The 69,704-nt window shown below is 55.4% G+C and overlaps 3 long non-coding RNA genes and 2 pseudogenes across 5 annotated transcripts; 3 read left to right on the top strand and 2 right to left on the bottom strand.

The window, feature by feature from the left end:
- Window positions 1-5,813: 5,813 nt before the first annotated feature.
- LOC118600391 lies at window positions 5,814-23,371 on the top strand. Of its 3 annotated transcripts, none has more exons than XR_004950023.1 (4): window positions 5,814-6,099; window positions 7,273-7,429; window positions 9,521-9,647; window positions 21,087-23,371. It is a non-coding gene; the product is annotated as an uncharacterized LOC118600391 (long non-coding RNA). The 3 variants fall into 3 exon arrangements; XR_004950022.1 differs by lacking the exon at window positions 21,087-23,371 and adding an exon at window positions 14,131-15,033; XR_004950021.1 differs by lacking the exon at window positions 21,087-23,371 and having other exon boundaries at window positions 9,521-10,505.
- Window positions 14,122-14,240, bottom strand: LOC118600797 (annotated as a pseudogene).
- A 3,292-nt stretch (window positions 23,372-26,663) lies between the features above and the next one.
- LOC118601425 lies at window positions 26,664-26,782 on the top strand (annotated as a pseudogene).
- A 3,583-nt stretch (window positions 26,783-30,365) lies between these two features.
- LOC118600354 lies at window positions 30,366-37,257 on the bottom strand. The gene is made up of 3 exons (XR_004949944.1): window positions 35,383-37,257; window positions 34,243-34,444; window positions 30,366-32,829 (listed from the first exon to the last, which is right to left on the bottom strand). It is a non-coding gene; the product is annotated as an uncharacterized LOC118600354 (long non-coding RNA).
- Window positions 37,258-38,211: 954 nt separating this feature from the next.
- LOC118600355 lies at window positions 38,212-44,816 on the top strand. The gene is made up of 3 exons (XR_004949945.1): window positions 38,212-38,720; window positions 39,335-40,454; window positions 41,912-44,816. It is a non-coding gene; the product is annotated as an uncharacterized LOC118600355 (long non-coding RNA).
- Window positions 44,817-69,704: the final 24,888 nt, after the last annotated feature.

Below are 69,704 nucleotides of genomic sequence, written 5' to 3' on the forward strand. Positions count from 1 at the left end.
AGTGCCCGCCACCTGCATCACCAACTGGGCTTCTTTCTCCAGCTTGTCGCCTTCCGAATGCCAGATCCATCACGTTCGCCGCCCTTGGACACCTCCACTGGGTCCCCACAGCCCACACAGGCCCCTCCCGCCCCAATCCCACCCCATTTGCCTCTCCTGCAGGCCTCTCCCTGAGAGAGTGGTCCCAAGCCATGGTCTCCTGGGCCAGATGCTGGGACATTACCCATGCCTGCAGCTTCTCTCTCCCCCTCCACGTCCAGTCAGTCACCAAACATCCATGCTTGGGCTTCACTGAGCTTCTTGGATACAGGTTTTATTAAGTTTGGAAAAATTCAGCCATTATTTCTTACAATATTTTTTTCTGTTTCCTTCCTCCTTTCTTCTGGGACTCTAATTATCCGTATATTAGGCTGCTTAGGATTATCCTACAGCTCATTGGTGTTCTTTCTTTTTTGTTTTTGTTTTATGTTTTTAAATTCCTTTTTTTTTTTCTGTGTTTCATTTTGGGTAGTTTTTATTGCTATGCCTTCAAGTTCACTAATTTTTTCTTCAGCCTCGTCTAATCTGCTGTGATTGCCACCCGGTGTATTTTTCAGTTTTCAACTCTTAAAAGGTCAACTTGGATCTTTTTTATATCTTCGTGTCTGTAACATTTTCAAAATTTAGAGCACAGTTATAAAAACTATTTTAGCAGCTTTATTTTTTTTTAGGATTCTGACGTCTGCGTCAGTTCTGGGTCAGATCCATTGATGGATCATTCTTTTCTTTGCTCTGCTTCTTTACGTGCCTGGTAATTTTCAGTGAATGCCAGACATTGTGATTTGGGGATACTTTTGTGTTCTTATAAATCTGCTTGAGTTTTATTCAGGGAAGCAGTTAAGTTTCTTGGGCACCAACTGGTCCTTTTGGGTCTTGTCCTGTGATTTGTTAGGTGGGATTTTAGGAATGGTCAGTCCAGGGTTCATTATGCCCCACCTCTGAGGCAAGAGCCTTGTACCATACCCACTGCCCTGTGACTTACGAGTTGTCTAGTCTGGCTAGTAAGAATAGGCACTATTCCCAGGCCTGTGTGAGCATCAGACACTGTTCCTTCTAATCCTATCAGGTGGTTTGTTGTTTGTTTGTGTGTGTGTGTGTTTTGTTTTTGTTTGTTTGTTTGTTTGTTTTTGTTGGCGAACAACTGTTTCATGTATTTTTTCCCAACGTTTTTGGTTGTTTCAAGCGGGATGGTAGATCTGGCCTCTGTTACTCCATCTTGGACAGAAGCGGAAGTCAGTCACCATGTTTTGATGATTCTAGTTCCTAAAAACTCTTGAATCTATCACCTTCTCTCCCACCCCTGCCACCGGTTCGGACCCGTGTTGCCTGGGTGACACCCGTAGCTTCCCCAGGGCCACGCCCCTGCTCCATTCAGGTCATTTCCCGGGCAGCGGCAGCCAGAGCTGACTTGCCACATCGCATGTGCTCCTCCCCCCGCGCTCCTCCCCGGCTTCAAACCTTTTTGCTCCCCCTTGTCCAAGTGAACTTTAAAACACCCATCTGTGGCTCATCAGGTCTTGATACAGCCAACCAAACAGAACTGTTTGGAATTTTCCCACGGGGTCATTCTCTCTGTGGGGCCTTGACTCATGCTGTTACTCCTGCTGGGGTCCCCCCCCCCCCGCCACCATTTCACTTCTACTCCTCTAGGCCTCAACACAGGTGGTACCTGCTCCAGGGTGAAGGTGCCCCTCCCCTCTGCACACCTGTTCCTTAGCACAGATTGCTCTGGAATGTGGCTACCTGGGATGGTTGTGTCCTGAGGTTGGGTCTCCCTGAGGGCGAGACCCTGGCCCCTCCCGCTGAGCCCTGCCTGTCATATTCGCTGAGTGAATGAAGGGATGGTGAGAGGAGAAGAATGGAGAGCAGGGAGGGCGGCCATGAAGGGGAGGGAGGCTGGCACGGAGCCGCCCCCCAGCCCTCCCCGACTCGCCGTGTGATGTTGGGCCGTCACAGCACATGATGAAGCGGTCTCTGAGGCCTCGTCGGGATCTGACTGTCACGCTGCCCACCCATGTCCACAGCATCATGGGACGAGTCTCTGTCATGCTGAACCACTGTCCTCGTCTGACTGACGCAGAAACCGAGGCCCAGTGGGTAAGACAAGCTGGACCCCGGCTTGCCCAGCACATCAGTGGCAGAGCCCAGCTCGAGACCAACGTGCTGGCTCTTAGCTCTGCAGTTCTGGGGTTGGGTAAGGAGTGTGAAAAAAAAGGAGTCCCCAGTCACCATGTCCTGCGGGGGTGGCCTCATGGGCAGGCTGGGGCACTCTGGGTTGGAGCCGGGACTTCTGTGTGTCTGAATTCCCAGGACTCAGAACTCACCAACGAGGAGGAGGAGGAGAAGGGTCACTTGGAGCAGTCACACATCCCGCTGGGGAAGGACTTGGGGAGGCTCGAGGTCAGCCCGAGGTCAGCCCCTGTCCAGCTTCATTATTCATTAACCAGGCAAGTCCAGGCACTGAGTTCATAACCAGCTCCAAGCTGGGGAGGGGGCGGATTCCTCCCATGAACGAATGACCTGCAAGGGCAGGGAAACCTGTAAATGAGCGCTGGGTGAAAAAGCTCTTCATTCATTCATTCAGTCAGTCAGTCACTCACAAACCAATGTATTTACTTCTCTCTGTGCCTGACGATGAGCATGCTGCAGTTCCAGCTGGTGGGGGGACAGTGCAGGGGAGACAAGGACAGTCCAGAGTGATCGACGCTGTGGCGGGGGCAGCCTGAGGGCCTGGGGGAGCGCAGAGCAGACCCCCAGGCCACCTGGGTGACGTTGATGAAGCTGCTAGAGAGACCGAGGCCCCCGAGGAGAGCTGCAGGCCTCCTGTGGCTGGACCACACGCCTCAGGTTCTGTGGTACAGTGTTGGGGGGCCCTGCCAGGCTCTCAGCCCCACGCCACCCCACCTCAACCTCTGGAACATTCCCCGTCATCAGAGACAGCGCCACCAAGCTGGCTTCTAGTCTGCTTTTCTTTCACAAAGGGTCTAAGTCGGGGGTTCCTCCACTGGTCTGGCCACCCTGCCACCCCCATCCCCAGCACCTGGCCCCTCGGCAATATTCGTGGACTGAAGGATAAGAAAGGGGGCCTCTCCCATCTTGGGGTCCAGTGGGTGCCCACCTGAAGTGGGAGTCTTGTCCAAGGAGAGGCCCTATGGACAGAGATGCTCCAGGGACCAGGAGATCTTGTCCCTGACACCAGAAGGCGACAGCCTGGGCCTAGGGGAGTCTCGTGTGCCAGGCCCAGTGTGCAGATGGAAGCTGGGGGTAAGGGTGAGGTTTAGCCACGGAACAGGAAGGGCGCACTGGCAGGTCCAGTAGGAGTTGGAAGGTGATGGGCTCTCAGGGCGAGCTGAGCGGGCGAGGGCAGGAAGGAGAGACGGGAAGAAAGGGAAATACTCCGCTCGCGCTCGCACGGGAAGAGCCCAGTGGGGGTGGCGGGCGGGAGCTCCCCAGTCGTTGGGCTGGCCTGGGAGCGCTCCAGGATGGCAGGTGCTTGTGTGTGTTCCCGTGTGAGTACGCACTGGGGCGTGTGTCACTTCGTGCATGTCACTGCACACCTGCATGCCTGCCGGCGAGCGGGCTCCCTCCTGAAGGCCCAGTCCTCTGTCCTCTCCTAGTGAGCTCTCCTTCCCGGGGGCCCTCCCTCCCTCCCAGCTCCCCATCACCTTGGGAGAAGTCTGAAGACGTCTCCCGCATTTTCTTGCCCTTGCCGGGAGATTGAGTAGCCTGCGCAGCCAGCTGAGCTGGGGTGGGGCAGGGACTCCATCCTGTCCTCATTCCACTGTAGGGAGCTGTTGCAAGGCTCTGGACAAAGGTGGCACTTAGTGAAACTATACAAAATGCTACTGGGGACAGTTCCCAGCCGCTGTCTCAGCCCGTCTGGGTGAGAACCAAGAATCCGGGTGCTGGACCCATGCAAGCAGCCTCGGTGGGGTGGGCAGGGGAGGAGTGAGCAGGGGGTGGGTTCGCCCCAAGCTAGCGATGGCACCCCACGACGCAGGCTTGGCCTCCCTGGGCGGCCTCAACCACGGCAGGAGGCTCCAGACGCCTCCTAGTCCCTGGGTCCCCAAGCTGTGGGGCCCAGTTTGCATCCTGACGCCCACGCCCAACATCAGGGCCCCCATCAGGTTGCAGGGGGGTGGGCTCCTGGCAGCTGGAGGATGCGGGGTTAGGGTGGAAGCGTCACCCCAGCCCGCTGGGGCTGCCGGGGGCCGCGGCGGAAGCTGCCTCCTGTGTCCCCCACTCCACTCCCAACAAAGGCCCAGCCGCCGAGGAGAGGGCGTTTGTTCAGCTCCAGGGCTGGTGGGGCAGGAAGCAGAATTTCAAAGCCGGTTCACCCTTTGTTACCCCGTGCCGGCCCCACCCCCACGTTCCAGGTTGCATTCCAGAACTGGAGGGGTCCTGCCCCGGGGGAAAGCCGCTGAACCGAGGCTCGGGTTACAGCCGCGCTGCTCGTGGGGAAGCCAGGCGCTTCTCAGCCTGACCCAGAACATTCCGGAAGGCTGGGCTTTGTGTCCACCCCTTCCCCGCCCTGGGATCCTCTCCAGAGGATGGGGAGACGGGGTTCTGGGTGGTTTATTCTCAGGAGGGGAGCGGCACTCTGGTTTTCTGCCCGGGGCGGGGCTGAAAGGGTGACTCCTGCTTAGATGAGGTGGGCTGGGGGAGGCGGGCTTCGTCCTTCACAATCAGGGCAAAACTGTATTCATTTTATATCCAGTACTTTCTCGAGGTGTATTTTACATAAGATAAAGTGATTTGTTACGTCGTCGTGTTACTTTGTAACCGCCTCCTTGAGCAAGGTGCGGGGCGTTGCCATCACTCCAGAAGGTTCCGCGGGCTCCTCCGGAGTCACGCCCCGGCCCGAGGGGACGCGCGCCTGACCGCTCCTCACGCAAATGCGCAAATGCAAGCCGGAGGGAGCGTGTCCTCTTCGGGGCCGGCGTCGATCGCTCAGCGTCGTAACTGCGGGTTCATCCGTGTCACTGTGTGTCACCAGCTGTCTTTTTCCACTGTAGAGTTGTGTTTCTTTGTTTATCTCTTCTCCTGTCAGCTGCCATTCCAGTCTTTTCTGGCCCGGGAGTCTGAGGGGTGAAGCTGCTGTGACCATCCTCTACCTGCCTTTTTGGGGAGGGAGGCGGGGCGGCGCGAGATGCGACACTTCTGTCCGTCCCCGTCCCCGGGTTCTCCAGGAGGAGCACGCTGAGAGACACAAGGCCTTTGCTGTTCCCTCCGCCCCATGCTGTCTCTGCTCCCAGTCCTGTGTGACTTCTCATCTCCCGGGTCACAGCTTAAACGCCACCTTCCCTGAGAGCCCCACCCCCACCTGAGCTAACAATGTCCCCCAGCCCTTCATGCCAGATTTCATTCCAGATTTGTTGCCTTTGTGGCACTTACTGCCATCTGCAGCCATCGTATCCCTATCCTTGTTTCTGGGGCGCCAGGCCCCCCTGGAAGTTTCTTGCTCTGAGGGCTGCCACTTTGCCTCGTGTATCCCAGTGATCAATCAAACATTCGTGGGTGCGGCTGTAGGCCCTGGGGGGTGAGGACCCTGCCTGGCTCAGAGATGCAGCATCCCCCAGGGAGGCTTCCTGTAGCCCTGACCCTCGGCCCAGGGGGCCAGCCAGGGAGGGTGGGAGACGTGGGGGAGGGGTCACACTCACACCCTTCTTATCTGTGGCTAGATGTTTGCCAACAGTGTCATGCTTCAAGAGGTGGTAAGCGTGGGGCAGAGTCCAGGCTTCCCCCTCTTTCCGCCTCCCCCTGAGCCGCTCAGCATCCATCTGTTTTATGCATAAAGAAGCAGAAAGTCTCCCTGCGGAAGAGGGGGGTCGGGAAGCCAGGGCTGTAGGCGGTAGGGAGCCGTGGAGGGTTTGAGGAGGGGAGCGCTATGGAGGTGGCCAGCAGTGGCCATGCAGCCTGAGCTGTAGAAAGAAGGACGGGCCTCGGTCGCTTTGCCATCAGCCTCTCACAGGCTGGGGAATTAACAACTGCAGCGCGGATTTACGAGGTTGCTTTCCGCCCAGCAGCTGAGTCGGGAAGACCACAAGTCTGCAGAGCAGGGTGAGTACAGCCACTGAAACCGGCAGGAAGCACCAGACTTCTTTGGAATGGGGAGTGTGCGTCCCCACAAAGGTATCAGTGCTGAAAGCAAACACTTGGGCATTGCTCCTTCCAGCGGGATGAGGGGCCTGGCTCCTGAGCTCTATGAGGCCCCTTGGCTGAAGGACAGAGGACCAGGGAGGGAAAGGGATGTGTTCACAACCACCCGGCTGGTTAGAGGCAGGGACAGGTGAGGAGCAGGTGTCAGAATCCAAGGCGGAAGTGGCTCCCCTTCTCCTAACCCATCCCTTTCAACCCCAAAGAGCCAGGCCGGAGTGGGGTTCTCTTTCTGTTGGTTTTTCTTGTTTTTACCTGCCGGCAGGCCGCTCAGGGAGATGCCCAGGCATTGGCACGACGGTGTGGAGGGGTTCTTCCTGCACTCCTGTGTGGCATTTGGTGGGGGCCGGCCTGCTTCTGCAGGAGGGGGCAGGGAGGAGGGATGGGACAGCCCCGCCCCTACCCCACCGCCAGAAGCTCTGGACTACAGAGGGGTCAGCGATATCTCTTAGCACATTCAAGTGTTTGCTGAGCCCTTAGTGTGTGCCAGGTGTAATGACCAGGTAGGGATGCCTGGGGGTCAGGATAGGCCCGGCCCGCCCTGGGTGGCTCACAGCCTCTGGGATGAAGGACGCTGATGTGTGGGAGCACTGAAGACAAGTAGAAGAAGGCAACAAGAAACGAGAGAAGGCGGGGAGGGGGCACCGGCTCTCCTGGGCCGGGAACAGCGAATGCGAGGCCTTGGGGCAGGGCTCCCGTGGGAGCAGTGGGTCAGGCCGGCCAGGCAACCAGTGAGTTCCACAGGACTGGGTCTGCCGTGAGCCGAAGTTCACTCTCGTCACTGCTCTCCCATGTGGATCAAGCCTGGGTCACCTTTCCGTTCAAGTGCAGAGCTGCTCACACTTCGGCGTGCAGCAGAGTGGAGCTGGGCAGGGAGGGGAAGGAAGCGCTTGCTTAAGATGCGGTCTCTGGGCCCTTGGCGGCCAGTCTTCCAGTTGGACAGGCTAGGGGTGGGGCCCAGTGATCTGCATTTTAATAACCATCTTGTCTTTGTTTCCTGGGCAGCTGAGACAAATGACTCGCATGCCAGCCAGCCACCGTGGTGGCTCAAAACAATGGCAATCTCTTCTCTCGCAGTTCCAGACACTGAACTCCATCCACACTGAGTCTTCCAGGGCCGAAATCAAGAATCTGTTCCTGGCCACTTCCAGCTTCTGGTGACGGCCACGTTCCTTGGCTCGTGGCGCCATCACTCCAATCTCTGCCTCTGTCTTCACGCCGCCTTTCCTCCTCGGTATCAAATCTCTCTCTGCCTTTCTTTGATGAGGACACTTGTGATTACATTGGGGCCTGTCCAAATTGTCCGGGGTACTCTCCCCATCTCAAGATCCTTAATTTCATCACATCTGGATGTTGTTAGGGGCGATCATTCAGCCTACCCACCCTCCCATGCCCTGACTGATTCCAGTGTAGAGGGTCCCTCCAGATGGTCTCCAGAGAAGCCCTAGTCCGAAGATTTGTTTATCTAACTGACGGCTGCTCTCTGACGCTCCTTTGAGCTTAGATTAATGGGACTCTTTTCAGCAATCATTTAGCGGCTTATCATGGAGTGCCCACCCCATGCCAGGCCCTTTGCTAGATGCTGTGGACACCAGGGTAAGGTAGACCCGGCTCCTCATGCTCTGAGCCACAGAGGGAGCAAGGGCTGCTGGCCCCTGACCCTAAGGCCAATGGTCTTTGTAAAACAGAGACAAAAGGCCCTCTTTTCTGATGCGCATGGTGCACCCCAGCCACCCACCCGGCCCTTCTCAGTACACAGCAGCTCCGGGCCGGCCTTATCGACCGGATCCAGAGCCCTGCACACGCAGCTCCTGGAGACCTAGGGTGGCCCATTTGGAAAGAAAGGACTTTGGCCCTACATCTGTGGGAGGCCCTCTCTCCCTCCTGCTGGACTCAAGGAAGGAAGCAGGTGGCCTCCTGGTCCCTGAGGATTAAGCTCTTGTTGAAGAAGAGATAGCACTGACCCCCCCCCCCGCCCCCCAAGCCTGGCCCCACCTCTGGGCTGCCTGTTATGTTTTGTTCTGGTGTCCTTAAAATTACTGAGGCACGATGCCTGTGGCTCCCAGCCGGAAGCACCCTTACTAACGCAGCGCGAGGCCCAGGCAGCCAGCCGCCCCGCAGGCCTGCCCTGTGCGGCCCTGAGCGAGCCCAGGTTCTGGCTCGCCATCCCCTCTCCGTCAGCCACCGCTGCCCACTCGCTGTTCCCCAGACGTACATTCCAGCTGCCCCTGCCCATTCCCAGAGCCCACCAGCTCTTGTCCTACAATGTTCAGCTCTAGCGGTGCCGCCTCCATCCTGATTTCCCAACCTCCTGGGCAGAAAAACCACAATAATAGAGGCTCGCCCATGGAGCGGAGCCCTCGCCGGCCAGAACCGACTATGGCCTTTTTCCTCATCGCCTCTCGATGGGCAAACCCGCAGACAGCAGCTGTCGGAGCTGCGTGTGGAGAGAGACACAAATTCCAGCTGCTCAGGGAGGCGAGTGAGGCGGGGGGTGCCAGACAGGGTCTCCCTAGGCCCATTAGCAAGAGGTAACCCCTGCTGCCCTTCCTGTTTGGGCCCGGAGGAACACCAACGACAAAAGCCCGTCTAACTTTCACAGAGCTAAAACCCACTTCCGCAGCAACATTTCACGTAACCTGGTGACAGCTCCAGTCACTCTGAGTCCTCTGCTAAGACTCCATCACCTCGACCCCACTGGCCTGCGACCTTGTGAGAGGCACGCCTTTATTATCCTCCTTACACAGAGAGGGAGACTGAGGCTCGGAGTAGATAAATTGCCCAGCATCACCTTTGGACACCAAGGCACGGGATGAGAACTCGGGCCTCCCAGTCCAGACCGGAGCACTTTTACACACTGCCAGACACTGCTACCCCCACGAAGGCTGGCTAACCGGTCCTCGGGAAGGGCTGGGGGAAGGACAGTGCCCTGTGCAGTCCTAGCAAGGTGACCCCAGGCCAGAGGAATCCCACTTTCCTGGGCCTCAGTTTCTTGATCTGTAAAATGGGCACAGTAGCAGTGTCACGAGGTAGTTGTGAGAATCTGTCACAGTAGTTGGCCGAAGCTCTTTATGGACTGTTCCCTCTGCCTAGGAAGTTCCTCCCTGGCTCTTCAGGGGACCTGCTCCTCCTGCTCCTTCTTACCCTTTAGTTCTCAGCTGGAATGCCCCCTCCTCAGGGATGCCTGCCATGACCACCCCTACCCAAAGCAGCTACTGCCCCACCTGCTCCACCCACTGGTCGCCTCACTTATCCCGTTCCCAACCCTTGTCGTAGGCGATGCGGCATCCATTAATTCACTTCTTTGTTGTCTCTTCTCCACCAGGCCGTGAGCGCCGTGAGGACAAAGAGCCTGCCCAGTGGTCTATCCCCAGCTCCTGGCACAGTGCCTGGCAACAGAAGGGGCTCAGTGGACACTTGTTAAAGTGGCGGATAAATGAGAGATGAGGCAGGTAAAATGCTTAGCCCGGGGCCAGCCACGTAGCAGTCGCTCAGCAAATGCCCGCAAATGTGCTCGCTACCGAACAGACACAGGCTCATGTTTTGAGCCTGTCTGCACAGAACACGGTGACCTTCGGGTCAGTCACTCTGTGAGCTCTATTGCCTTGGAGAGAGCACAGGGTGGGGGCATAGTCGGGGGCCCCCCTCCGCAAGTGGCTGTTGAGTTTACTGTGGTTGTGAGAACACAATGGGGAAAGGCAGACTGGCTGGGTGCTGGCTGGCAGGGGGCGGCTGGGGTGAAGGCTGATCATGCGCCAGGGGACCCCTGAAGTCTTCTGAGGCACCCCTACCCCAGCTCAGGTTGAACTCACCTGTCTGTCATTCCTGTTCCTGCCTCATGCAGGTAAATGACCTGTTTGTCTAATGTGACAGCCCCTATTTAGAGTTCATGGCTGTGTCCCCAGGACGTAGGGGCGCATCTGGCACATAGTAAGTCTCAATAAATATTTGTTGAATAGATCAATTAAGAAGATGCATGGGAAGCACCTTTAGGGCTGTGATTTTTAATCCTTCAGAATCGCTGACTTTGAAAACCTCATGAAACCTTCCCCAGGCAAATGCACCCAAACTGTGATGTATAATTTGAGGGATCTCCTAGACCACTGCGCCCCTACCCCAGGTCATCCATAAGGCTCAGAGATCTTTATTGGGAGGTGGTGGGGGCCTGTATCCAGTGATCCCTGGGAAACGGCCAAGAGGCACGCTGGGGAGCTCAACCTCCCCCACGACAGGCGGGCGTCGATGCGGGGAATGAGTCGTTTTCTTTCTCCGCTCTCCAGGGGAAGGGAAGGAAGCGCGCATGAGGCCATCTGGCTGGAGGGGGAGAGAGCGGGAAACACAGGGCCGGGCGGAGAGGGGAGAGAGATGAGGGAATCAGGGAGCGGGGGCGTGATGGAGAGGCTCGGCCCGCGGAGGGACGCGCAGGGCGGCGGGGAACAAAGAGCGGGCGCAGCGCGGAGGCGCCGGGAGGGAACGGCCGGGCCGGGCCGCCGGGCCCTGCGTCTGTGCGGCCGAGCAACGCGCCGCCTTCCAGCTCCGGGCGCCGCGCGCGCTTCGCGTTCCTGGCACCCGGGCGCGCGGCTTCCCGGCGGGGGCGGGGCCCGCGGAAAGGTTACATTTGCACAAAGTGCCTGCGCCGCGGCCCGCTGGGGCTGCGGGGAGGGGGGTGCGCTGCCCGGAGCCCGGGGGAGGTGAGGGGCGGGGGCGGGCGGCCTCGGTCCGCGCAGGGGGATATCAGGTTACCCGCCCGCCGCGCACACCGCGTCTCCGAGGGGACCTTCCTGCCGCCGTCTGGCAGGGGGCAGCCGATCGAGGGGGCGCCCCTGCTCTGCTCGCCCCGGGCCCTGCACGCAGCCCGTGCACCCCAGCCCGAGCCAGTGCTCTCTGGGGCGTCGCCTCGCCTTCGCGGCTCCCCTTCTCTGCCTCAGGACGCAGGTGAAAGGTCCCCGCTTTGCCGGACCCAGGTCCGGGCCTCCCCGCTGGCCGTCACCCTCTCCCAGTGAAGGCCACGTGTGGCTGGAGCCGGGCCCGCCAGGGAGAGCTCGCCGGATAGGTCTCCCACGCTCTGACTTGTGTAGGGGGCCTGCCGCTACTGTCTGTCCCCACCTTCCCCCCTGGCTCCTCGGGTCTGCCAGGGGCGGGGCTGCTTCCTCTGGCGGCCAGTCCGCGGGGAAGGCAGTGCGCCTCCGCCCTTCTGCCCTGTCACTCCCTCGCCCCCAGACCACCTGCGGCCCCCTATTACCGCCTCTGCGGCCAGGTTCCCACCCTAGAGTCCTGTCCAGCACTGTGGGCTGGAGTGATGTTGAAACTCGCCAGCACCTGTGGAGCCCCGGTCCGGTTGGGACTGGGGGTCGAAGGGCTTCTGCCCAGACCCGATGAGTCTCTCTCCCTCCCTCTGTAGACACCTTTCCAGCTAGAGATCAACCAGATGCCAGGCCTTCCACTGGGCCCTGGAGGAAGCCTGGACGGAACCGGAAGCAGCCCCCCGCCCTCGGGGAGCCCAGGCCCTGGCTGGTGGAGTGGAAGGCGCCCATCAGGCAGTTCTGAGCTGAACCTTGGGGTCCAGTAGATGAGGCTTTAAATTCCGTTCTTCTACTTCCTGACTGTGTGTGTCCTTGGGCAAGTTACTCTCTGACCCTCAGTTTGCCCAGCTGTCAGATGGGGGTAGAAGAGCAGAAGAAGCCACCTCACCCGGGGTGGCTGGGCGGATTTAAGGCGACAGTGGCAGTAGCTCTTGGCACAGCGCACGATGGCTCTCTCTCAATGGGACCCATTATTACTATAAGGTCTAGAAGTCCGCAGATCACTGGAGCCCACGCATGGCCAGAGTCTCAACTGAAGACGCCTGAGCACGAGGCTCAGAGGGCAGGGTGACCTGGGTTGTGGCCAGTGGATGTGATCATGGCGTTCCAGGCGCAAGCACATCTAAAGGTCCAAAGCAAGACTTCCTCAAGTCACACACGCACACTTGGACCAGCCAAGCTCAAGGCTGCCGTTCTCCTTTAACTGGGCCTGGGGGAGCCTAGCCTGTCGGCTTGAGGCTGTAATGCTGGCGGGCACCACGTTCCATCTCACTGGAGCAAGGTGTTCTCATGCAGGGTCTGTTGCTGCCGTCCTGGGAAGGCTGGCCCTGGGGGTTCAGCAGGGACAGCTCAAGGGGAGGGACAAACCGGGGAAGGAGGGAGGCCTGTCGTGCAGGTCCCCTCCAGAGATTAGTCAGGCCTTTTCAGAGGCTTCGGGCCTATGTGGTCCTGGGTTTTGCAGAATGTAGTCCAAGGGCAAGTGGGGAAGGGGTCAAGAACATCCTGTGCTCATTGTGGCCTTGGTGTCACTTTCCTGGGGACTTGAGAACTAGTGTTCCATCAGGGAGGGTTCCGGCTCTGTCTCTGAGCTGGTGACTCACTCACTCCAGGCGAGTGTGGTTGCCTCGGCCCCTGGAGCCCTCAGCCAACTGCAAAGTGACACTTTAGCATTGACCTAGCACTTAGCACATGCCGTGAGCAGGTATGGTCCCTCAGCAGTCCTAGGAAGTAGGTATCTGTTAAGTTTGTTCTTTACAGATGAGGAGACTGAGGGTCAGAGAGCTTAAGCGGAATGTTATGTGGTCAGTCACTGGTGAAGCTGGAACCCAAGCCAGCCCAGCCAGATCCCAAGGTCTGAACTCTTAACTAAGTGCCCTGTGCCACCTCTGTAGTGGACCCAAGAACCCAGCAGCGAGGGGTGCGTTGGGGTGAAAGTCCCCCTTTAACTGCCAGGCTGGCTCTGATAATATGCCCCTTCTATGGATGAGCTAGCAGGGGCTTTGCTTTGCGGACTTGTCCAAGGCCTCCTTACTACATAGTGGGGTCCATTAAAAAAAAAAAAAAAAAAAAAGGAAAGAAAATCTTAGTGTATTGAAGCTGGAAGGGATCTCACAACTCCTCTAGTCCAAAGCTCACGTTCCAGACAGGGAAAGTGTGGCCCAAAGACGGCTGTGCGGGCCACCCCCTGCAGCTCTGCCTCCTTCATCCTGGGCTGTGCACCCCTCCCCGCGGAAGACCCCTACTCTGTGAGCTCCGTGGAGCTTCGGAGAGGAAATGGCAGGTGGGTTGGGAAGAACAATGAAAGGGTCCGGCTGTCATGCAGAGGCTCAAGCGAGAACTCCCTGGGGCTCCTCCCCCCACTTTCCTGCTGGAATTCCCCAGTGGGGGGCGGAGTGGAGGATGGAGAGGTGCCTGTGGGGAGAATGCAGCCTAAGCCAGCCAAGGTCACAGGCTTTCATCTGCAGTCCTCCCAAGTCCCAGAGCTGACTTGCCCTCCTTGGCCCTGTGGAGGGAATGCTGGGGGCAGGGCAGGGAGGTGGTGGGGTGCTGGGGCCCTGGGGAGGGAGGGCTTCCATTGCTGTCCCCGCTCATTAGGTGGCTGTTGATAACTAGGAGAGAAGAAACTTCCTGCACCCTCCCCCCCACACGCCGCCCCCTCCAATGAGCAAGAGGGGTGCTTGGCAGAAGTCCCTAAAACAACAGCTTCTCAATTTTGCACCTGAAAAACGTGGGTGCTACTCACCTCTGTCGGCCCCTCAGTCGCAGAAGCTGGGATGTAATAGCCCATGGTCCTGACACAGAGAGAGCAGGAGCCTGACATTCTGGTTGAGACCAACGTCCTGCTGTCATTCATTCTACTGAGATGTGTCAGGCTCCCCACGCCTGGGACTGGGGTGCAGCTGGGAGGCCCAGGCCTGCCCTCATGGAGGTCCGGTTCGAGGTCCAGTTCTTGGTCTGGGTCCGATGCTGTGAGTCTGGACGTTATACACACAGGAGTGGTTCTTTTTCTTTTTTTTTTAAATTTTTATTTATTTAAATTTTTTAGACAAGGCAACCCTTGGTTAACCTCACAGATTCCAAGGACCTTGTCAGTTTACAATCCCTTATTTTTTTTAATTTTTTACACCTACAGCACCTGGTCTTCCTAGGTGGTCTCCCATCCAAGTACTGACAAGGCCTGAACCTGCTTAGGTTCCGAGACCAGACGGGATTGGGCGTGTTCAGGGTGGCGTGGCCGTAGACCCACACAAAAGAGGTCCTATCAGCCTCATGACTCTGGAAAGAGGAAGGAAAAGAGAAGGTCGTGTGGAGAGAGGCCGGGTCACACAAGGACACTCATTTTCATGTACAGTGTCAGCGAGTTTAATCTTCTGGGATCTATCACACCGACGAATACGAATGCCTTCAAATACCACTGCTAATAGAATAATAACACTTGTCTCTTCCAAGCATCTCAAATGCTCTGTGAACATTAATTAATTAAGCCCCAATTAAATAGTTATCATTGACTGAAAATATATTTACTGTACACATTCAACTGGTTACTGGTTTATGATTGTGGCTTCAGCCCTGCTATCACTGGGTTTGACACCAGGACATTAGAAAATCGGGTTCTTCTCTGGCGACGTGCACAGAGCCGCTGGGAAGGCTGTCTGCTGGGGACATCGATTCTAAAGACCCGAGTGGGTCCTCGTGGCTTGTCCATTCTCTGTCCTGTTGCTGCTTTTCATGCTGGGAGCTTTCTAAGATGGACCATGCACGACAGACTCTTCCAGAAGGGAAGTTCTAGATCAGCAGTAGCCTGGTCACTTCTGGCAGCGTAAGGCTTTCTCTTTCCGCTTCTCATTTGGCAAAAGGCGAGTGGGTCATTGAGGTCCCTTTACTCTCCGGACTGTGGGATCCTCTGGAGCCTCTTGTCCACTGGTGGGGGCTCCTCCTGTCCTCTGCCTTCTACTAGAGGAACTGTCCCCTTGCAGGAAGCCCCGCTGGATCAAGTTCTGCGCTGGCCTGGGGCGGGGGTTATAACGCCAACTGAGCAGACCCTAAGCAAGTGCCTGCTGCGGCTCAGGCAGGGACTGAGCCATCGGTGCACCGAAATACCTTATCAGCATGTCCCCTGGCCCTGGGGTGGGGCGGGGGGAGGGGTGGGGGACTGGGTGGCTGGCACTGAGGTTCAGATCCTCTGAAACAGGAACAACAGGCAGGAGCAGAAGCCCACGTCCCAGGACGGGGGGGCGGGATATGGCACAAAGAAGAGAAGACATAGTGGGGCCAACTGGTAGCGAGGCCCCCGTGGGGGTGTCTGAGAAGCAGGGAGAGAAGGAAAGTTTGTTTTCAAAGTGGCCACAGACACGGAATTTTGCAGTGCGTATTCGTAAGGGCTGTCCTAGGACCGAGGCACTAGGCGGCCCCTCTATTATTTCTTGAGGCTTCCATTTCTTGGCATTTACTGGGACATCTCGTACCTCTGCTTGCATTTGTGTTACGCAAATGACAGAAAGCCAGCAGAGTTCACTGAGGAAAGAAGGGAACTTGGGAGCTCACACGTGAAACCAGTGACAAGGGCAGGAAGGGAGCAGAGGACCTCCGTGAGGACCAGGGCGTGAGACTCAAGTTCTTCCAGACCGCAAGCTGTTTCTGCCACCCTAAGGAGCAGCTCCATCCCAGCCCTCTCTCTACTGCACATGGATGGGGGTTTTTTTGGGGGAAGGTGGAGAGAGGGGAGAGGTGAGCTTTAAAATACTGATTTCTCTAATGGTCATTGATTTGCTTAATTTTTCTTTTTCAGTAAACTTTAATCATCTCTATTTTTTCAGAAATTCTCTCTCGCTTATATTTTCATATATAGTAGCCAAAAGTTGCTCATAGTATTGTGATCTTTAAAACATCTACTGTGTCTGTAGTTTCACCCTCCTTTCATTGTTGATATTAGATATATTTGTGTCTTTATTCTTCTTTGCTTCCATTAACCTTGCTAGATGTTCGTCTGTTTTATTGTCTTTTCTAAGAATCCGCTTTCGGCTTTGCTGATCATTTTTGTGATCGTTGATTTCCTTTGCATTTATGCTCTTATCTTTATTGTTTACTTCTTTCCACTGTTTTTTTTTTTCCAGGCTTTTCTAGTTAGTTGAAAGCTTTACTCATGTATAAGTCTTCCTTGTTTTAGAGTAAATACACTTAAGACTATATATTTCTCTATAAATGTCTTTTTTAATTCCACTCTATAAATTTTATTTTGTATTTATCTCTTTTTCCTCAGTCCCAAATATCTCATAATTCACATTGCGATTTCTGTTGATGTCTTGGTGGGGGTAGGAGCTCAGTAAAGAACTTCTCTTTCTTTTCCTGGATTCTGAATTAAGAGATCAGACAGAGAGTTTGAGGGTGGTGGTGGGGAGGGATTTATTTTGACTTATTTTTTAACTGATAAAGATAAGGTTGGAGGATGAGGGCAGATACAACAGCTAAATGGGTTCCCCAATACTGAAAATGGGGATTTGACAGCCTTAACCCCTAATTGCTGTGATGCTGTGGGTGGCGGATGGAGGAGAGAAAATGACCACTGCCTGTAGGCAGCTCACACCGGAAAAGAGAAAGGAAGTTGGTAAGTCAAGCAAGCCCATTTTATTTTTCCCAAGCTGATCAATCAGCTAAGCCACGTCCTCCCTGGGGCAGAGACAGGCCAGGAGTGTTACACTAATTTGGCTCCTTCCACACAGAAGGAAACATCAGGAATAGGAAAGAAATGTTCCCACAACAATTTCCTATTGAACCTGTGAGATGGTTACAAGTGTGCTTTTTAGTTTTCAAAGATACAGTTGCTGTTATGGTTTTTAACCTGCCTTTGTCGTTGTTGTTGACTTCTAATTTTGCTCCACTGTGGGTAGAGAATGTGGTCTACTTTACATCCACTCTAAAATTTGTGTGGGCTTTCATTTATGACCCCAGCGCAGGGTCAGTTTTTCTCAATGTTTACACGTGCTTGACGACCATGAGTTGTATTAGTTTGCCAGGGCTGCCATCACAGACAGAGTGGCTTAAACGACAGAATTTAATTTTCTCACAGTTCCGGAGGCAGGTGGTTCAAGGTCAAGGTGTCAGCAGGTTTGGTTTCTTTTGAAACCTCTCTCCTTGACTTTTTTTTTTCCTCCTTGACCTCTTGCTGTGTTCTCACTGACCCGTCCTCACTAGAGACATCCCTAGTGTCTCTCTGTATGTCCAGAATTCCTCTCTTTATAAGGTCATCAGTTATATCTGATTAGGGCCCACTCCAAAGGCTTCATTTTAACTTATCCACCTCTTTAAATGATCTGTCTCCAAATACAGTCACATATTGAGGTCCTGGGGGTTAGGGCTTCAACGAATGACTTTTACGGGAACACAGGTTAGCCCAAAACATATATATTCTTTGTTGGCGTAGGTACATGGGTTCATGCAGGCTTTTGTATGGACTCACCACATCAGACTTGTTAATTTTGTCGTTCAAATCTTTCATCTGTTGTTTAAATTTTCTCTGCTTCCTGGGGAGCATTAAAATCTCCCATTTCTTGATGAACTTACTATTTTCTACTTTTTTTGGGTGTCCTTTTATTCGGATGTTAGATATCCAAGATGGAGTCTCTAATTTCCATATCTTTTCTCTCCTCTGCTTTGCCCTTTTGCTCTGCTTTCTGGGATATTTTCTCATCTGCCACTTTATCTTCCAACCCTTCCTCTAAGCTTTTCATTTGTGCTATCCAAGACATATTTTTTTCTGTTCTCAGAATGTGCTTTATTAATAACATCCTGTACTTGTTTAATGTGTGCAATATCTCTTACGTCCTTGAGGATACCGATGTGGAGGGAGGTGCATTTTCTTCTCCTTATCATGATCATGTGTGTTCCCTCCAAGATGCTCTTTATCTGCTTGTTATTTTTCGTCTCTGAATGAGGAGCTTCACTTGTGTGGCTAGTGATCCTTGACTTGGGCACACAGAGGCTTCTCCAAAGCTCAGGGTTCAGGCTTGGCTGCCTACCAAGGACTCCACTGGAGGCGACGGCTGCGACGGGGCTGGGCTCTTTCCTTGCGCTCTCGACTGCTGCTGTCACTGCTTTTAGATCTTTCCTCCTGGGCTTCTCAGATCCACAGAGAATTATCTTTCGATCTCCTGCCTAGAGGTTCATACCAAGCCTGGTTGCCAGTTGGGAGTATCAAAATTCACTGTGAAGACCTTCATTTAATTCCCCATTTTCATGAGAGGAGCCTGCCCCAGGCTGGATCTGCCCTTCCCTGGGGCAGACTCCCTTGCTTTTACCCTCTCCAGGGAATAAATCATCTGTCTTGTGTTGGGATATGGTAGAGGCAGCACCTTGGGGGATGGGATCTTGGTCACTAACTGCTCTTTCAAACTGTCTTTCAATAAATCCCCTGTGGTTCAATCTGCATTTTTACCTCTACTGCTAGAAGTGCTTGGTACTCAATTCCTGAACCTTTGGGGATGGATTCTGTTTGTTTTAGAAGTTACTCGCTGCCAACTTAAGACTCAATTTTTTTGCATCCACTAAGTCTCTTTCCAGTCATTGGTCTGCTTTCCAATTTCAAAATGATCCCATTTTCTTTGCCATTGTGGTATTCTAAAAGTTCCCTTTCTGACGTTTTAAAAGTTTCAGGAGGGAGCAGAGACAAATGCCAGCATCGAATCTGCTGTCTCTAACCGGAAACCATGGCTGTTCTTTTTTCATGGCATTTAATTCTTTTTGATAGTTTGCAAAACTTCTTAGTCATTTTGATCACACCGATTTTGTGGTCTCTGGGAATTTATCATTTGACGTTCTGGGTGGGGGTGGGGACTGGGGGGGTGGCTGGGGGAGGTGGGGAGGGGGAGGGCGGTGTCCAATCCTACTGTTGGTTCTGCTACTGACTCTTGTTCATGGCTGTGTTTGTTTTGCAATTGTCATCTTTCTGAGCCCATCTGCAGGAACCTTTGTCTGCCTGCGGGAACCCTGGGCAGCTGGGAGGAGGGTCCAGCCCTCCAGGATTTGCATTTGTTTCTGCTCAGTGCCCAGGCATTCCAGTCAGGGACCCCTTTTTGTCTTAAGTTCCTGCTTTCAGAGTCTCCAGGGCACACCAGGAATGCGTGTGTGCAGGGTAGTGTAAACTTAAATCCCAAGTCCCTTGAGGCTGACTCTATGGTGACAGATTCTCAGAGCAGCCCTGTGTCCCACCTTTTATCCGCCCCCCCATGAGCTTCTTGTTGATCTGCCTGAGAGTGGTTTTGTTGTTGTTGTTAATTTTTTATCCTCCTCCACCTTTTCACTGAGAATGGAACTCTGGTGGGTCTCATTTACAATTCTTGGCTTTGTGGAGCCCAAAGCCTTATTTCTTGTCCCCACAGAGGCTGTAAAATCCAATCCCCAGGCTGCTGAGACCCCTCAGCAGCCCTGCCCGTGGGCGCCAAGTGCCGCACCAACACCCGCTCGCCTGATTCCTGCTTGGTTTCCAGATATTTGTTTTTCTGTCTCGGGAGCTTTCCTACTTGGTTGTAAGTTCAGCCTTGCATTTAAAAAGATATTTGTTACATTTTAGTCACCATTTCCAAGCACTTTTTTTGTAGCAGGAAGGTTTGCTACTGTCTAGATGCTGCAGGAAACCAAAGTCCCTTGTATTTAGTTTGTTTCTAATGCCTTTTGCATGGCTGCAAAAGGCATTAGAAATGTTGCCCAAAGCACGGTATCAACAGAGGTGCCGAGAATATTGGGGAAATGGAATCGAATTGCCACGTTTCCACCTAAGTGGGGATTTTACTAAGGGCCACTGCACGGCCAGGCAGGGTTCCTCTGGCGGCGGTGCCGGGTGGAGCAGGAGTCTCAGAGAACATTCGAGACCCATCCTGGGTTGGGCCCAATCCACCTCGGTATGTCTGACTTCCAGCCAGCCACCCCCCTCCCCTGCCCGTCAGCCACACACCTGATCACAGGCTCAGTCTCACCTTTCTTTGAACTTGCAGTCACCTCGCCCCGCCCCCCAGGTGAGTGCCCACCCCAGCTCTCTGCATGGTGGAGGGCAGAGCTTCCCACAGCTCGAGGTCTGGCCTCTTCCACCTGACTCACTCCCGGGGCGAGGCCCATTGCTTTCCTTCCTATCTGTATCTCCAGCATCCTCACCCGTAAGGTAATGGCGTAAACACCCAAGGAACTCAAAAAATGTGTGTCTAATGCGTGAACAAACACCGCGCGGTCTCACAGAATCGGCTCCAAGCACTGGTTTTGGATTTGATAAAAGTAAAGCAACTGTTATCATCAGTAGTTAATCCCAACCTTGACCTCCTTACCCCTTGGCTGACACCAGCCCTGCCCTGGAGGAGCGGGACCATCCGCTGGCCGTTTTAATTGGGAGGCAGCAGGTCATTTGGGTTAAACCGGACCCTAAATAGCTCTCCCAAGAGCAGCACTGGGTGCGTGGGGGGGACGGACAATGGGATGGGGTGAGAGACTTGGTCACCTGGTCACCGACTCCTCCCCAGCCCCTCCTCACCCCTCCGCCTCTCCCTGGTGGGTGGGGTTCCAGAGCCCAAGTCTGGGGAGATCTTTTTCCGCAAGGAGAGCTTGGGTGTGTTTCTCCCCAAACCTTTGGCCCCCGCAACTTTGTCTGCAGGGCAGATGGGTGAAACGAAGGTCAGGCCGCAGAGCCCCGCTTACAGTGCGTTTACAAAGCACTTTCCCTCTGTGACCTCTCTCTGAAGACGCACTGGGAAAAGACTTGGCCAAGGTCACGCAAGGTGGGGGAGGGTGGATGGGGAGGGGGGAGAGGGAGGGGGGTGGGCTTAGGGCTGCGCTATCCAGTACCGCATCCACTGCCCCACATGTCACTACTGAGAAAGCACTTGAAATGTGGCTAGTCCGAATTCAGTTGTGTCCTAAGTGTAAAATACACATCAGATTGCAAAGACTTAGTAGGGAAAAAAAGTAAATAGCTCAATAATTTTCAATATTTACGACATGTCAAATGATAATATTTTGTGTAGATTAGGTTAAATACAAATAATATTAGAATGAATCCCACCAGTTTTATTTTTCTGTTTTTTTTTTTTTTACTTTGTTTTCATGCAGCTACCAGCAATTTTTAAATTACTTACGTGGCTCGCGTTTGCATTTGTGGGGACTGGATAGCGCTGGCCTAGAGTGTGGACCACGTGACTCCTAAGGGGACTCCCTCCGTTGACCAGCCATGGGACCGGCAGGCACCTCTCGCAAGCTCTAGATCAGATGCTGTGGGTTTGGGTCTCAGATGTACCACTTAAGAGGTGTCTGACCTCCCCTTGGACAAGTCCCTCCTCTGAGCCCCAGCTTCCTCTTCCATAAATGACGTAGTTGTGTCCATAGGGGAACAGGGTAGTTTTGAGGGTTTGAAAAGAACCTTTCCCATCGCCCACCCGTATCTTTGTCAGGGCGAGGCCTGGTCTGGTATATTCTGTACGGAGCAGGGACCCAAGGAGTCTGTGCTGGGTGAGTGAGGGCTTGTTCGACACCACTCAGCGCTGGCTCGTCTGAAATCATTCACGTTGGCTGTGAAGACGAGCCGTCCTCAAGCTATTTCCCACCTTCACACATATGTCATGTTCGTGAGCTGCACAGCCACGGGCTCAAGCAGATTTTGAAAACTGCCCCTGTCCTCATTTGGGGTCTCTGGAAAGCAGAACCTGAGTTAAGGTCTTGGGGTGACCCCCGGAGGCAGGAGAGTGAGGCAGGGGAGGAGGAGGAGGAGCAATGGGGGTGTCTTTCTATGCCCTGGGTGAGGGAGGGCTGGAATTCAGGAAACATAGGGAATTCTTCCCAGAACTGTCTTCCAAAAGGCCAGAGGAGGGAACATCTACCCACTGGCTCCTGTCGTCCGCTGCAGAAGGCTATGCTGGGGACCTGGCTCCAGGAGGCCTTGGGGAGAAGCCCCAAGGCAGACAGGCACCTGCTTGAGGTGGTACATTTGTCAATGTGAGTCAGGACTGTCCATCTCGTTGCAGCTGAAATCACAGGTGGGACCAGGTGACGCGATGTGGCATGAAAGTCTTTTACAGTCTCTAAAGTTTATAAAGACCAGGAAGAATTCACATCGTTACAACAAATAGATAAAGATCAGTAGCTGAAGTTAAGGGCCGTGGCGTAGCCAGAATGGGCTACGGCTTACGGGCGGTTCTGGAAAGCTGCCTGAAACTTCATTCATTTGTTCACTATCCACTCATTCGTCCATTCATTTGTCACCTGATACTTATTGTATACTGCCTCTGGGTCAGGCCCTGGCCCATCCTGGAAAGGACGGGGATGTCGTCATATCAACCAAGTGGGACCTTTCCTAATTAATAAATTGGGTAAGTCACTTGCAAACTTCAGTCCTTCGGTCTTCATCGGGAACAAGGTACTGATGCCGAATGTCACCCATCGTGGGTGATAGCACAACCGAAAGCCCCCCGAGGAAGGTTCGGCCTCCTCCGCAGGCCAAGGAGGCCCTGGAAATAAACTCACCACCCACCCTGCCTTTCTGTGTTCCCTCCGCCTGCAGGCCCCGAGCGCCTACCTGGAGCCAGGCTCTGAGCCAGTGCAGGGGTGTGGTGGTGAATGTGACAGAGCCCCTGCCCTCAGGAGCTCACAGTCTAGAGGAAGGGAAGGTACCACCCTTACGGAGAAGGAGAATCAGGAGGCGGGCTCCAAGCCCTAGGGAGGAGGGAGGGGGCTGCGGCCCGTTGGGTCTTGGAAAGCTTTCATGAGTGCAATCGAACGGCCACCCCGGGGACTCTGGGCCCCAGATGTGAGCTTCTGGCACAGACCGGACCTGGCTGAACCCCGGAACTGGCTTCTTGGAAGAGGACATTGGCAAAGCCAGGCTTACTCTGGGCCATTTGCATATCATTTGCATCTATCTGCATATGCAATGGCACAGCCTGGTCTCTTATGCATTTAAATTGCAAGTTATTTGTCTCTCTTTGAAAGCTCTTGTTTTTTTTTTCCCCCCAAGAGTGTGTTGGCTCCATCTTCCCTGCTTGCCCCTTATAATGCAAGACCGTTGAGTTTCCCCCCGCGTAGTACAAGGCTATAGATCTTAGGGTGCAATGTTTATCATTCTGGCCTTCAGAGTACTTCGTTATTTTCAGAGGGAGTATTGGGCACATGCACTCTGTGGTACAGATGGGGAAACTGAGGGAGAGAGCTATTTATTTATTTATTTTTAAGTAAGGTGCCCAACCTCACTTGCCACATTGGAGGCAGGACCATGGCTAGGGGTCAGGGCTCTTGATTTCTGACTCTATGTCGGCCCTTAGAGGTCATCTCTTTGTAAGATGTGTGGAAAGCAGTTTAGAGAGGGGCAGGGACTTGCCCAAGGCCATGCAGCTGGCCCGGAATGCAGCCTCGGCTCCCGCAGCCCCGGCTCCCGCAGCCCCGGCTCCCGCAGCCCCTGGGTGAAGGGGGTTATTATGCCTGCTGTGTTGTCGGCCTGCGTTGCTTCAGAAGGGACCCTTTCATAAATGCCAAGTGCATTGGTTTCTCCTTATTTGGGTCGCTATTTAAGCATGGCGAGTGAGTGTCACCCAACCCAGCCCATCCCATTTGATCGAGACCTGATTTAGCCCAGACCTGAGCTAATAGGAGTCCTCGATGGCCTTCTGAATGGGGGAATTTGTGCTACCCAAAGGGCACAGTTTGTGCAATGCTGCAGGGTGTAGATTCCTTCCTGCCCCCAGCAGATGCACCTTGACATGTCCATGGAAGCGAAGCTGTGGACATCAGCTTGCATCTTGAAACGTGTCAACAGAGCAGTATGGGCACTTACCGAAGGCCAACACTGGGTCTCAGCGACTGCCACGTCATTTGGGATCTTTACTCATAGGACCAGAGCCATGTATTTCATTGCTGAGAGCAGCCCCCACTTATTGAGCACTTTTGTGTAGGGATGGTCCTGGGCTCTTACTCAGCTTTCACTGGGCTTTGCATGACAGGGACCATTTCTCCTGTTATACAAGAGAGGCCACTGAGGCTCAGTGAGATGAAGAACTTTGTTCAAGGTCACATGACAAAGTATCAGGGTCAAGGCTCAACATCGAGGGTGGCTGGTTCCAGACTCCAACAAGAGGGCCTGTTCTTTCCACTAAGCCATGATCACTTCCGACATCAAGTCTAAAACTAGGCCTAACGCAAGGCCGTCTCGCTCCAGCTGCAAGGCTGAGCTCTGCCAGTACTACTGCCGGGAACACCCAGAATCAGCTCCGAGCTCGGGTTTGTGCACCTACAATCCCGCAGCACTGGCTCAGGCCATACAGGAGGCAGGGATTAGGCAACAGGGTCTCTGGTCAATGGTGGGAGGGCATGGTTCTGGGGGCAGCCTGCGGGCGGGGCTTGGGGAGGGGCAGCAGGGCATGGAGAGTGGGGAGGGGGGAAAACACTCCACCTAACACGAACACCAATTTATAAATCTTAAACAGCATAATGTTATAATTTACAAAGCATAGACTTGCTGGTAGTGGAGGAGTAGTTTATATCAGATTAACTTTCTGCTGGTAACAATTATAAAATCTGGACAGACTATATAAAGCAGATTTGTTTGTAACTACTGGAGAGTGACTAAAAGTAGGCAGAGACTGGAGAAGATGTGACCCTTGAAACAAAGAAACCATCCTGATGAGAGACTTATTTATCTGGCTTTTCCCCTGAAGGCGTTCTCTAGTTTATGCGGTGCGTCTGGGATGGAACTCAAGCAGAAAGCAGGAGCCATGTTGGCTGGAGAGTAGGAAATTGGAGCTCAGGACCTCCAAAGCAGCTCGAAATTGAGAGAGAAAAAAAAACCCCAGAAAAGAGAGCCATTGAAGGAGAAAACTCCCCTCAAATCCTTGGCTGACTCTGGCATGGGGCATGACTCCAAGAAGCCCAGGGGGGAAACACAGCTGGAAGGCTAAAAGTGCTGAGGAGAGATTTCTACAGCTGCGTGCGTCGAGCAGACAGATTTTCTTGTTCAAATCTCATTAACTTAGAGTGGTTTGGCAAACATACCAGACTTTTCCCTAACAAGTCTTACACCAAGCCTCCACGATATCAAGTTGAGTGGCCAGCAATTAAACAGAACAATATGCAAATTTCTTCAGAGGAGGATAACACAATCCAGAATCTCGGCAATGTGTCAGTCACCCCAATGTCCAACATATAATTTAAAAATGACTAGATATGGAAAGAAACAGGAAAATGTGACACACAGACGAGATTTTTAAAAAACTCAGTAGCAACAGATCCAAAGACAACCCAGGTGTTGAACAAGTAGGCAGACTTTTAAATCATTATGATAAATTTGTTGAAGAATCTATAGGAAAAGACCATAGGAATGGTGAAGACTTGGGAATTTTAGGAGTGTGTTAGTTTCCTAGGGCTGCCAGAAAAAAAATACCATGGACTGGGTGGCTTACAACAGACATTTATTCTTTCACAGTTCCAGAGGCTAGAAGTCTGAAATCCACGTGTTGGCAGGGTTAGGTTTTTTTTTTTTCCCCTGAAGACTCTGAGGAAAAATTGGTTCATCACTTCCGGCAATGGCCGTCAGTCTCTGACACTCCTTGGCTTGTATGTGTATCACTCCGATCTCTGCCTCTATCTTCCCACACTGTTCCCTCTGTGTCTTCTTATAAGGACACTAGTCATAGTGGATTTCTTACTCCGGTGTGACCTCACCTTCACTAATTACGTCTATAATGACCCTGTTTCCAAATGAGGTCGTATTCTGATTCAGTGAGGGTTAGGACTTCAACATAGCTTTTGGGGGGACATATTTCAACCCATAACAACAGGAGATATGGAAACTTTTTTTAAAATCTGATCAAATGTTAAACTGTAAAACACATTACCTGAAGTCAAACATTCATAAGATGGGATTAAAAGTCATATAAACATCCATTGTTTGGGATTAGACCCAATAAAAAAGGGCCAGGGACTTAGAGATAGATCAAAAGAAATTATCCGCGTTGAAGCTCAAAGAGAAAAATGACTGAAAAAATGAATATGACCTAAGTAACCTGTGGGATAAGATAAAGCAGTCTTGACACACATGGAATTGGTGTCTTAGAGGAAGAAAGAAAGATAATGGAGCAGAAAAATTTTTTGATGAAATAGTAACTAAGAATGTTCTAAGTTAGATTGAAAAAATAAACAATCAAGGAAGTTCAATGACCCATGAACAGGATAAATGCAAGCTTATCATGGTCAGACTGCTGAAAACTAAACATCAAGAGAGAATCTGGGGGAGCAGCTGGAAAAAAAAAACAAAAGACAAATTATGTGTAGGAAAACAATGATGTAAGAGACAACAGACTTCTCACACAAACAATGCAAGTCAGGAGACAATGGAACACCTTAAAAGCCATAGAAAAGCTCTGTCAGCTTAGAATGCTATCAGTGAAAATGTCTTTCCAATATAAAAAGCAAAAACATTCTTCAATAAATAAAACAGAGAATGTGTTGCCAGTAGACTCACATCATAAGAAATGCTAATAAGGTCCTTAGGCTTAAGGGAAATGATACTAGGTAGAATTTCACATTTATAGGGAGGAAAAAGTAGCACTGGTAATGGTAAATATGTAGATAGATACAAAAGATGATTTTATTTTTCTTAATTTCTTTAAAAATTAAGTCCTTAAACAAAAAATAAGAGTGCATTCTGTCTACAGTCATGCTACCTTGAACAAGCCCGATCCCGTCTGATCTCGGAAGCTAAGCAGGGTCGAGCATGGTTAGTGCTTGGATGGGAGACCACCTAGGAAGACCAGGTGCTGTAGGTGTAAAAAATAAAAAAAAAAATTAAGGGATTGTAAACTGACAAGGTTCTTGCAATCTGTGAGGTCAACCAAGGCTTACCTCACCTAAAAAATAAAATAAAACAAAATAACAGTGCATTCTGGGATCCATAACATATAAAAGTAAAATATGTGACCACAATAACACAAAGGACAGGAGACTATAAATAGAATTCTGTTTTTGTAAAGTTCTTACAGACTACATGAAGTGGTATGTTATTATTGGAAGATAGGCTGTGATAACTTAAGAATGCATATTGTGACCCCTACGAGAACAACCAAAAATATAGCTGAGAAGCAAACAGAGAAGATAGAATGGAATGTTTTCGAATACTCAGTTAAACCAATAGGAGGCACAATGGAACAAAGGATCAAAGAAGAGAAGTCACAAATAGATCACAAACAGCAAGACTGAAGATGTTAACTCATCCACAGCAATACATACATTAAATGTGAAGGGACTAGACACTCCAGCTGAAAGGCAGATACTGTCAGACTTGATTTAAAAAAACAGTCATGTCTGAATTCTTTGTGTGGAAGTGAGATAATTAAATGAGGTTGTATGTCAAAGCTCTAAGCACAGTGCCTGGTTCACAGTGGGTGCTTCTTAAGTGAAATCTCTGAACTTATTTTATGAGTCTCGCTTTCCTGGAAGCCTGTCAATGAACTTCCTGTGGTGAGGTCCCGGTTGGCCATCCACACGGCATCCTGCCCACCTGAGCATTCATCCAGCTGTCCTTGTGGAACGATGTGGGATACTTGACTGCTTTTCAGGAACAAGGAATGACCCTTCTCCTTTACCAGCTCCAGAGCAAGATTAAGTCACAAATGAAGGGATCCTCGAAGCTAGGACTGGAGCTTCACTTTGCTGAGGCTAGCCACGGTCAGTGGCTCGTGGCCAGTGTGGCCACCTACTCTGCCCAGCCCCCTCTTCTTCCCTGAGTGATGGCACCAGCGGTCTGCCCACCAATCTCCAATGCCCCAGTGCTACAGGCAAGGCCTCTTCCCCCAGAGGAGCTCTTGCTCTCTCGCCTGGAAGGTCAGCCCTTTTTTTATCCCTGGCATCTAGCACCCGCAGGTCGAGCCGAGGCACCCAGCCTTTGATCAGCAGGTTATGGGTGCAGGACAACAGGGCAGTATCCTTGCTGGAGCAAGAGACATTAAATCAGGCTCCGTTAGCCCAGGATGGGCTACAGACCCTAGGTTACCCCTTGCTAGTTAGTTGGTGGCCTGTGTCAGCAAGGAAAAGAGGATTGGGGGGGGCACTTCCCCTCACCCCACATCTGGCCTCTCGGTTGAATTCAGAAGCTTGAGGACTAAGTCGCTACTTCTGGCAACTTCTTGGCTGTCCAGTCCTTTGGTCTGCCCCTCCTCCGCATCCCCATCACCAGCCCCCCTCCCACATGAGGGTAACTTCTACCCTGAATTCTAACACCACCGACCCGTTTTTCCTGGTTCCCTCCCTTTATAGAAATGACATCTTTGTCCCGTGAGGTGTGTGGGATTCGTCCGTATGGATGTGTCTAGCTGTGTGAAGGGTCTACGAGTCGTTTGTCTACTCTGCCGCTGCAAAGCGTTTAGGTTGGTTGGCGTCCTTTACTGAACACATGGGCGCCTTTCTGCTGCGTATACGCCTGGGAGCCAAGCGCCGGGGCAGAGGGCGGGCGGCTCTGTTGGAGCAGCGCCAGGGCAGAGGGGCGGGCGGCTCTGTTGGAGCAGGCCCGCCTCGCGCTTCCCGCCGGAGCGCCACCAGGTCACGCTCCCGCCACGGCCGCTGAGTTCCGGTTGCTCCACGTGCTCGTTAACACGTCGTATTGTCAGTCTTCGCTTTAGCGTTTCTGGTGTCTGAAGAGGTTGCTGGCTGTGTTCCTTGATTGTGTTTCCCCTGATGAGTCGCGAAGCTGGGCACCTTTTCATGCATTTTTCGGTCCTTTGGATATTCTCAAGTGAAATACTTTAAGTCAAGGATTTCGCCGCCCCCCCTCGGTTTTCTATGGAGTTGTCTGCCTTTTTCCTGTTGATTTAAAAGGCCAATCTTCTCTGCTCCACACACTCAGAGTCACAGTGGTTGGGCCATATTTGCATTGTAACTGGTGACAAGGTTTCAAACTAAAGACATCATATGTCGCATAAAAGCAATCTCATTTGAATTGATCTTGTATTTGATTGATCAATTTGTCCTGGTTTTATGGTTGTGCAGAGGTACAAGGAGTTTATGACTCATTTGATGTTTGTGTGCGTTTAAGTAACATCACAGTAAAAATCACTTCAGGCCACAATGAAGGCCCATGAGATTCCTTTCTCTTGGTAAACAGGAGATTTTCAAAACAAAGCCTTTCTGGTAATTCCTCTGCATAATGCATCTCAAAAGATCCCTTTTGTCCGGGATGGAGACAGGACCCTTAACCTGGCGCTTCTGCCCCCCAGGCGCGCCTGGCACCTGCGCCCACTTGCTGGTGTCAGTCACTGAAACTGTTGCCTCTTTTTGGATCATGGCCTCTCACACGACATGATCTCCGGGCACAGGCCCCAGCCCCTGCCGCTCCCTGCTCTGCAGCAGCCTCTGCCCACGACCACCCTCTTTGCTTACAGTTAGTTCCTTACTCGGAACTCAGCAAAATGGTCACTTCTCAGGAAGCCCTCACTGACGCCCTGAAACTCACCATCCCAGCTGAGGACTTTCCTTCTGCACATAATCTCAGTTGCAATTTTTAACTTATTTGTGGTTCTTCCCTCCTAGATTGCAAGTTCTTCCTGGGCAGGGATACAATTTCCTCCCAACCTTTCTTTCTCCAGTGTCTAAGCCAGTGCTTGGTGCTCAATAAATGTTTGTTGATTGACTTAATGACCCTCTCACTGTATCGATGCTGACAGGCAGGGAGGGCCCAAGGTCACATGTAGGGACAGGCCAGAGACAGGCCAGAGGCAGCTCCGCTAGTGCAGCCACATGGAATGTGAAGCAAAGTCCCCTTTGGCCAGCAGCCCAGGGGCCAAGTCCACCTCTTGACAGCCCCAGAGGACCCTTGGGGTAATGAAGTCCAATTCTTTTGTGCTTCAAATGAGGAAACTAAGAACCAAAGAGAGGACAGGGATTGTCTAGGGTCGCTTGGTGAGGGAGAAACTTGGCTGGATCTAGGGCGGATGTTTCCTGACACTCAACATTCCTTCCACCATCCCTACCTCTCTCAGAGGCTGGGGGGATGTGGGGGTTTTGGGGTGGAGGGGTGGGGGCTGCGTTTCAGAGGTGAGAGCCTCTGAGCGTGGCTGGGTTTCTCCGCCTGAAGCAGACAGGAGTCTGATGACAAAGGCCCGCCTTGTTCTCCTACAGAGTCTAGCCTAGAGTCCCATGGGGTGGTATAGAATTCCTGTCTATGGGAAACTGGGAGAGGATGGGAACATTCTAGAAGGAAAACTGGGGAGCGAGGCAGGAAGGACAATTTACAGCTCAGGAACCTCCACCTGCCTGGTGGACACTCATTGGTCACTGGCCTGGATTGTCCCTTATGATGGGAGAATTGACCGCACTGATTTGCTCACCCCTTCCTGGGCGGGGAGGTAGACAACATCGTTTTAATCAACATTTTTATTGAGATAATTGTAGACCGACATGCAGTTGTAAGTCCTAAGACAGGGCGACCCCTGGTACCCTTTACCCAGTCTGGCCCAGTGCAAATGTCTAGCGGAACTGTGGGACAACGTCACCACGGGGGCACGGACAGTGACAGTCACCGCCCTGACTCACGTTTCCCGGGTTCACGCAGACCCCTGCGCACTTCGCGCTACGCCGTTTCACCGAGAGTTTGGGTTTCTTCCACCACAGTGGGGGCCAGACACTTCCATCACCACGAGGCTCCCTCCTCTTGTTGGTCTATAGCCACGCCCCCACTCGCTCCCCCCACTCGCCCCCCCCCCCAGTCTGTGGCACCGTGTCATCTGTCGTCCTATGCTAAAATTTTGTTTCTTCACAAATGTTATGTCGACAGAATCAGAGAGCGTAAGCTTTGGGGATTCGCGTTTTCCCCCAGCAGACAAGGCATGCCCTCACCGCTCCAGGTGGGGGTGGGGGTTGGCGGCCTGCTGTTTGCTTACAGCTGAGCAAACTGACCTCCTGAAACTCTAGAACCAGCACTCTTGGTGGCATTTCCTCGAGAGAGGAGGGCCTTGGGTGGGGAGGGGGGTTAGAGTTTGGGACACAATGGCCGCCAGCCTTTCTCAGCCCTACTGTGATCCAGCGCATCCTCTACCTGCCCTGTGTGTGTGTGTGTGGAGGGGGAGGGGTCCCCTTCTGTACAACCCACGCCCAAGGCCAGCTCTTTCTCTCCACAGTGAGTGGGCGACTTGGGGGCTGCCGGATCCGAAGCTGCTGACTCGAGGCCCTGCTTAGCCCCCGAGAAGCAAGGTGGCACCACCCTCTGAACTTCAGGCTCTCCCTGGGCAAAACAGGGGGAGGGGAAGGATCGCACCCCACAAATCCGCGAAGATGCGATGAGGCAACGTGTGAGGAGCAGTCAGCAAAGTGCCAGGCGCAGAGTGAGCCCCCGGCGCAGGCCGCCGGAGGCCCCATTTGGCAATGAATTATGCATGGCCTTCTGGCAGTGCCGCGCCTGGGGGCTGGCGTTCTCCAAGCTTCTCCCCGGCCTCTCTCTGCAGTGAGGGGCGCAGGCTCCCACAGGAGGGCAGGCGGCACTCTTTGTCTCTCCTGCAGGGACCTGACCCACTTCCGGTGGCTGATTTCTCAGTTCCCAGAATACCCATTTCACAGGCTAGAGAACCAAGGTCTGGGATCAGCTCAGGAATAGGATGATGGTGGTGATGATGATGATGATGATGATGATGATGATGATGATATAGTAGCAGCATCAATAACCGCAGTAATGGCTATGATACCAGCTCGGCTTTATTGCACTCTTTTGATGGGCCAGGCACACTTAACAGATAATTGTTCATTCAAAAATGGGAATGTCCACCTGTGCAGGGCCTGTCCTAGGTGCTAGAAGCATAGCAGTGACGGAACAAAGTCCAGCCCTTGCAGAGCTCAGTTTCTACTGCGGGAGGCGGGCAGTTAACAGACGAGTAATTGATGACCTGATATGTCAGCCAGTAGGGGCTAAGAGGGGAGAGAAGGCAGAGCAACAGGGGTGGGAGGAGACAGGGACAGCTCCACTGAGGAGGTGGCATTTGAGCAGGGCCCTGAAGGAAGTGAGAGAGCTATCTCGTGAGTTGTGTGGGGAGGAACATTCCAGAGAGCAGCAGCAAGTGCAAAGGGCTAGGGGCAGGACGTGCGCTGCGTCTGCGGGCCAGCGCTCGGTGAGCTGCGTGTGTACCACCATCACCCCATCTCAGAGATGAGAACACCGAGCCAGAGATTATTCATAGCCTTTGCTCACATCCTTCGCTGCAGACGTCTTCCTGTTTGTCTACAGGGGTTTCCCTGCACTTCATCGGGGGCGCTAGGCAATAATGGGGGAGGTGCGTCATATTATCTTTCTATAACTGGAGAAGTTCTGAGTTCCGGAACCATCCGCCTAGGGTTTGGGGGTCAGGAAGGGGACACCTGTGTGACCCAGGTCTTCACCATTCGTGCTGCCAGACCGACCATCCCCGCCTGCCCTGCGTCACGAGCCTGTGACTGTGTCTCTCCTTTACTGGCCTGTAAACTCCCAGGATCAGGTTGGTGGTACAGCGTTTCACAGCGGACAGACGGGAGGTGCTGTCTGCGCTTGCCCACAAGTCCCGACTGGCCCCGTGCTGTGCATTCCAAGTAGAGTCAAGGCCGGAGAAGCCACGACCCAGGCCTGTGGCCAACGTGGCTCCACGCCAAGGCAGGCTGAGGTGGCAGGTGCAGAACTCACATACGGGTCTGCCAGTGTCGACCCTGGAGGCCACAGGAGGTGTACAGGTGTGTACTTGCGCTGTCTGACACGCTCATCAATGGCCTGGATGAGGAATGAATGGTGAGCATCTTTCTTCCATCTCCGTGGAGGGCGTGAGGCAGCCCACAAGGAGCGGATAGGTGCAGAATCTAAAAGACTCTGTAGGATGGAGAAATGGCCGGAGATAAGGACAAATCTGGTGGGGAAGGGAAACCTGCTCGGTGGCCTCCTCCTAGGGAAGGCCTCCTCCCAGCCTCCCTGCCTCCAGATTTGCCCTTCCAATCCATCCTACAAAGGTTCCAGATTACCCTTCCTAATTAATCCTCCTACCTAAGTCTCCAAACCTTGAAGTTCCCTGTACCTTGCTTCTGAATGCTTCTGTACCTGGCCCCGCTGCATTCCTCCAGGAGCACACCTGGCTACTCACCACCCCGCAGCCGAACCTTTGTCTACACTGTTTCCCATGTCTGCACAGGGCCTCTCGGATCCACCAAGCCTGCCACATGCCCCATTGTCCTGGTCATCACAGCCCTGCTTTCCTAGACCTATGGCCTCCCTGCCAAGGGAGAAGTCCCATCTCCCAGCTGCCCTGGCATCGAAGCCCTTCCAAATCACCGAGGCTCCAGGCTCCAGGCTCCCCCCAACTCACTCCCTACCCCCCTGCACCTGTCCAGCTTCACAAAGATTCTTAGGGTTCCCTGGTCCTCTCTCACTTTGGGACCTATGAGTGGTTCCCTCTGCCTGGAACACTTTTCTCTCTTGGCCTGGCTAACTCTTACTCATCCTCTAGTAGTGATTTGACCTCCTACAGGAAGACCACCTGGATTTAGGGCCCCTCTTCCTGGCTCCCAAAGGCCTTGTGTCCCTGGCATCATCATCATTCCCCCTTTAGATTGAAACTGGCTGATTTTCCAGTCCCTTCTAGGCCATGGTCTCATGAAGACAGAGCCCCACATTGGCCTCTGTCTCCCCCAGCCTGGCCCAGGCTGTGTGCCCACAAAGTGCCAAGAAAGCCAAGGAAAGAAGTGAGAAATGGTGTGGTGACATTCATTGAGCCTCGGCTCCATGCCAAGCCTTTTACATGCTGCACAACAGCCCCACCACGAGGGCCGGGGTGACCGAGCCCTTCTGACACCAAGTTAGGTCACCATCTGGCCATGCTCTGGGCTGTTCTCTTTTAATCCGTATAATGGGCATAATTGTGCATCCCATCTAACTGTTGTGAGGGTAAAGGAAATAATTTACGTAAAGTGCCCATCTCAGGTATTCAGTAAGCATTTAATATTCCATTTACTGGTTACTGTTGGGGCTCTGGAGCCAGCTTCTGAGACTTCGAATCTAGGCTCCGCCACTTACTGACCCTGACTTCGGGCAAGCTACTTAAACCTCTCTGGGCCTCAGTTTCCTCATCGTCGGGCTCCGTCTCTCCCTCTCTCAGGACTATTGGGAGGACCGAATAAATGAACGTGCATACGGAGTCCGCACAGTGGCTGGAAGAGGCAAAGGGCTGGGCAAACCCTGGATGCTGTCGCTGTGGTCTCAGGATCGCCCTGAGGGCCTCAGTTCCCATACCAGTGAGGAGACTCCGGCTTCTGGGGACTCGTCCAGAGTTGCCGATCTGAGCTGGGGTAGGAACGGAGCTCAGGACCTTGGAAACTGACTTTTCCACCCCGTGCAGTCTCCTGAAACCGCTCCATCCATGTCTGATGGTTAAGGGTCTCCAGGAAGTTCCTGAACCCTTCCTGCACGGATTCCTCTGGGTCCCCCTCGGGGCCTGGATGGAAAGATGAGGGTAGGCGTGGGATGCATTCCAGAGATTCCTAGGTCATCCCAGAATCCAGTGAGGTGAGCCAGCCCCAGGGTCCGGCCACAGCCTGCTCGGTCTCCCCAAAGGTCTCCCTAACTAAAGGCAGAACCACCTCTGTCCCCCGCATCTCTGGCCTCGGGGATGGGCTGTGCCTGAGGGAGGGAGGGGAGAGGGAGAGGGAGATGTGAGGGTCTGAGCAACCCGGAGGCTGGTGGTGGTGGTGGTGAGGGGGGGACACTGGGTAGCCAGAGAGGGGCAGGGATGTGGGAAATGGGGGGCACGGGGCAGGGCCGCAGGGCTGGGAAACGGGGCCCGGGGAGGCCAGTGAGCCGGAGAGGGAGGCCTCATACCAGACGCTGTCTAGACGCAGCAATTACTGTCAGCTCGGGACACCCAGGCTCTGCCGGCTCAGCTGAAAGGGAGCTTAACAAAGAGCTGAGAGAGGAAGAAAGGAGCAGAAAAGCGCCCGCGGAGCCGGCTCCTCGCCTGTGGGGCTCTTTCTCTGCCCTGCGACCCCCCTTTGTGCTCCACAGAGATGCCCTGTCAGGCCAGGGTCATGCGTGGGTTTGGGGGCGGGAGAGCAGGGTGTCCTGCGGGGGATGCATTCTGCACTTGCGTTTTTTTATTTGGAGGAGAGAGGAGCGGGCCTGAGAATTGGAACCCCAGTTCTCTCCCCTCCCCCAACCCCTTCCCCACCTTCCTGCCGAGCAGTGCCGGGCCAGTAATGGGTTTCTCTGAGCCTTGGTTTTCTTGTCTGGAAAATAGGCACAGTACTTCCGCCTGGCCCTGGGCGGGATGGTGGTATGACTCCTGGAAGGCTGCAGCCCACAGCCCTCATACCCATGGAGAAACTTCAGAACCCCAGGTGACCTGGGACAAGCCATCTCCCTTTCCAAGAGCCTCACCTCCATCATTCCTCTGCCTCTGCCATTGTGATCCCTGTTTTGTGGGTGAAGAAACGGGAGCGCGCAGAGGCCAGAGCTCACAGCCAGTCAGCAATGGGTTTGGAGTCAGGTTTGTCCTTGAATCTTAGCCATCATTTTATGACGTGTACACGCCGTGGGGGGTAGGAGGGCGAATGGCAGTCAGAGCTGCGGGTGGCCAGGCCACTGCCCCAGCTGTTGTCTGAAACCAGGTCTCGGCTGAGCCACTGGGCCCTGGTACTAAGGGCAGCTCCTGGCTGAGGAAGAAGACTGGCTCTTCCATCATAGGATAGGACAGACTGGGCTCAGGTCCTAGTGGGGGGTGGGGGTGGATGTGTCCCCTGGGTCCTCAGGCGGAGAGTAGGACAAACACACACTCACTGTTACTCACTCATGCCCATGGTAGGCTGCCCCACAGCTGAGCCCCTAACACACCCCAGGCATATATATCCCCCCTCCAACTTTGGGGTGCAGACACTGTCTGCCTGAGACTCAGCCCCAGCTGGCCTCGGCCACCGTTTGCTGAGCACCTCACTGTGCCCAGCACTGAGAAGCGACCCTCTGCTTCTGCATGTCTGCGACTCAGCGCTGAGTGCAGGTCTCACTTGGACCCCTTGGCCTGCAGTCCAGGCCCATCCATCCGCCCAGACTCGGCCCCTCTTTTGGGGAAATGCTACACAGTACCACATGTGCCTCCCTTGCCCTTTTCTCTGCCTTGATCAAACCGTTCCCTCCATCCTACCATGTCCCAACACGAATGCCTCCCCCCCCTGCCAGCCTGCTTCCCTTGACTGTCCCTGGCCTCAGGGATGAGCACCCGCCTCCCTTGTTGTACAATTCTGGCACTTCCCTGACACCTGCTTGGCCTCCTTCAGCCCCCAGCATCATGACATACCAACTCCTGTCCCCTGCTCCTCCCCCCAGTCTCAGAGGCTAAGCGCTGGGCCAGGCTGCCATCCCTTTCCCAGGACTTTGGTACCATTTCTCTGCGTCCACTCTTGCCGTCTGCAGCCCTGAGTGAGCCCTGCAGATCTGGCCTCTCTGCTCTGCAAACTCCCCCAAGCTTCCGGCTGCCTCCAGGACAAGGGCCCACTGACGCTCTCTCTCAGGTCTGTGCCTCGGGATCCCGTCTGCACCATGCCTGTCCCCTCCAACAGTCACTTTTCACCTAGTTAGCCAGCCCTGGTCCTCAGGCACCCCTCCTCGGAAAGCCTTCCTATGACCCCTGCAGAGGTCAGGCCCCTGGGACCGGCCCTCCCAGCCCTCTGCCTACTTGTCATTATTTAATGCATTATTCATAATAGTTTGTGCAGCCTTTGCCTCCCCCGAAGGACTGCGAGCCCTGTGCTGCGTCTGTCTTGTTTGTCTCTGTGTCCCCAGCCCCTTCCCTTAGGCCCCCTCTCTGGGTTCGCTTTTCAGCCTGGCTGCACCCCAAGGCGGGAGAAAAGCAGCCCTAAGTCCCTCTGCCTTCCCCTCCAGGAACCCCTCCTGTGGGGCCATGGGGTTTTCGGGAAGGCCCACCTTGCTCCTCCCCCAGAGGTCCCCACATGGGCAAGGACATGTTGGTGTGCTGCCTGCTGGCTAGAGAGCACCCTAGGGCAGGACTGTGGCCGCCTGGTGCCCCTCGCCCCACTCTCCAAGCCCAGTGCCTTGCACAGGGCGCTGCTCTGAGCCCAGGCAAGGGAAGGCCTGGTGGGCGGCCTGGGGTGGGTCCAGCAGGAGAGCCCCACAGAGCTGGGGGCCTGGGAGACGAGCCAGAGGGGTGAAGGGAGGGGCTGAGAAGGGTGGCAGCGCCCCCTCCACATCCAGTCCCCTCCCTGAGACCCCTGCCAGCTGCCTTCCCTCACTCCAATAGGCCCTGCCTCTCCTCCCCTCCCCTCCATTGTGCCTCAGCCTGCCCCTCTCCTCCCCTCCCTTCCCCCTCCCCGCTCTTCTGCTCCTCTTCCCTCTCCCTCCCCTCCCCCACCCTCTCCTCTCCTCCCCTATTCTCCCCCCCACCCCCAACTTCGCAGCTCTCCTTTCCTCCCTTCTCCTCTCCTCTTTTCTGTGAGTCCTTCTCCCTCGCCTCCTTCCTTTCTTCTTCCTGGGTTAAAAATAATCAACTTTCTGGGAAGCAGCAGCTCCTGCTGAGCCGCCCTCCCCACACTTGGGAGCCCCTGAGAATAGCTTTCTGCGGTTCTCAACTCCAGCCCCTCCTCTCCCCTCCGCCCCCTCCCCGCGAGCTGACTAATCAGCCGGCCGCGCCGGCAGTGCCTGCTCTGCTGGAAAGGCATTAACCGCTTCGTGGCCAGACCGCGGGACCCGCGCGCGGTCCCTGCCGGCCGCCCTGCAGGGGCCCAGGCCCGCCCAGGCCCGAACTCTGAGCTGCACGTAGCAGATGCTCAATTAATATTGACGGCTGGATGAACTGTGATCTCTGACCACCTAACCAGCTGCTTATGCAGCCAACTCGGGGCTTGTTGGCAGCGAAGGGATATCTGGGGGCGCTGACTGGGCGGAGAGCACTCCCTCCGCTTGACTGGGAGGACCCCATTGCCGCTTGGCCTCGGATACTGCCCGGGGAGGTCCAGGGCCGCGCGCTGAAGTGTATGCCAAGGGCGGGGAGGGGTCCCGAACTGTCCTGGGATCCAAGTACATCCATCACTTATGTGGATTTTAGTGATCATCATCTCCCATTTTGCAAAAATGGGAAACTGAGGCCCAGAAGAGGCCGGAGTCTCCGGGTTCCTGCATCAAACTTTAAAGGATCCAGGGCTGCCCGAGACCCTCAGCTCCCGCACGCGGGGTTCGGCAGGTGTAAGGCTGTGGGTGGGGGGACATCAAGGTTAAAGGTGAGGGGTAGGTGTGGAGGGAATGAACTCAAGCGCAGCAGGTCCCTCGGCTCCGCCCACTCCGCGCGGTCGCAGCATTACCTCATCGCGGCGCACGCCCATTGGCTGGCGCCCCCGGAGGCCGGCCCAATGCGGCGGAGCTGTTAACCCTTTCCGCCCCTGGCCGTGCCCCATCTCTCCGAGGCCAAGCGGCCATCAGGCGCCCCAAGGTCAGAGAAACTGGGGAAGGGTAGTGTGGGTGCAGGCCCGCGACCGGAGGTCCCAGTGGTTTGAGCACGGGTGGGACAGCCTGGCTTGGGTCTCCCCCCCCCCCCACAGGCTGTGTGACCTTGGGCAACTGGCCTCACCTCGCTGAGCCTCCTCCCCTTGCTTTCTCAGCTGTTAAAAATGAATGATGTAACTCCTGCCCTCCCTAATTCCTTCCTCGAGCACTCGCCAAGTGCCGGCACACGCGGGCTCCCGTTCCACGCTGCCTCTTCACTGAAAGAGGTACAGTTTTGATTATGGGTTTTCAGGAGAGAAACCGGCTCAGAGCAGTGAAACCGTCTCCCAAGGTCACGCAGCAAGAAAGTCACAGAGCTGGGATTTGACCCCAAGTCTGTGTCCGTTCTGAGCCTAGACTCCTACCCAATGCAAAATACTGCTTCTGCTGGCGGCCGCTGCTTCTAGGAGCTCCTGGTCCTGTAGGAGGGGACCAGGCTCACATCCCCTGCTAGTCAGGCTGCCACAGGCCACTGTGACCAAACAACACCAGGGCCTCCAGGAAGGACCGGCTTCCTGGAGGAAGGGCTGAAGCTGGACATTCTAAGGGTTAGGCCGGAGGACCTTCAGATAAAGAGGGATTGAACAGAGGCAGTTGGGGGGCATACGAAGTGGAGTCAGGAAGCTCTGAAGGAAGCCCGTAGGATCCCCTGGGGACAACCAGCTGGTCAAGGGTCAGCCAACATCAGACACGGATGTGGGGCTCAGGGAGGCTGCTCCTCTGGGTAGCACTGGGGGGCAGGAGCACAAGCGGCCACCCACACACCTAATGTCCCAGTATTTACAAGTTATAAATCAAGCTAACGAATTGCTAATAAAATATGTTCTATCCTCCATCCTAGATGAATGCATCTTCCTAAGAACAAATTTACCTGGAAAGCGGGGTTCGTATATACAGAAGCCTGGGGTCCACGCTGGAAGTGGCAGCCTGGGGAGAGGTGGCTTCCCACTCAGCCCCTTTTCTTTCCACCCCAGCTTTCATCCCTTTCCATGAGGGAGTTTCGCATGCTCAGGTGTGCACACTCCAGCCTCAGTCCACACCCTCCCCCCCAACAGCCACCTCTTGGCCTCCTCTAAGGCTTACGGGAACCCAAGCAAACAGGCATCTCTGAACTCTCTCAGGAGGGTGGACCCAAGAAGTGGGCTGGGGGCTACTGAGCAGGGAATTTCAGGTGCCCAGGTCCCCAGACCATGGATCTAGCGGGGCATGTCCCTTTGTTCGCAAGGATGCCTTGCCCTGTGAGGAACGGCACAGTGAGGGAAAGGCCAGAGTGTGCCCTCTAAAGCCCGAGACTCAGGTCCCTGGGTGCTGCTGCAGCTGGGGTAGCCCAAGCAGGATGCAAGGTCTCGCTTCTTCCTTCAACTTACGCCAGCCCAATCACTTCTAATCATGAATCTCAACCCTGGCCTGACCCTAGGTGCAGTCCTGGACTCATTTTTTACAATCCTCAGCCCAATAACTTACCAAGACCCGAGGAGCATCCCACCTAAAGACGTCAGCTCTCCCACCCTGTGCCCAGTGTCCTTGCGCCTGTCCAGGCTGGGATCCCAGATCCCACCCTCTGCCCTGCTCCCTGTCCAAGTTGCAATCCATGTTGGCCAGACAGATCTTTCTAAAATGCAAGCCTTCCCTCTCTAACCATCCCTGGTCTCTGGGCTCTTGATGAATCATTCCTGGGCTCCGCGTGTCTGGCTCCCATCAGCCTCTCCTTCCCCTCATCACCTTTGGTTCTGAGCTCCAGCCATTCGCACCTTCTCTCCAATCCAAATGGCATGACGTCCTTTCTGCTCCGGGGGCTGCATGCACGTTATTCCCTCTGCCTAAAACCGTGCTTTCTGCTCTCCATCTTGCCAATCTCAGCCTAAGTGTCCCCTCCGCAGGGGACTGCCTATCCCTGAACCCCCGGACCAGTGGAAACCACACTGTGACGAGCCGACTTGTTCTGGAGTGACCTGTTTCAGGTGTGTTTCCCACCTGGACCGTGAGCATCAGGAGGGCAGGCTCGGATAGTCTTCACCAGTCTGTCTCTAGTGTCAGCAGAGTGCCCGAGCCGGGGTAGGTGGCACTGAAGATTCACTGGACAGATGGGTCTGCGCTGGTAGAACTCAGGAGGCTGAGGACAACGGCTAATACCTGGTGCCCGCTCGCTGTGTGGCAGCCCTCTCTCTAAGCATAGTGCGTGTGTTCATTCACTTCTCACAACCTCCTTCGAAACAGGAACTATTATTCTCTCCTACGGAATGTGGATACTGAGGCACAGGAGGGTTCAGAGAGGTAGGGTTCCACCTGGCAAGCAACCGACGGTTCCAAACACCACGATGGAGGGGAGGGGCAAGATTAGTGGCAACGGGAGCCCAGAGATGGGGCGCCAACGCAGCCTCGATGTGCGTTGTATGGTCTGCGTGTGAATGTGTGTGTTTGTTGTGCGGTCAGGGTACGTGAGATGTGTGTATTAAATGGTCGGCGTGATCTACGTGGGGTATGTGTGTCTGTGGTCTGTGGCGTATGGAGTACGTGCGTGTGATTATGTGTGTGTGCTCACGCCTTTGTGTCGATGATCCGTGTAATGGGGAGTCTCTATGTGTGTGTGATGGGTGTGTGTGTGTGCGCGCGTGTGTGTATGTGTTGTGGGGTGGTGGTAACTGGGACACTCCCCAGGGGAAGAGCTAAGGAGAGATGGAGGAGGCGATGGTAAGCAGGAAGACAGGAAAGGAGAGGGAATGTTCTGGTGTGTGTGGGGGGGGGGCAGCACTTACAAAGGCCTGGAGGCAAGAAAAGGCAGCCTAGAGCACCAGAGGACTTAAAAGAGGTCCAGGAAGGCTGGGGGCTGGGGAGGTAGAGGCAGGACTGTGGGGGTAGCTGGGCAGGCCTTCCTTTCTTAGCTAGAGGGTGTGTGTGGGCTGGGAGGACCGGAGGAGCCACATTGACCAGGTGGCAGGGGCAGCCCTGGACCAGGGACCGAAGCTGGGTGGAGGTAGGGGTGTGTTCGGGGAGCAGGAGCATCCGGGAGGCTGCCTCGTCTGGGACCACTGACCTGCGCCTGGTGCCTGCCCAGCCCCTGAGAGCAGCAGCAGAAAGGTTCTTCAATTCCCATCTACAAATCCGGTCCTGAGACTATGTGCCAAAGGCCCTAGAAAGGGGCTGAGAATTGCAGATGCTTTTGGAACGTTCTCTCTGCTCGGCTCTGGTGAAGGACTCAGCAGGCATTGGCTCACAAGTTTTCCCAGCACCCCAAGAGACTGGAGGCACAGAAAGTGGCAGACCCTGCCATGGGGTCAGCTACTAGTACACTGGCCTGGGGAGGGGGTGTGGGGGGAGGGGGAGCAGGAGCCAGGATTTGAATGCAGGCGATGGGGTTCTAAAGTGATAGTCTTCTCTCTGCAACGTCTTTTTCTCATTGGATCCTGTGTCTTCGTAGATTCCATGTGGTTATTAAACTGGATTATCGCTCCTGCTTTAGAGATGGGAGAACTGGCCAGAGTCCTGTGGCCTGGCCAGGACTCAAACCCAGGCAGTCCTGCTTTGGAATTCCCCGTCTTCTCGTTATGACACGTGGTGGGTTTTCTCAGTATATGCCCTGAAGGGGTCCTGGGACAGGGGTGACAGTGTGGCACACAGAAAGAATTCAGAACTGCAGAAAGTACTTGGAACCAGGGGCCCAGAACCGCAACCCTGCTGCCCACCTGCTGTGAGACCTTGGGTGAGTCCCTTCCCATCTCTTGGCCTGGATTCACAGAGCTGTACGATTCACTATCTGAGTCTGGGAAGATTTGTTTTGCAAACTGGTAGACGGAGGAAACTGAAGTTCAGAGAGCTAAAAGGATTTGCCCAAGATCAAGCAATCCGCATAAGATGACCCTGGATTTGAACCTGGAACCTCAAGGTGTGCCCTTCACCGTGGCCTACTCCCTCCAGCCCCCAGGGTGACATCCGGCCCCTAGTGCCCCGCGGCGCTGGGCTGACATGCCCCACGAGGTGCCAGGCCCCGCCAGGCTGACGTCAGGCCCGGCCCGCGGGGCCAGGCTCTGCACAAACAGACGGCTCGGGCCGGGCCGGGGGCGGCGATGACTCAGGGCCCCGAGACGGGCCTGGAAGCGGAAAGTTTGTGCAGATGACATCACCGGCCGCGAGGGCGGGAGGGGGCCGGCTCCGGGAAACTGTGGCCTGGCGGGCGGCCCGGCCCGGGGCAGGGCGCGGAGGGGAGGCCACGGGCCGGGGGCGAGGACGCTTGGACGCCTCGCTCGGCCGCACCGAAGACTCCCCCCAGCTCCCAGCCCCGGGTCTCGGTCCCGGAGCCGGATCCGCGTTCACCGCGAACAGCGGGCTCCACCCGCCTGCGAGGACGCCAGCTCCCCAGCGCTCAGGAGGCGCCGCATCCATCCTGCTGCGTCCCTGCATTTTAATTACCGCCGCATTAATATTCATGAGCCGGGACTCGAGGGGACCGCGGGCTGTCATTTCCCTCGCCCGCGCACCCCCCCAGCACCCCTCTTCCGCGGCTGAGTCGTGGATTTTTTTTTCCCTCCCGCTCCCAGCCCCGCCCCCGCCAACAGTTGGTGCATAGCAGATCCGGGGTGCATGAGTGTGAGCACGAGTGTGAGCGGCGTGGGTGCTGTGGGCAAGAGAGAAGGCCCTAGTGGGGAGCCCGGGACTCATGGTGGGGGGCTGAGCGTGAGTGAGGGCTGTGCCTGAGGGTCTGCGTGGAAACGTGGATGAATGTGTCTGTGTGCCCGTGTGTGTGACTGTTTGCCTGTGTGTGTCGGCTTGTGTGAACGTGTGTGCCCGTGTGAACATATGCCTGTGTGCACACGTGTCCCTGTGTGAGTGTGGGTCCGTGTGCACGTGTGCACGTGCGTGTGTGCACCTGTGGGCGATCCCGGGAGCTGGGTGCTGGTCTGACAGAGGCAACTGTGTGTGCACAAAAGGCCTGGGCTTGGGGAAGGGTCAAGCTGTCAGGGTGAGCGGGGCCTGACTGCACAAATGGGGGAACTGAGGCCTGGAGCGAGGAGGGTCCTTACTCACAGTCATCCCATCGGTCAGTGGCACAGTGGTACCCAAGCCCAGGGCCTGGCTGACCAGCCCTCTCCCCCTCCGAGCTCCTCTGTGCTGTTTACAGCAGCGGCCGACAGAAGGTGCTGAGCTGGCACCTCTCACGTGACCTTCCCAGCAACCCTGAGCAGCAGATGGTGCCATCGGGCCCCTTTGCAGATGGGGAAACTGAGGCAACGGGTCCAGCTAGTAAGGAGCTGGAGCCTAGAAATGTCTGAGTCCAGAGCTGGCTTTAACACTTGTAACCATGCTGCCCCCCTATGAAATTCTATGTGTGGGAGGTGCCTGCGGGGTGATCTGGGGGTACCTGAAAGTTTCTCAGGGCCCAGGCACTGCCCATGCCCAGGCATCAGAGGGGTGTTTCACCAGAACATGGCTCCCTGTCTGCTTCCCTCCCAAACGGGACTGCTTTGCTGCGGCTCTTGCCTCTCCCACGTTCAGAGTCCGTCCCCAGCCCCCCTGCATGTCAGGGGCTCCACAGGAAGCAAGAGGTCTTCCTTCACAAGGGAGCAGGCAGACAGACTTCCGGGGTCCTGGTCCTCCCTGGGCTGGGGTCAGGCAATCTCCCATTCCTTCATTTGTCCATCCAACACATGCTTAAGTGTCTATACTGTGTGCCTGTCACTGTTCTTGACACTGGGGACTCTCGGAGTGTAGGAGAAGCCTGTGCTACTCTGTTCTCGATTCTGGTCATCTCACCAGGGGTGGGGGCCTCTGGGTTCTAAAAGGGGGGTTTCCACCTCTGTGTGTGCACACTCACTAGGGGTTGGGGTCTGGGGCACCCGTGCACAAAATCGGCTCGCCACCACCAGCCTCGCCACCACCAGCCTCGCCACAGAGGTCTGGATGAGCAGGCGCTGGGGCAGGATGCGGCAGAAAGGAGCTGTGTTCTCCTTGGACTGGTGGAGAGCCAGCCCGCCTGTGCTAGGCAGCCCGGATCTTTGCTTTTCTCTCCTTCTGGAACTTGTCCTCCTCCAGCCTCCAAGCCAAGTAATCCCAGGGGCCGGCCGATCCATCCTTCCCTGTGCTGAGCCAAAACCATTCTCCTTCTCACGTCCACCCTGCTCCAGGCCTGCCCTTCTGAGCACCCAGAACAAGCTGACCGTACCCTCCTCTACGCCCACATGTGGCTGGGCTGGAACTCACGATCCAGCCCTGTCCCCTGAGCCTTTTCTCCCCTCCCTGGGGGAGTGCCACAGGAACACGGATAAGGGGACAGGAGGTACACTCTGGGACTCCCTGGAAAGGAAGTCATGTTTTCACTGGGCTTCAAAGGTCAAGGTGGAGTTTGCCTTGTGGATGATGGGGAGAAGGGAAGAGAGGCATCCGGGCAGAGGGAATGGCTCAGAGGGGTGGCCGCGACTGGTTCCAGGGGTCAGAGCAGGCCATCGGCGTGAGATGGGGGACACTGGGAGACCGGTTTTCTCCTGCAGAGACTGAAGCCGTAAAGGCCTCATGGAAGGACTTAAAGGTGTGCCCACCCCAGGCGAGAATCCCACTGTCCCCTCACGTGGCAGGCCGCTGAGCCCTCATTCCCCTTCTGTCAGATGTGGAAAGTGACACTTTTTTCCTACTCGATTATACCCAGAGTAAGAGACACTGTCCATAAAGCACCTAGAAGAGGGCCTGGTGCTCCTACATCGGACAGCCTGTCCCCAAGGACATAGGGAGGCCCCTTGGATAACTGTTCCCAGGCAGTCATTACCCCAGCATGGGATTTAAGGATCAGCCTGTGTCCCACAGCCGAGCCAGTGGGGAGGAGTTCAGTGAGGACAGGGACAGGCTGAAACCATCATCCGTCAGGGAGGACTAAGACTCCAGCGAGAAGAGTATCTCGAAGACTCCATGGCCGCACATGCTCACCCCGTGTAGATCTGAGATGGAACCTCCAGATCACTGGTCACTCAAACGGCGGAGAGCCAGAGCCAGGCGCCAGGCCCACCAATCCTGCTCGTTCCTGCCGTGGCCTCCCATGGCTCTCTGCCTCCGGGCTCCCTGCGTTCCTCTGAACATTTCCTCTTTTTTTTTTTTTTTTTTTTTTTTGAATGTACAAGGCCAAAACAAAACAAAAAAACCCACCCAACCCTTTAAAGGAAGCACTGTCAAGATTCATGCAACGCATCCTGACCCTGTCCTTCTAGTTTTCTGTATGTATGTTGTCAAGACATCTCTCTGCCTATAGAACTGTCTTTCTAAACCTCCCATGGCATGATGTCCACCTTTGCTCAAAGACCTTCAATGGCTCCCCGTTTCTGGAGAGCAGAAGCAGCTCTCTAAGGCCTTGGCAGCCCAAGGCCAGCCTCAGGAACACCATTCTCACTTCTGTCCCCATAGCCCTCTACGCCCCGAGCTTGATACATCCCCTTACGCCACCATGGCTTTGCCCTGGCCGTGCCGGCCTCCAGGAATCACCTGTGCCCACCACTGAGATTCCTCTTCGGTGCTCAAGACCAGCCTCCACCGTTCCCTGGCCTCCGCGCCTTCTCCCCCAGCTCCCTCTCTCTCTCTTCCCCACGCCGAACGCCCCTCTCTCCTGGCCACACTGCTCGTATTTTATGGTAGTACTTTTCAAATCTAACTTTCATGGGCGTCTCGTTGGAGTCTTGTGTCCTCACTCAGTTAGGAGCTTCTCAAAGGCCGGGCCATGTGTCATTTTTATTGCCACCTCCTTTTACGTCTTACACATAGTAGGTGCTTAAAATGTTTTATTTTTTAAAACATTTGACTTGCTTTTTTTTCAGGGATTCAGGCTCCAAGCCAGCAGCAGATCAGGGCTTGAATCCTGACTCTCTCATTTCCTGGCTGTGTGTCCTTAAGGAAGTGAATCAGCCTCCCTGAGCCTCGATTACTTTATCTGGAGAACAAAGTTAATAAAACGTCCCTCCAAGAGTAACAGCGAGATACGTGTATGCAGAACACCCAGCACTAGCCTGAAGCTGACATGTTCTTATTAGTGTGACTCAGTTTTGTGTTTTAAGTCTCACTGAGACTTATCCAAGGTCACCTGTGCCGTTTGGGGGAGTGCTGGGACTTGACCCCCATCTCCTCCCCACTCCAATGGTCCTTGCTTCCCTTTGGTGAGTGAGGGTTACAGGCCACTTTTGCAGATAGGGAGAACAAGGTCCAGAGTTGGGCACCCAGGGTCACACAGCCCTGTGGATGAAGCGAAAGTCGGCCTCTTTGCCAGGTCCCCAGGTGGGTTTTCAGGTCACCTATGTGACAGCCTCCACAGCCCACCATCTAACCAGGGGCCTCTGCTCCTCCTGGTGGCTAAGGAATCAGCTAAGTGGGCCCCTACAATCGGGATAGTCACTAAAGCAAACAGCCCCCACTTACACGGTGCAAGAAGCTGTACTAAGTGCTCACAGTGACCCTATTATCCCATTTTCTGGGGATGCTCACTCAGAATCCCGGGGTACAGGTCTCGCTAAAGGGCACAGCTAGCACTGCTCCTGCCTGACCACCAGAGACAAGGGCTGTGTTGGAGGCCAGGTGCTCCCCAGGGCCTGGGGTGCTTCCCGGTCCCCGAGAAGCTCTGGGGGTGCCTCCCCCAGCCCTGGCCCCACAAAGCCTGCTCAACTTCATCTCTGAGCCCCACCCTAACTCTTCCCAGCTTTGCCAGGGAGACTGGAAATTTCTGCTCAGCAGCTTCTCTGGGTGATTTCCACACTGCTCAGCGGGGGGCGGGGAGGAGGCGCCGGCTGCTCTGCATTCGCCCGGCCCTGCCTTCTGCTGAGGGGGGAGCCGGGAGGGGAGGGGGCTCGCTAGGCCTCTGTGAGTCGCTCAGAAATAACAAAAACAACCAGCTCTAACAACAGTGACCCACATTGACTGCTTACTGTGTGGCAGGCTCCGTGCGAAGTCAAGACTGGCATGGCCCCACGGAACCTTCCAGCACACAGGCGAGGCTGGCACTGTTACTCACCCATCCCACAGCTGAATGAGAGAGGCTCAGAGTGGTGAAAACGCCACTACATAGCGGAGAGCCAGGCACGTAGCTCCAGGGCACTAACTGGCTGGGAGCAGGCGGGGCCGGACGGGTCAGGTGGTGGCCGAGGTCGGGGAAGCACTGGGGCCCCTAAAGGAAACTGAGGCACGAAGAAGTGAACCACGGCCTGACCAGAAATCCTGCAGACAGTGAAAGGCATGTTTGGAACCGGGGTCCCTGTTAGCATCTAGGACTGTCCTCATGGGGTACACTGAGTCCCCCTGGAGACCTCAAGGAGTCTGGAAACTTCTCTCTCCTGCTGGTCCTGGTAAGCCAATAATTCCAGACACCTTCCACTCCTGCCTGGCCCTGGGGCCGGGGCTGTCTGGCTCGGCGCCGGCAGCGGGCGCGCATGCTCACTGCCCTCCTGAGGCTCCTGGCATAGCGCCCCCGTCAAACTCAGCCAGCGGCTAAGGTGCCCCTGCTGTGCGCCTGGCTCTGAGCCCCCGGGGCTGTCACCAGGCCCAAAGGCACAACTCGGGGAGTGGGGGTGAACGGAGAGTCTCAGGCAGAGGAATGGAGTGGGGATCAGACACTCCGGGAAGCCAGCTGAGCAGCCCGCAGCAGTCAGGACCCTCGCTGGGCTCAGGCCCCCCACCGTTAAATGGGCACAGCGGTCTCTACCCTCCCAGGCAGCTGAGGTTTCAGTGAGCTCCTGAGGAGCAGCCAGGGGGACAAAGGGGCCCGCCCGAGGCCTCGCGCCCCGCCGCCCCGCACCCCACCTCCGGCGCCGTTCCCCGCCCTGGGCCCGGCGGCCCGCCGAGGGCGATGCGTGCAGGGCGCGGCGGCGGCGGCGCGGCCCCGGCGCCCAGTTCAGCGGAAAGGAATGTCTTGCTCGGCGGGGGAGGCCGCGGCTCCTGAAGCCGAGTAAACCCCGCTGCCCTCCCCGGGCCTCATTTATTGAGGCTCTAAAGCCGGGCTCGTTACGCCAGCCCGGCCGCTCGCGGGTCCGCGGCCTGACTCACCCTCGGCCCCCGCCGCCGCCTCCAGCCCCCTCCCGGCCGCCACCGCAAGACCCTCTCGGCGCTGCCCAAAGTTGGCGACAGTCTCCGAACGGGGGTACACGCGCCCCCGCCCGCGGGAGCCCCCACCCCCACCCCAGTCCCCACGCCGCTGCGGAGCGCCCTCCCCTCCGGTCCCCTCCCCGCCCCGCGCCGCCCGCCCGCTCCCTCCCCTCCCCTCCCCTCCCCTCTCCATAACTCAAAAGCTTGTCAAGCTGGTTCCAGACTCCTGGCGCCGGGCTCCGCTCCAGGAGAGAAAAAAAGGAAAAAGAAAAAGGGGAAAAGCCGGCGCGAGGGAGCGAGAGGGCGAGAGAAAGGCCCGCAGAGCGAAACTGTGCCACTTACGCGCAAAGCACAGCGGACCCGATCCCCCACCTCTGCGCCCCCCCATCCCTAACGGGGAACCCGCCCGCACCCTGGGGGCGCAGAGGGCGCGCGCAACACAGATGCATTATTTATGGTCGAGTCAATTATTCAGCTGCCGGGGAAAGAGCCGGGGGCGGGTCAGGCTGGGGAGGGGGAGGGGGCTCCGGAGACCACCCCGCCTGAGGTCGCGGCTCTCCCGCAGGGCCCGGGGAGTCGGGAGGCGTCCCCACGCTGGGGGTCCTGTTGTGAGAAAGCTGCCTCGGAGTGGGCTCCGGGCGGAGCGTGAGGAAGCCTGCAGAAGCGGGAGAGAAGGGTCAGAAAGGGCTGGCTGGGGGCGGAGGGCGGGGGGCGTGGGGAGAGCCGGGCCTGGGAATTCTTCATTCCCGTCTTTATTACCACGAGCCCGCTTGGTGCCACTGAGCCCACAGAAGGAAGATGGATGGTAGCAGGAAAGGGTTAATGTAAGAGCTGGAATTCGGAGTTAGAGCCGGGTCCAAATCCTTGTTTGCAGTACATTCTCCCCTGCTGTGTGCCCTTAGGCAACGGACTTGCCCTCTCTGAGCCTCCACTTCCTCCTCTGCAGGGTGGAGAGGAACGGAGAGAGGACTTCAAGGAGGCGAGGATTCAATGCAATGGGGCGCTTGGACAGGGCCTAGCACAGAATGGGGGCTGCAGGTGGATCCTCTCCCAATAGCCTTCCCTCCCTCCCCACCCCCCTTCAACTGTGGGTCCTGGATAAGCAGCATCCTCCCCTGGTTTCAGACATTTGAAGGTCATTTTCAAAGCAAAGTCAACCCCATGGCCCTTGCCGAGGGCCCTCATCTCCCGTTGGCTTCTCATCAGCCTGGCCCTGCAAAGGCTAGTGCATAAGGCAGCCAGAGGGGTCTGCCTGAGGCTGGCTCTAATCTGCTTGCACCCCACTTCCCCACCCTCCTCCCCAGCCTCTTCCTTATTTCATGTCCTCCATTCTCCTTCCAGCCTGCTTCTCCCTACTTCCCATCTGGGCTAGAGATGTTTGCAGCTCTGCGGTCTTGGGCACAGAGACTATCAGAATAAGAGTGGGGCTCAGCTCTCAGGAGGTCCTGGCAGTTCCCACACGAACTTTGCCATTGTCCAGGGTGCCAGTCTGTTCTTCCAAGGCTCGGAAGCTAAGGAGGCTTCTGATTCCAGACACAGGCTTGACAAGGGGTTCTCACCAAATCTTGTAACAGCAGTATTAGGTGGGCCTGGGCAGATCCAAGTTTAGGGGGGCCCTGAAGCTTTTACAGTCTTGAGGACCCTCTTTAAGAAAAATAATGCAAAGTTATGACTGCACAATTAAGCCCAGGGCCTTGCCTAGAGTCCTTGGGGCTAAAACTTCATTAGCTTCTTGGTAAATCACCTCTGCAGGTGGAGGACACAATTGTTATCCCTTTGCAGAGGTGGAAACAAAGCTTAGGACAGGGAAATCGCTGGCCTAAGGTTACACAGGTAGAAAGGACAAAGCTGGGATTTGAGCCCAGCTCTTACTCAATAGGCAGCACCATGAACTGCCTCAGAGCACATGTAACCTGACTGCCTCATCTGCTCCAAGCCACATATCACCTGTCCCCATCACGAGTCCAGCTCAGGTAAGGTCAGGGAGAACAACTTTTGCCTCCAGGCCAGCCTATGCCCATCCCTCCCAAGGCCTTCATGTCCCAAGACGCCAGCCTAGGACACTTCCTGTCTTGTGACAACAGCCACACAGTACCAGTAGGAAGATCTCTTCTAACCTTTGCATTCCCGTAGCTGTAGCTAGCTGGTCATTCCAGAACTCAGGCTCCTCAAACTCACCCTATTAAGTGGTGAGCTCCTTGGGGGCAGGGGTGGTTCTGTCTTCTTTGGCATAGTGTTCCAGCTCTCAGCACAGGACAGGCACGGAGCAGTCAGTGAATTTAGCAGTAATATCTCTCCCCAGCTTGGGTCCTGGGATAAGTCAAGAGCAGGGGAGAGACTGTTAAACTGCAGATCCACTGAATCAGGCTCTCTGAGGAGAGGTCCTGAGACTCTGCATCTTATAACTCTCTCTCGGGTTCATCTCAGGCTCAGTAAAGTTTGAGACTCACTTAGTCAGGAGCCAGAAAGGGTCAGAACTGTGTCTAGACGAAGCCCCTCTCGCACAGGGGATGCATTTCCTCTAATTCTGGCCGCTATGACCAGTGTACCTAGCTCATCTTCCTGCTGAGAGCTAATTGTTTCCAACACTGATTAAAGACCTACTGTGTGCCTGGGACCAGATCTGAGGCTGTATTTCGAGAACAACCAGAGATGAACGCTGATACACCAGCCGGTGTGTGACTCAGAGAAATCGAACACCCTTTAGTCACCACAGGAACCTCAAGCGAAGATGTGCAACGAAATCAGGCCACGGACCCCAAAGTAATCTAATCGAGCAGGCCTCTTCTCCGGGGTATCTTTGCACTCAGTTCCAAATGATGTGTTTGGTAGAGGGATTTGACGTGTTTGCTTCAGGCGAATCTTTGCCTTTTGTCTCCCTGCAGTTCTGCTACAAAAGGGAAGGAGTCAGGCCAGCAAGAGGAGAGAACCAGGGCTATTGGTGGGCGGGCGGGCACTGCAGGCCAGCGTGGTTCCCTGGGCTTATCTGCAGGGCTGTGTCACTACGCTTTTCCTGAGTCAGTGCTCTGTGCAAATGCAGCCTAACTCTTCCCTCTTCCAGGAGGGTGATAAAGGCATGGCAGAGATTTCAGGTGGGGAGGAGCTGATCTAGTGGCCACTGATCCTGGTGCCTGAAGGGCTAGCTGAGACACAGGGGACTTGTTCTGGGAGGAGCCAGAAGGCAGAACCAGGGGAGGCCACCCAGAGAGGTTGGTTTGGCCTCACAAGATAAACTATCTAATATTCACGGCAGCCTTGTAGGTAGTGAGTGTCCCACATGGGGAGATATTCAAGGACAGGCAATGTGTGTGTGTGTGTATGTGTGTGTGTGTGTGTGTGTGTGTGTACATACAGAGCCATGAAGGATTGGGTTAGGCAACTTTGAGATATTTTTCAAGGTTGAGACTCTGGAAATTTCCATTTCTGATTTAACCGGCCAGCCCAAGTGTGGCTGCTGAGAAAAACTAACAGAGAGGAAAGGGAGCAGGTGAAGGTGCCCAGATGGGCAACCCACAGACCCTTCAGAGATGCCCAGGGGCACTGAACCAAGCCCCTAGCCCCTGGCCTTCCAACAGAACTGCCATTTTTCGACGTTTCAATGTGTTCCTTTCTCTTGCAATCACCTGTAAATGCCCATTAGCCTTTCATTATAATGATTAATAATAAAATTACTTATAACTGACAATCAATAACCGTAATACCCATAGCATGAACTGAGCACTTGCTGAGACAGGCTCTGTTCTAAGCACTTTACGTGTATAAATGCATACAGATGACTCAAGAGTCCTCTTAGCAATGTCCTTACTTTTACTATCATTCCCGTTTAATAGATAAGGACACTGAGGCTCAGGGAGTTGACATATGAAGCCCTAGGACTCAGAACCAGCCTCGGAAAGGGAGCTGGGAAAGGCCGGCGGAGGCCCGAGGAGAAGCTCGCTGCCCTGCAACATAGGGCTGCTTCTGCCCTCAATGATGGGGGACCCTGGGCATTCCCATTCCCAACCTCGGGGGTACAGGGCAGCAGAACCCAGAATGAGAATGGGGAGAGGGGACTATATTCTCCAACTCTCTCATTTTACACCAGGTATCAGAAACAGTTATCAGAGAGAGGAAGCGATGTCTCCAGGTAATCGGCAAGTCCGGTGGCCACCGGGTCTCTTGTGCCCTTCACATGGGATTCTCCTACTGCTCTCCCACATTCCACTCCTCTTTAAAACTACTTTTAATATTGGTAGTAGCATATGACCATGAAAACATGATTAAAGGAACAAGAAGATCTGCCACGTGCCGAACGATTACTGTGTGCCAGGTTATGATAGGTACAGAGATTGTTTTCTCACTTGTAAGGTGGCGATGATAACGATGCCTCCTCTGCTTACCTCAGAGGAAGGGGTCAAGGTTAAGGTGACAGTGGATATGAAGGGGCACGTTATAAACTAGAAGACGTTGTCAATGTGATCATCTTTGAATGTTGGGCATAGGACCCAGAAGCGAGTGGCACGTAGGGCCCAGAGGCGGTTGGTTCTTCTAGGGTTACGTCCTCCCTAGAAACCACCGGGCCACCATGCATTTCTTCATCCAACTGCCCGAAAATCATCTACTGAGCATCGGCTGCGTGCCGCAGCACGTTCAGCCCAGCAGCTTTGAGCATGGGTTCTGGGATCAACCAAACCCAGGCCTGAGTTCAAGTCTTGGCTTCACCACTGCCAAGTAACCATGGACAGCCCTCTTGGAGCCTCAGTGTCTCATGAGGATGCAGCCCAGTTACTCTAGCAGAACCCAAGGAACAGAGATTAGAGGAGAGAGGGGCTGATTTTCTTCGTGTTTCAGTCTAGGGGTCTCTGCTCAGGAGCCAGTCCAAGGGCCGGGCTCCTGTGTCTTTCCCATCCCGTGGGGGATTGCCTCCAACCGCAAGGTCAAAGATGGCCACCACCTCCCTCTACCCATTCTTTCCTAGGTGTTTTGGGGGGACCAAGCAGGTAGAAACCGCAACTTCCTTTGAAGGCAAGCTGAAAGGTAGGTAGATCACCTCTCTTGTGCCCCATTGGCTAGAACTAATCACATGACCACACTTAGCTGCAAGAGAGACTAGGAAATGTAGTATTTAGCCTGGCAATGGCGAGCCTTATTAAAACTCAGGAATGGGTATGCAGTTACTAAAGGGAAGATGGCAGAATACATACTCGGCAATAGCCAGCAGCCTCTGCCTTGTACAATTCAAGGAGATGATTCGGGAAGGTGCCCGACACAGGGCCAGGTGCATGGCCGGTGCTCAGGAAGTATGCGCTGTTATCATTGGTATCACAGGTAAGTAAGTCCTTTACACTTTCCCAAGGGATACAGCGACCCACTGAGCCCTGAGGCCTGAGCCCTGGGACCACTCTGACTGCTTGGTGGGGCCCTCTATGCATGTCCTGCATACTCTAGGTGATGAGGAGCACCAAGAGACAGCAGCCCCCTCACGGCCCACAGCCCAGGCCATGGAGGATCTCGGCCTCGTCTCTCCCTTCAAAGAAAAATACAAGAAAACTGCCTTGTCTTTGGGGCTTGGGGCCCATCAGGAGAGAAGGGCGACATGGGGGCCTCGCAGCCCCGCCCCATGGCTGCCCCCACAGAGCGCGGCAACCTCTGCCACCCGAGGGGAAGAGGCCGGGGTCCACCTTGTGGCACTCAGCTCTCAAATGCTGGTCAGAGCACTTGGGAAGCGTCTTTACTTCTCCCAAGGCAGCGCCAGCTGATTTGAGCTCAGAAATATTCCCTCCCTAAGTATTTCCTCTGGAACCAAAGTTCTTCCCAGCCCAAGGAGAACTGATGGGGGACACCGCCAGGAGGAACGCGACCTCCAGTGGGCACCGTGTCCCTGAGGGTCCACCCACCCCTAGCCACTGAGCAGAAGGAGCTCGTCTCCTGCAGATGCTGGATTCAGCGTCAGGAGCTGAGACCCCCACATCGGACAGACCCTGGCTCTGCCTCTTAGCAGCTGTGTGAGCCCATCTCCCCAATTATGATGGGGATGAGAAGGGCATCTGTATCTCCATGTATTGGAAATATTTATAAAATAATCCATGCAAGGTGCTGTGGAGAAAAGGGCCTCAGTGAGCGGCGCCTGCTCAGACCGGGGTTATGACTATTATTTTCCCTCGTTCGTTCCGCAGCCCCTGATTGTCTTCCACCTGTCCACACCTCCCTGCCAGCGATGCCTTCCATCCTGCAGTCTGCACGCTAAGCCTTTTCTTAGGTCCCCAGACTGGGCGGGTCCCCTGCATTCGCTAGGTTTGCGCTCCGGCTTTTTCCTTCCCAGCACTTTCCACGATGAATTCATTATTTGGGTGGAGCACTGCCCTATACAGATGAGGAGTCCTGTGGCAGCAGGGACGGTAATGATCCCGTTCACCTAGTGCCCGGCGCCAGGCAGAGCACAGTGAGGATTCTAGTAATTGCTTGTGGAAAGAATGAATGGATGAATCAATGGATGGAAGGGTGAGTGATAAGGCATTTTGCCATCAGCCCGAGAATGTGTTTTTAAGAGCAGAGTTTACAAATTTGAAAAGGCTCCGATTGGAATCTCGACTTTGCCACCGAGTTACTGGGAGACCAGAGGCAAGACTCTTCTTCCTGAGCCAGTTTCCCCATCTGCACAATGAGGCTGGCAACACCTTCGTGGAGAATGGCAAGGAGTCACTGAGATGATGGGGAAATGACGCAGAAATGCTGAGCACCCAGCTCATAGTCACTGCTCAGTAAGTGCCAGCTCCAGTAACGGCCATGGTGACGTTAACATCCTCCTTGAAACAGTGAGCAAGGTGTGCTCTGCACCTTCATGTCAAAATCCCCTGGACCGACCCACTCTTCTCGACTACTAGAAAGGTCAGGAATGGCTGATAAAAGCTTCTATTCATTCATTCATTCATTCATTCATTCATGCACATGGTGAATCAACACACATTTCCTGAGTGTCCCCTGGGTGCCAGGCCTGAGGCTGGATGCTGGTGGTTGGGGACAGAAAGGAGGGTCCTGCGCCAAAGGGAAAACCATCAAGTTCATCCTCCGTGCAAAGGAAGTGGCTGAGACCCTCTGCCTGCATCCTGTCACCCCCCGCCCCCCATGGCTGGTCCATCTGTGTCCTCTTCCTGTGCCTCTTTCATCCGGGCCTGGGTGGAGGTTCTGTGCCCCCTCCCCACCTGCAGCCATTTCCTGCCCTTCTGTCATCTGCTTCCTTTGATCCCTTTGTCAAGAGACTCTTGGAAGCCTCTGAACCGTTGGCAACCCTGGCAACCTCCTCTGAGGGGCTGGGCCTGGCCTGCTGACCCTGAAGAGGCTGGGTCCAAAGTGGGCTTCTCTTGGGATGCTGCTCTGGGAGGCAGATGGCTTCTGGCCCCATTCATTCATTCATTCATTCACTCACTCATGGGTCCCACAAAGTCAACAAGACACTCATAGGCCCTGCCCTGGGCATGAATCTGTTTACTCCTCACTCTGGCCCTAAGAGGTGGGTCCAGTTATCCTTCCCATTTCATAGAGGAGGACACAGAGGCACTGAGAGATGGAGTTTGTCCAGGGCCCCACAGCTTTGGACTTGGCCTGGCTTCAGCCCCTGTACTGCTCTGTCCCTTGGTGAATGAATGCGGGTGGGGGTAAGCTCTAGGCATCAGGACTCCGGGCCCCGCTGCTGCACCAAGTGGGGGAGCTGCCTTTTCCCTGTCCTGGCCTCAGAGGATCTACCTGGGTGGCCAGGTGCTTTACGCTCCTCCTCCGGAGGGTGGGAAACAGGAAGGAGAGCGGAGGCCTACCTTCAAGGGACGAGGGACTTCCTTCAGAGGACAGCAGTGCAGACGCTGGGAGCCACCTCCTTTCTGCCCTACCAATTCCTGGGGCCCCTGAGAACCTTCCGAAAGCAGAGGCAGCCGATCCATCCATCCATTCATCTGTCGTTCACTCACTCACTCATTGGGCAACAGAATACGCAGGTGAGCAAGACAGGCCCAGTGTCTGTCCTCAGGGAGCTTCTTGAAGGGCAGCCGAAGACACATGGAGAATGGCAGAATGAGGTAGTGCGGGCCGAACACGCGCTGTGAAGGCTCTGGTCAGGAAGAGGAAGGCAGAGGGATGGGCTGTGGACCTCCCCGAGGAGGCGGCATCTGAGCTGAGACCTGAAGCATCCATAAGAAGAGTTCCCAGGAGGGCTGGGGAAAGCGGTTCCAAGTGTCCCGAACAGCAACTGCAAAGGCCTGGAGGAGGGGCGGAGGTGAGGCTGCATGACAGGTCGCAGGGGCGAGGGGAGGAGGGCGAGGGACCAGAGATGACCTCAGCAGGGGCTGTGGTGTAGTCAGGGTCCAGTGCAATCTTTACAGACTCCCTGGGCCTCCCTGGGGCTACACCGAGGAGGAGGCCCAGGCAGAGGGGCAGATGGAGGCAGGAGGGTCCTGAGAGGATGGGTATGAGGCTAAAGATGGTGAGGCTGGACCGGGTGAGAGAGGAGGGTGGCTGTGGGAAGGGGGCGTCCCTTCCTCTTTTTTTTTTTTTGAATAGTTTGAGGATGCGTATTAATTCTCCTTTGAATTTTGGTAGAATTCACTTGTGAAACCCTCCAATCTTGAACTTTGGCTTGTTGGGAATTTTTGAATTACTGCTTCAATTCCATTGCTAGTAATCGGGCTGTTTAGGTTTTCCATTTCTTCCTGGTTCAGTCTTGGTAGGTTGTATGCTTCTAGAAGTTGCAAGGGCGGGGGAGGATGGAGAAGGCTCCTGGAGTGACTGGCACAGCAAATCTATCGCCCCATCTACAAGGCTCCGGCACCGCCCCATGAGGATGTATCCGGGCCACAGACGGAGATGGCGCTGCCCATGGGTGGTAACGACCATGATGAGGATGGCCGTGCTCTGTGCCGAGAGCTGCACCTGCTCGAGCTCGTTCCGCACCTTTATCGTCTCCATCTTGACAGATGAGGGAAGCGCAGCTCCACGGGGTAGAGTGACCCTCGGGAGGCTTGCATGACTCTCAGCAGGGCCTGCGAGATGTCACACGATGGATGAGGCGTAGCTGTGCCCCGCTCGCTGCCTCTCACTAGCCTCAGGGCCTTTGCACATGCACGGACCCGTTCTCCTCCTGTTATCACCGTCAGGGTACATGTTTGTTGCCCCAGAGAATACACCCACGAGGATGGAGTTAGGGCTTATTTCTCCCTTGTTTACGCATGAAGTGGCTAGGCCTGAAATGGAGCAGGGGCTCCCCTTCTCATTGGGAAGGCGTGAGTGAGTGAGTCGGGGACAACCAAAAACAAATCACATCTTACAGTCCAGCAAGGGGCAGGCAGGTCCCATGGTCCCCTTCTTCTCTGTCCTGGATGGGGTACCCATGGTTCGCTCGGGATGGAGCTTAGTGATTAACATTATATCATTGAATCCTTAGAACCTGCCTGTGAGGTTGCCACAATTACTTTTATAAATGGGACTTAGAGTAGTGAGGTGACCCACCCAGGCAGAGCAGGAATTGTTTCCAATTTATTGAGGTATAACGGACACACAACAACTGCGCCTATTTACATCACACTATTTGATGAATTCTGGCCTAGGTATACACCCATAAAACCATCACTACCATCAAGACAGAGAACACAGCCACCATCCTTGAGAAGTTCTCTTGGGCTCCCATGTGGGACTTTCTGGCCCCCAACGTCCCCAGGAAACCACTGAGCTACTTTGCCAGCATACATTATTTCGCACTTTCTAGAATGTTCTATAAACGGAATCGAACGGTATGCATTCTTTGTCGCCTGACTCCTCTCACTCAGCGCCATGACCTTGAGACTGCTGTTGTTGTATGAATTCGGCCGTGTTCCATCGCAGGGACGCACCACAACCTGCTGATGGACACTTGGGCCGTTTCTGGTTTTGCCTGTTACAAACACAGCTGCTGTGGACATTCCTGTAAAAATCCGTGGAGACCTAGGTGTCCATTTCTCTGGCATAAATGCCTGGGAGGCGAGAGGCTCGGTCCTACAGGAAGCATATGCCCCACATTCTAAAGCTGCCAAATGTTCTCCAAAGTGGCTGGACACTTCCCATGGCCACCAGCCATGGAGGAGGGTCCCACAGGATGGCGGGGACTCCAGCCGAGGCCTGCCCAAGCCCCAGACCTCGGAGCTGTTTCCCACCTTGCCTTGCTGCCTGGGCCGCTGACAGAAGAAGGAGCCAACAGACGTGGGAGCTGGGTTGCAACTCCCCCCACCCCCATCCCACCCTCAAGGAGCCTGAGGCGCCTCCTGAGCGGGGCTGCACGCTGCCCCCTCCCCTCCCAGGTCTGGCTTCCTCTTCAAGCAGAGCTGCCTTCCCCAGGGGCTCGGCTGCTCTGGAGGGCGGGGCTGGCACGCAGTGGGCGTCAAGTCCATGCCAGGGAGCAGCCAGAGGTCCCTCTGTGGACCCTTGTCTCTGGCTGTATTGGGGTCTGGCCTGGGGTCTCCAGTGAGAAAGGCGTGGGGGTGGAGAGGCTGGGGAGGAGCTGAGGGTTTTACTGGGCTCCTTACCACGCTGGTGAGAGAGGTGAGTGTGTGTGTGTGTGTGTGTGTGTGTGTGTGTGTGTCTGTGTGAGCGTGAGAGTGTGTGTGTGTCCCTTTGAGCTCAGAGAGGAGAAAGAAGCCATCAGAACCCGGGCAGAGGGGGAGAGAAGAGACAGAGAACCAGAGAGAGAGAGAAGCGGCCCAGCCGAGGGGGGCGAACCTCCCCTTCCAGACCCCAGGGAGGTGGGCCGGAGGCGGGGAGGGGTGCGGGAGGGGAGCAGGAACTCTTCATTAAAAATGAACCCCCGGAGCCCGGCCCGCGGCGGCCGGGGAGCCCGGCTCCGTCGCAGGAGCACAGAGGCCCGCGCCGGCTCCAGCCGCCCGCGGCCGACCTCACGCGTCCTCAAAGCCAGCCTGTCCCACTTCCCCCGCCGGTTGCTACAGCAACTGAGCTCTGAGTAATCAGCTGCACGGTGACCTTTCTTCCCCCGGAGAGAGGGAGGCAGGGAGGGAGGGAGGAGAGAGGATGGAGGGAGGGGGAGAGAGGGAGGGGAAGAGGAGAGAAGATGGGGAGGAGGAGAGGATGGAGAGGGGGAGAACAGAGAGAGGCGAGGAGGAGGAGACGCGGGAAGAGAGGATGGAGAGCGGGGGAAAGATGGAGGTGGAGGGAGGAGGGGGGAGGAGGGCGGAGGGGGAGGGGAGGGCGAGGAGGGAGGCTGAGCGGCCGGTCAAAGCTGTAAAAACACTGCAGCTGGGGTCTGGGGGCTTTGCGGGGAGGAGCTGGCAGGAAGCGGGAGAGAGGAGGGGCGCCCGCGACACTGCCGGGGGGCGGGAGAAGCTGCGGAGCCGCGCGGGGGCGATGCGGCGGGTACTGACCCGGACGGATCCCCGCCCAATCCTCCCCCCTCCCCCAGTCCTCCCCCCCTCCAGTGCTGCCCCTCCCAAGCCTGTCGGGATTTCGGGAAAATGGTACACCCTCCTCCCCTCCCCCGTCTCAGAGCCGTGTGGTTTCGCCTTCCCCATTCCCCAGATGGGAAAAGTGAGGCCAGAAAGCTTGATTACAGCGTGAGGACTCTGGCCCCTCTGTGACCCCCGCCCCTCCCCAGCTGCTTCCGAGAGGCAAGGAGAAGCCAGGGCCAGGTGGAGGGGGAGTCTGGTCCACACCCCGCTGCCCGCTGCCCTCCTCTCTGCCTGCCTCAGTTTCATGGCGGTAAAGCAGAGATGCCTGAGGTGGGGGTGCCCGCTGCCCAGGGAGGCGCCCAGGGAGGCAGCCCCTGTTGGAGAGAGGGTGCTTGGAGCCTCTCGCGCCCAGGTATTAATTCGAAATTCTCTAAACACCGGGGAGGATAATGAGAGACTCAGGTTGCTGGAGGAGCTTGGGGAAGGGGCAGATGGGAGACCAGGCCACAGAGGGCGCCCTGGGGAGCAGGGGCAGCACTGAGAGAGGGCAAGAAGCCTTCCGGGGTGCTATCCTGCCCTGCCACCCAAGGGGCCCTCCCCAGCTCGGCAGCCCCGGGCCAGCACCAGGCCCCTCAACCCATCCGGCCCTGGGGACCTACCAGCCTCGTGTTCGGGAGGCGAGCCACTCCCCCCGCCCCAGTCGCAGCCCCGCCCACTGAGTGGGGGACGGACGACAGATGGCGGAGGTGGCGTTTTAACTGGAGTCTGCAGCAGTTGGGGAAGGGGAGGAGGGCACTCAGGACTGGAAGGGGTGAGACCTGGTACTGTTGCCACCCTCAGGGGGATGGTGCCCCTGAGTCCCTTCTTCTCTTTACCCGGCACCTCTCCCAAGCCCAGGGCACTCAGGTCCAAGGGGGCGCCTGACTGGACAGCGCTGTCACTGGGCTGCCCAACCCCTGTGGACTCCGTGGTTGCCCCTTGTGCCTCCAAGGTGTCGAGGGTCCCCTGGGAGGTCAGGACAATGGGGGCAGTCACTCAGGGCTCCACTGCAGGAGAGCCCTGTGACTCCCCAGCTCACAGCCAGGATTCCTCTGCTGACCAGACAGAGCCAGGCACTGGCAGGGAGTGGTGGCAGGAGGGACGGGCCAGGCTGAGGGTCCCAGAGCCAGATTTCAGCTCCGGGTTGGGCGTTGAGCTCAGGAGGGGTCTGCATTTTGACCCTGGCTCCTCACCACCGTCAACTCCAGAACCTCTCTGGAACTCCAGCTGTGATGAGTGCCGGCCCCACCCACCTCATGGGTAGGCGAACCTGGTGGCAATAGAGATGCAGACAGCAAAGCATCCAGCTAACTCTGAGGCCCTTGACGAAACCAAGATTCAGGAAGAGGAAGTCACTTGCCCAGGGTCACCCAGCTGGTCATGGGAAGTACTGCCAGACCCTGGGTCATCCAGGACAGGATGCGCGTGAAGCCACAAAGCGACCACACAGAGTCGGCGTCCTGTCTGTGAGCTGTCCTGTGCGACAGGGCTTAACTCCCCGGAACCTCCCCATTCCAGAAACCTGCGTGCACCCAGACCTTCACCCAACGGGCGCGCTTTCTACAGCGAGCCCCCCGGGCAGTTACTGGGCTCTGTGCCTGCCCGAGCTCAGCCCCAGGCCCGCGCTGGGCTGAGCGTCCACGTGTTTTGTCACAGAGCCGCCTGGGTACCCAGGGAGGTGGGTGCTGCTGTTGTCCCTGTTTGGAGATGGGACCGCGAGGCTCCGAGAGACCTGGTGCCTTGGCTCAGGTCACCACTGAGTGCCGGAGCTGGGGTCGGGATCTACTTCTTGACGTCAGGTTTGGCCTCTTAACCCCAGCCGGTATCAGCCAGGCTTGCCCAGACCCCAGGGCGTCGGTGCCAGCCGCGTAGGACTAGGCCGCGAACAGAATTCCCTTGGCCCCCGTTAGAAAGTGTTCACGGCAACTACGCAGAAGGTCCCCGTGGGTACAGGAAAGAGGAAGCTTGTCACAGGACGGTCACATGGGCAGGGTGAGATTGGTAATTAGGATAGGAGAGGCCGTGGTGCTAGGGGACAGTCACAGCCCAGGGTTCTTTTCTGACTATTGCCCCGTTAGACAGATGAAGGTGAGGTTCAAGAAAGCCGGATGACCCACAGGGCTTTAGGGTCAGAAACGGGGCAAAGGCAAGATTCTCCGCCCCTCGGTCACTGTGCTCTTTGCTGAATGCCAGTGCAACCTCTGCCCGCCCACTCACCCCCGTTCACCTGTCCGTCCATGTATCTCATCCACCTACTCATCCACTGATCCATCCACCCAGCCCCAATCCACCCATCCATCCACTCACCTACCCACTCATCCATCCATCTTCCCATCTGTCCATCCATCTATCCAGTCCTCCGTCCGCATATTCACACATCCATGAACCCATTCATCTGTCCGTCTTCCCATTTACAGTTCCGTCCACTCATCTCTCATCCATCCATCCCTCCATCCGACCATCTACCCGTCTGCTTATCCATCCAGTCGTCTACCCATCACCTGTCCAGCCACCACCCATCCCTCCATTTACCTCCGACCCACCATCCATTCATCCGTTTATTTTATTTTTACTCTGTAGCTGTTCTGAGTCTTGTTCCTACACCTTTTAGTTCTGAAACATATGCTAATGTGAGCTGGGTGCTGATCGTGTCCTCTCTGTAGAAATGCGCCCACTCCCCACGCCCCAGTTCAGGACGCCAGCCCCAAGCGATCCCCTTCACGACGGCTCCGCGGTGAGAGGTTCGGGCTGCCCCTCCTCCCGCCGGCCTCCACTCGCGTGGGAACCGGACTCTTGATGCTGTTTCTCCTTTTCTCTTCTGGGTCACTTCACCTCCCCATTTGGGTATTTGAGCCCCAAGAGAGGGGCCTTAAAAAAAACGTGCGTAAAGATCAAACTGCAGGCTGGAGGTCACTCCATAATAGTACTACTCTGCAGAGGATATTGGTCACTAGGGGACTGGGGACCATGCCATGGGCACTAGAGGCTGCCACGGTATGGACCAAGACCCATCAGATCAGGGACCAAGGACCAGTAGGATGGTCTGGACCAGGAACTGGGCAGCTTCTGCTCCGCCTCCAACCTGCCGTGTGACATCGGGCAGGTGAGACCTGAGAATAATTGTCCCTGTGCTGAGGATCGTAGGGAACATGGAAGCTGTGGAAGAGGCGACGGCCCTTCGTTAACTTGATGGGGAGTTCTTGGAAGGGGTTAGCAGGCCTCAGCCTTTGAGACGCGCATTCTCTTATTACTAAAACCTTCTAGAAAGGTCCCTTGCTTCTGCTCGGATCGGCTAGCTGTTCACTCATTCGTTCAGAACCATCTGCGCTGTACTAGGACCTGTATAAAACTCCAGGGATCTAGAAATCAATAAAGATATTTTCTGCCCTCAAGAAATGTGCTGACCCTTGGCTTGGAACAGTCACGTTGCGTGGGTGCCGGTTCCGGTATAAACTCAGTCCTGGGGGATCCGAGGAGGAGCGTCCACTGTGCCTGGGCGGGGCAGGAGAGGAGGCGTCCAGAGGAGGGGCACACTCAGGACCCGACCGGAAGGATGAGCGGGCTGATGTGGAGAGGAGCCGTCAGGGCGGCAGCAATGGCACAGGCGAAGGCAGAGGAGGCGGAAGAGAGGACGAGAACCGACCCCCTTGAGCACCTCATATGGTCGTATCCGGCCCTGCGCCCATGTTCCCATCTCATTATCCCATGGATCCCCCAGCAACGACGCGGCCGGTGTCCATCCTCTTGAGCATTTCACTGATGATGAAGCCGAGGCCGGAAAGGACCCACCAGCTAGAACGCAAGAAGGAGCGCCCCAGCCCAGGCCAGAAGGCCTAACACCAGAGCGCGGTGCATTTATTCATCTCCCCCCACTCCGAGCATCTCCCCCTCAAGGTGGGGAGGGGCTGGGGAGGGAGAGAGCATCCCCATCAGTGGTGCCCTCTTTCAGACAGCTTAGTAGGCTCGTGCGTTCACCCCTCCTCTGGGACGGGCCCTGAGCTGGGCTTGGGGGTGCAGCAGTGACAAGAGAGTCCCCCTCCCTGCTTTCCTAGGGCCCCCAGCTTGGAGGAGGCTACGTGGATACACCTTAACTCCCGGCAAAGCCCTGCTTCATCCGGGCTTAAAAATAAACCCAGGTGCTGTCCAGGCCCACAGAGTGGGGGCCACAGGCTCCCAGAGCCCGGGCTGGGGAGGCAGGAGGCAGAGCTGTCAGCTCTGAACAAGAGCCTCTCATCAGCATGGGGCCCCAGCCTTCCTGCTTAAAGATCGCCTCAGGCACTCTCTTAAAGATGCTAACGTTGCAGCTGACATTTGGGAGATCCTGGCAGGCGATCAAACCCGAGCTGAAAATCGGAGCTGCTGGGCGGGGGCGGGCACCAGGCAGCAGGGACCAGGCTGGTCGGGCTGAGGGCAGCAGGACTTGGGCAGCTGTCCCTGGCTGGGGCTGTGCTTTCAGCTTCGGCCCAGCCCGGCCCCACTGGGGATCTGGCTCTCTGCTAGAAGGACACAGGGAGCGGGAGGATGCGGAAGGCAAGGAAGGAAGAGGGAGGAGGATGGATATGGAGAGACCGAAATCTCTCAGTTCATCCCCAAGCTCTAGGTCACTGTTTATAATCAGACCGATTGGCAGGAATCGTCCACAGCGTGAAGAGTTATGGAAAAGAGGTAAGATGGAAGAAGGTTCCTGGTGCCAGTGACGTTTCTGGCTGCGGTGCCCAGCGCTGGGTCCCTCCCAGTGGACGGAGGAGAGTTCCCTGAGGAAGCCGAGGAGTCAGAAAGGTTCCCACTGCACCCCCGCCTCGGACACTCCTGGCCTTCACAAAATTCAACATGCTAGAGCCAACCTCGTTGCCTTTCCCTTCCTTTCCACCTACCCACCCACCACTATCACCCATCCACTCACCCACCCACCTACCCGTTCATCTATCCGACCTACCCTACTTCCACCTAACCCACTCACCCTCTCTCCGCCATCTACCCAACCACCCATCTATCCGGGTAACCGATCGTCTTCGTCCACCCATCCATCAGTCTGCCCAGTCATCTGGGCTGCCGCCCGCCCCCCCCGTCCCCCATCCAGTCATCCCTGTCTCCACCTTGTCTCCATTCCCCCACTCATCCAAATGCCCATCCATTTCCTCTGCGTCCATCCAAAGAATGTTTCTTCGGCATAGGAGACGTAACACCCGCCCTTTTTTAGGGGACCAGGAAAGGCTTCCAGGAGGACGACCACCTAAGCAGAGACATGAAGAATGCACAGGAGGAATCTAGGGGTCCACTGCAATGTGGAGGGGAGAGCGTTCCCCAAAGAGATGGGAAGCAAGAGACAAAGCCCTCTTAGGGAACGTCAGGTAGTGCTCCGGTTGTAGCGTAAGAGAGAATAGCTTACCTGAGAGCAGGTAGGAGCCAGCTCAGACTGGACTGGGCAATAGGGCCAGGGTACTAAGCTGGGACAACTTGCCTGGCATAGAGCCAAGCACACGGGATTGTCGGAAGGGAAGTGAAGGATACAGAAGGTCGAGTCTTGGTCCTGCAGCTGTACACCGCTGATGCCCCCGCCCCAGACAGGCTCGGTCCGGTTCCTGCAGCCCTCCCGCTCACCTCTGTGTCCTCCGAATTCCCACTGTGCTTGTCCCAACCTCAGAGGCCTTTTCATGACATGTACGAATTCCAGCTACTCTGGGTCAGGGCCATGCCTTGTCCTTCTTGGTGTCCTGTCCATGGTAGTTGGCCAAAGCTCGAAAAACATTTAGGCGATAAAAAAAGTATGTATTCTTCCTTTCAAGTCCTCCCCTTCTTCGTCTTGGGGACCCATCCCACACACCCGGTCACCCTGCCCTGACATCTGGGTAGTGTCTATATCCCCTTCCTCTCTCCCCAGCGCCTCCATCATGTCCAATCAAACACCCAGACCTGTCATCTCTGCCTCTGGCATATCTTGAATCTGTCACTTCTCTCCACCCGCTCAGCCACCAACCTGGCTCAGAGTAGCAGCCTCTGAGCTTGGTCTCCATCCAGGCCACGTGCACCGTGCAATCAGGTCTTTCTAAAATGTGAACTTGACGTCTCTATTCTCCTACTTAAAGCTTTCATGGCTTCCCATCGCCCTCTGGACTATGTTCTAAAATCCCTGTCATTGTCTATAAACCCTTCCCAAGTTGGCCAATGTTGACCTCTCTGGGCTCCAGGTTTATTCCTCTAAGATAAGAGATCCGTCAAGTATATTGCTGTCCACACTAGGTCTCCAAAGCCTACTATGGTCCTGGTCGCAGCCACGAGACTGGCCAAAAGCCGAGAAACATCTCGAATCTGCAACTCCCTGCTCGTCCCTTCACTTGAGTCCGCCTAGGCCCCACATTCTGTCCCACTAAGCCAGGGAGCAGTCCCATGTTCTCAATACCTGGCTGGCCCTCAAAGAAAATATTTCCAAGAGCTACAGGAATATTAGAGTTTACCCCGGCCTGTCCCTCCCCAGGTCTGACCATTTCCATTTGTTATTTGTGTCTGAAATCAAAGCCAACTGCTTGGCCTCTTCTCTGCCTACAAAACATTTTTACTGATTTTTACAGCTACAAAAAAAAAAAAAATGTTCTTCCTGTCTTCACATTCACAGGAAAAGGAGAGCCCTGGCCCTGACTCAGAATTGGATTCTAGCTGGAGGCGTCCTCTCTGTGGCAGGCTCCAGAGAAAGGGTTTATCTGTTTGTTCCTTGACCTTGAGCGGGGGTTGAGGCGGCCCGAAAGAGAGACTGGAGCTGGGAGGGAACCGAGGAGGAAAGCAGGAGCCGTGGCCCCAGGACCCTGCGCTCTGCCCGGAGGGACTAGCCAGGTGACTGGAAAGGAGAAGAGAGGGAGGAGACAGGTTATGCCGCCTGCACAGCTCGTCCACGGAGTGCCCGAGGCACGGGGCACAAGCTGCCGCTCCTGATCTTGGTCCTCCGAGGCCCCTGGATTTTTGCACTGCCTGCCTGTCCCTACCCTTGGTTCCCCTGGAAACTGAACAGACCAGGTATTCAGAGAGCCGGAAGGAGACATCAGCTGCCTAGGTAGAAACCAAATTCGCATCCACATGGGGGCCAACTGTGGCAGTTACAGACCCAGTGCTGCGTGGAGGGACTCGGTCCAGGCGCCTGGCCTTGCCCACCATGAGCCTACAGACGCAGGGCGGTGGCACCTACAGCAGCAAGACTTGAAGAAATGGATAAAGAAAAGGGGCCCTTCTCAGCGAGAAGGGGCCAACTGTGGCAGTTACAGACCCAGTGCTGCGTGGAGGGACTCGGTCCAGGCGCCTGGCCTTGCCCACCATGAGCCTGCAGACGCAGGGCGGTGGCACCTACAGCAGCAAGACTTGAAGAAATGGATAAAGAAAAGGGGCCCTTCTTCTTCTGCCTTCCCCCTCTCGGTGTGTGACTGAAATTTAACTCAGACATTTATTGAGCACCTTCTGTTTGCCGTGTCTTTCTCTCAATGAGCCGGCCATCTTTTCTCCAATCGTAGTGGATGCAAACTTAACACAGGGACTGTTTGTTGCCTCCCACATAACCTCATTTGTTGATTACGACAATAAAACATGCTTATTGTAGATGTTGTAGATAATACAGATACGCTTAACGAAGAAGACAAAGCCATTTCACACCATCACTTGAAGGTGGTGGCCTTGGACATCCGAATCGAGCCCCTCCTGGTCCTCTGCACGCAGCATTTCCTCTGAGTCTTGCACACCATGGACATGTCTGACGACTTCGTGTCTGATCGCTTATCTGCTGATTCGTTACCCATTAATCCCAAAAGTATCCGTGGAACCCTCAGGACGCAACCATTTAGCAGCGTCGTAAATTCTTTGGGGGCGCAAAGAGGGATACAGAAGCTTAAGCCAACGTCATACCCCAAATAAAAGCTGAGGTTCCACGTGGTTCTCTCTACTCTGAGTGACTTGATAGGCCAGAAGTCAGAAGTAATTTAAATGAGTTTTCCGGACGTACTGGTCTCCCAAAGAACCCCAGAGGAGCCTAGGTCACACCCCGAAGCCATCGTTCTCCCCAGCTCGTTTTCTGCCGCCCCGGCTCTCTTAACAGAGGCTCCGGACCTTTTCGCGGGCCCCAATTCCTGAACCGACGACCTCAGTCTACGGCGCTTTTCTATCGCTCTCTTTTCTTTCCCAGACACCTGCCCTGACCTATACTCAGTGGCTGAGCCCTTCTCCGCCCATCCTCCAGGTAGAGTGAGTGGTCAAAAGCCCAGTGTCCGGGTCCGCATCCTGGGCCCATCCCTCACGAGCCGTGTTGGACCAGTCACTTGACCCGCGCCACCCACAGGGTGGTCTGCAAGCTGGTGCCAGTCCTCGCCCTGTTTGCCGACGCGGTAAGAGGGGCATAGAAACCGAGATTAATTAGAAACGTTCATTTCGGTTTGGCACTTCCCTCATCCGACTGTGACTGTGTGTATGACAAAAGCGTAATTCCTGACAGACTGGAAATGTTTCCCTAAAACGTTCCTTCAGCACTGATAGTTTGAGAAGCACAGGCTTGACCGACTCTGTGCCTCAGTTTCCCCATCAGTGAAATGGGGGTGATGTTGGCCCCTAACCTCGTCAGGTTCAGGGGGAATGAATGAGTTCCTTCGTGGAAGCCTCTCAGGACAGTGGCTGGGCGTTCACGATTTCTCATTAAATGTCGAGGTCACTATTTTGCATTAAAAACACCAGATTCTCCTCTTGGGGCAAGAGAGGATGAGTTGGGGTGGGGAGGGGACCCAGGCGAGGGCATCCTGCTCCGCTTCCCCATTTCCATGAGTTCTAGTCAATCCTTGAGATCGTCTGAGACACGCCCGTGACCGCATCCAGAAACTTGCAGTTTCTCAAAGAAACCGCTGGACGCTTTTCACTTCACACATGTCTGTAGGTCACTTATAGGGTGAGACGCTGAAGGGCCCGCTGGCGAGGAGCTTGGGAGTGAGACGGTCCTGGGTTCCAAGCCTGGCTCTGCTATGTGTGAACCGAGTGATCTTGGGCAAGTCACTTACCCTCTCTGAGCCACCTGAGCTCCCATCCCATGGCGGGGCCCAGAGGGGTCCTGAGGTGAGGACCCAGCCCAGCCAAAGCCCTGGCAGGTGATCCCCAGACACCTACAGGGCGCTCGCTGCACCTGTGTGGATGTGATGACCTGCTCGTGGTGACCTGCCAGGTCCCTACCCTCGGTGACGTCTCACGGATGAAGGAAGAATGCATGGCGACCTGAGAAGCCAAACTTTCTGGCTGTTCCTGCTAAAAGAGTGAATGAATTTAAGGGCTGTGAATGTTTGAAGATAGAGGGATGTCATGAAAATACCCAGGTCTCGAGACGAGCGGAAGTCTGAGCGGCCGTGCTGTGTCGCGTGGACCAGGGGAGCTTGTCTAATGCCGAAGCACGTGGCGCGGCGATGGCTGTGACAGCGTCCCCCAACGGCCTGCTGTCGCGTCTTCTGAGTCACCTGCTGAAGCAGGTCACATGGCCAAGCCTGCCGTGGTGGTGGGGGCAGTTCCCCTCCGCACGAGGCGGTGGCGGTGGGGCCGCCGTGGATAATCCCGTCATTGGGAAGACAGTGGATAACTGGGAACGGTGACCAATCCGCCGTCTTGGCCACCAATATGCTCTCCATTCTCTGGCCCTGGTGTGGGGATTGAAGATGGTTGCAGACTCTCTGTCATCCTCCCATCGAGACATAGGTGTCCCCGCCCCCCCCCCCCCCGCTCCCGAAT

The sequence above is a fragment of the Rousettus aegyptiacus genome, unplaced genomic scaffold (assembly GCF_014176215.1).
Source record: "Rousettus aegyptiacus isolate mRouAeg1 unplaced genomic scaffold, mRouAeg1.p scaffold_m13_p_3, whole genome shotgun sequence".
Lineage (NCBI taxonomy): Eukaryota > Metazoa > Chordata > Mammalia > Chiroptera > Pteropodidae > Rousettus > Rousettus aegyptiacus.